This window comes from Neomonachus schauinslandi, chromosome 10, assembly GCF_002201575.2.
Source record: "Neomonachus schauinslandi chromosome 10, ASM220157v2, whole genome shotgun sequence".
Taxonomy (NCBI): Eukaryota; Metazoa; Chordata; class Mammalia; order Carnivora; family Phocidae; genus Neomonachus; species Neomonachus schauinslandi.
In genome coordinates, this window is record NC_058412.1 from 55092984 (window position 1) to 55165072 (window position 72089).

The window sequence follows — 72089 nt, forward strand, 5'->3', positions numbered from 1 at the left end:
TACAACAGTGCCGTCCTTGTCCTCAAGGTGTCTTCTGTTGGGGAGAAAGAGGTAAACTTGAGAGAAATGGGGGGGAACTGAGGTACTTGTGCTGTCCTGGCTCTGGTGCGATAAAGAACCCTTTCTGGGGCCTTTCTGGGGCCTAGAGTAACAAAATCTCCTTGGAAAGACGCATATTCTAGCAAACTTGGGGCCCTCAGGTCAGTTATTTAGGTAAGGTTTCCTTGGATGTATGTACACAGAATGTCAGACAAGGTTGAAAATCATTGCCAGAGAGCTTAATGCGTCCATAACTTTAAAAAGTACAATCCAAGTGTAATTGGCTGGCATCAGAATGAAGGAATTTCATCCTAAAACCGAGAAGGCAAAATGCTAGCCTTGTCCTTTGTCTTTTTCTTTTTTTCCTCTAATTTGCTTTCTTTCCCTCGACACAATTAACCCTGAGTAACAGAGCTATCAGGTGGCTGTAAGAGTAACCAGACTTCCCTCCCTCCTCTTTTCAGTGAGCTTGTATTTTCTTCATAAATATATTGGAAGGTTACACCTCTTTTCTTTGAGATTTGAACCAAGATGAAAGGAGACCAGTGTGGCAGAAGGTGCATCTGGGGAGGAGGTGGAGGGTGCTGGCTGCAAAGGGCTGCCCTCTGGAGGGTGACTCATGATGCTCTTCACTTTCCCTGTCAGCAGTTTCCGCCCCTGGTGACAACGCAGCCAAGAAGCACAAAACCATGTGGAGGATTGAGCCAGGCGCCAGATCTGAGTATCTAGTTTGAATTGGACACAAACGAAGACATTCTCCAGGGAACACTTGATGATGATGATGATGATTTTGTCAATAACTTGCCAGTGTTGTGCAAATGAAATACGAGGATGTTGGCTCCGAAACCTCTGATGGATCTGTGTAGAAAGGGGTATTGTGCTGGGGCCAACTCCCCGGTGGGTGGCTCAGCGTGGCAAAAATGTGTCTTTCCCAATCACAGTTTTCCCCTGCAGTCTTCTGGGCCCCACAGTTAGTGAACCAGGAGGTGCTGCTCATTAGAAGGGCAACACTCACAGCAGAGGGAATTTATTTTGTCTTCCTTGTTACTGTGCAATGTCTATTTTGTCTTAGTGGCTGTCCTATGTCCCTTGCTAAACAGGCAAGTGAAGGCTCCACAAACCTCACTGTCCAAAGGGGGGTCGCCCTGGGAAGAAAGTGTTGCCCATGGCCCCGGCTTCACAACAGAGAAGGTGGGACACGTGGCAACCAGATTTCAGAGATTTGGCGAGAAGCAGAAATGAGCTGATGTTCTCCATTTCCTCTGGAAGCCTGCTAGGCACAGTCCTAAGAGTTGAATGTAAGCACTGGTTCTGAAACAGTGACTTTCCAGGTCTACCTCAACACCCGACTTGAGGACCAGTAAGGAGATGCTCCCTCTGTGGCGGCTGCTCCTCTCTGTCTTGCCTGTGAGACCAACTGTGAGGACCAACTCCTGTCATCCACCACACTCTGTAAGATTCTTCTCCTCCTCTGAGATCATGCTGCATTTGTCTGAATCACTCAGGTAACAAACATTTTGTGTGGCAATATATTGTCTTTCCATCTCCCCAGCGCTTCAAAATTGAAGTTGCTTTCTGAGGCATGGCAAGATCTAGCAATGTGGTTACCACAGTTCCATCACTGTGATTTTTGTTATATCCAACTACTGCCCAAAGTGTCAAATAGTTGATATTTTTATTTTGGCTTTCTTTACTATAGATTTGTTGTTGTTGTTTTGAATGTTCCTATTTTTAAATTGAGGAATAACATAAAGTAAAATGAGCTGATCCTAAGTGTATCGCTTAATGAATTTTCAAATATATATTCGCTCTACAACCCCCAGCCAGACTAAGATATACAGCACTTACATATATAGAGAGAGAGGGAGAGAGAGAGAGAGGGGTTGGGGGGGGCAGAGGGAGAGGGAGAGAGAATCCCAAGCAGGCTCCACGCCCAGCATGGGCTTCGATCTCCCAACCCTGAGATCATGACCTGAGCCAAAATCAAGAGTCAGACACTTAACCGACTGAGCCACCCAGGCGCCCCACATTTTTTTTTAAGAAGAAAACTTGGTATCTCCCCTAACAATATCTTAAAAAGTATGGTTTGATATGCTAGTTAAACTTTCACTAACATACATTAAAGTAAACAACTGTAAATTATAAATGCTTCTGTTTCATCTAAAACCATCTTGTATAGCACTAGGTGTTATTGTATCATTCACTTACCCATCCATTTGGTGTTTATTGAGTATCTGCTATGTGTAAGGCATTGTTCTCAGCACAGGGGAGTCAGGGATACAGCAGTGAAAGAAACAGACCCAAATCCCTGTTCTTGTTAAGTTCCAGTTGGGGAAAGTGATGGAGAACAAAATGAGTAAGTAAAAATATATAGTATGGCAGATGGTGACAAGATTTTGGAGGAAAATAAGGCAGAAGATGGGAGTGCTGGGTTTGGCTAAGGGGAGTGATTTTGAAAATTTAAATAAGGTGAAAATTTAAACAAGGCCTAGGATTTGAGCAAAGACTTGAAGATACAAGGGAAAAGCCATTATGGGAGATGAGGTTTCTAAGTAGAGGAACAGCAAGTGCATAGAGCTGGAGGTAGAAGAATGCTGGGATGTCTGAGAGGCCAGTGCCCCACCCGTGGGAGCACCAGAGTGGCTAAAGCAGGGCCACCGCTGTCTGGCACACACAGGTTCTTCATCTCTCCATAATGCAGCATCTTAAATCCCTTTTGTAGTTCTGTAGTTCTGTAGTGTATGTATGCTAGAGAAAATGTATGTAAAGCAACTAGTTTAGTACCCTCTACATATTAGGGGTTTGGTAAATCATAGCTGTTATTGTACATAGTAAGTACTTTATAAACATACAATGATTGATATGGTAGCTACAGTGCTTTGATCTTCAAAATTATCCTGACTTTTGTTTATTCAAATTATAGTAGTTAAGGAATAATATGTGTAGCATTGTGCTTCACACATTTCAAGTGAACTATGACTTGGTCTTTGGCTTTCAGGAAATGCTAACCTAGTTGGGAATAAGAAGAAAAAGAAAGAGGATAGATATTAATATTGTTCACAAATTATCCAGTTTCCCTTTTAGGTAAATGGAAGGGGCTTCATTTCCCTGGCTCTTTGAAGTTAGGTGTTCATGTGACTTGCTTTGCCCATAAATGTGCATGCTAGTGATATATTTTAGGTCCTGGAAAAAGCGTAAATCACCATTGCATAATTTGCCCCAAAGCTGAGATGGGGTCTCTACCAGCTTGGGTCTTTGGGCGATTATAAGAAGCGAAGCTTCCTTACCAACCTACGTTGGAAATGCAGCATGAGCAAGAAATGAAGTTGTATCAAACCACTGAGATTGGCAGTCATTTGTTATTCCAGTTAAAGGTGCCCTATCCTGACTGAAACCGTATGGAAAAATAATCAGAACACAATCTAGGGTTGATACCATATCAGTATAATAGTAACATCGGGCTAACATCTGAGGATAAGAGAGATGTAAAGAGATACACGTGTCATTACTGTGTTCAGAAAAAGTTGAAAAATGCCAAATATATTGTGGTTTGATGAAAAAATGTTTTTCAAACAACATGTACATTTACTGAACTGACATTTATATTTGATGTTTGATCAACTAAAAGTCTGTGGAAATTTTTCAGAAAATTACAAGTTGATCTGAAAACATTTCTAATATTCTAGAATACATCTTTTCTATTTCATGAACTTCACTAGCATGTTCTTTCATTGATTTTGTAAATTAGTACTTATGTTTCAATTGAAGTCCAAAAAGGATTAGAGTGGTTTAAGACTGAAAACTCTGATAAAGGAAGACTAAAAACTGACTAGAATAGAATATAGTCATGCTGTGTATTACTAACAGAAAGAAGTTTTGAGATAGGTCTGTCTAAAATGGAAAGTACGCTTTCAATGTTTTGTACTAGCCAAATTCAGGATCCAAGTGTCGTACTTTCTCAAAATGAATAAGAATTAAAAAAAAAGATTTATTTATTTTAGAGAGGAGGGGGGCAGAGGGACAGGGAGAGAGAATCCCAAGTGGACTCCAGGTTGAGCACGGAGCCCAACGTGGGGCTTGATCCTAGGACCCTGAGATCACCGCCTAAACTGAAACCAAGAGTCAGAAGCTTACCCGACTACACCACTCGGGCACTCCAAGAAACAGGAATTTAAGAAACAATCCGAGGACCACTGGTTCATGGCTCAATGAGAATTCATTTGCCCCTCAATTACTAAGCCCTTCATTACCAGTACTATGATTCACTCTATCACTCACTTTAAATGCCTTTCTTTTTTTGACTCATTCTGTCATCACAGGCTATGGAGGAGGGATGCGATGTTAACATTAACTAGGGGACTAATGATGTCCCTGTAGAGAATTTTCATCTTGTGGCATTCATTCCAAACAGGGACATGAGGATACTGTTTTCTCATGGTGCCTCTATTCTTTCAGACCTGAACAAAACTGCTCAAATCTGTGCTTCGCTAAATCCAGTCAATAGCTCTAAAAGAGGGGGAGGGTGGGAATCCCACTTTACAAAGACAAAATAATGCTAAGGAATTTATTTTCAACTTTCCAAAAAATGCATAATTCCCTTCAGAAGCCAAACTTGATTTTTTAAAAGATATTTATTTATTTATTTGAGAGAGAGAGAGAGAGTGCACGAGAGCACGAGTGAGCACAAGTGGGGGGGGGGCATGGATGCCGAGGGAGAAGCAGACTCCCTACTTAGCAGGGCTGGATCCCAGAACCCCAAGATCATTACCTGAATTGAAGGCAGCCGATTAACCTACTGAGACACCCAGGCGCCCCTCTAAACTTGATTTTTAAAAATGTAAAGTTTTTAGAGAATGTTACTTTATTTTTTTAAAGATTTTATTTATTTGAGAGAGAGAGAGAGAGAGAGAGAGAGCATGAGCGGGGGAGGGGCAGAGGGAGAAGGAGAAGCAGACTCCCCACTGAGCAGGGAGCCTGACCATAGGACTTAATTCCAGGATCCTGGGATCATGACCTTAGCCGAAGGCAGACGTTCAACCAAATGAGCCATCCAGGTGGCCCTAGAATGTTATTTAAAATTCAGAATGCCCAAAGTAATCTAAACATGGTACCAAATTTATCTTGGAGCACAATTTATTTCCCTATTAACCTTCAATAATATTTCTATGTTTGGTTGGATTTAGCCAACCAAGTGTTAATGTCTTTTCTTTCTCAGATAAGCTTTATTTTTCCATTGAATTGCCAGCAGGTGAGAATTTGCCAGTACAAACATTAATTTTTTTTCACTCCCATTCACTGACAGCCTTTTTACATTTTTTTATCTTTCCTCTTTTTTACACTGTTTCCATCCACCATCCTTTTATCTGCTTTGAAGCTCCATACCAAAACCTTTTTGATTCCATGGATGAAATCTGCCTTTGATTCTAGGACACTAGCGGAGAAGACACCAATGATGAGGTTCCCCAAATTGAAAAAGTCAAGGAAAAGAGGGTGGGGTAAACTGGGCAGAGTAAATGGGCTCTGCAGAACGTGGATTTTCATCTCCACCTTGGCTCTACCTGAGCCCTGCTCAGGGAGCATTCCTGCTGCCCATTTTCCCAAAGGGCCTCTTTACCCACTGTTGAGACCACAGTTGCCCCACCTTTCCCTGCAAAGGGAGCCTGCTACTGCTGCCCGTGTGTTCCCAGACTCCTTCGCTTCTCTCTACCCATTGGCTCCTTTAATCCCTGAGGATTCAGATCTCTCCTCCACACCTCTTGCTTCTCAGGTCCCATACTGACCACAGCCTTGCTTAGCCCTGGGCTCAGCGTCCGGAAGTGAAGCCCTTGCCCTTCTGTGTCAACCTTCCTAAGCCTCTTCCGGTATTGGGAACACGCTAGTAAGGGCCTCAGGGACCGATGAGAGAAGCCAGCTGATTCACACTGAAGTACAAATGGCCTTCGGTGACGCCTTAGGAGGCCTGGGGCTGCTGGTGCTGGAGGCAGTGCAGAGAGAAGGCAGTGAGCAACCTCAAGTGCCGACGAGGCTGCACTGGTGGGCTTCAGATCCGCCTCGCTCTGCTCTGGTGTACCCCGACCATCACCTTCTGCCCTCTTTCCTTCTCTTTGGACTGTTAGGGAGTCTTCTAGTGGAGTTCCTTTGTTCAGAGGAATTATTTCCAAGTGGCTAAAGAGGAACCAAAAAAGGAACAAACCAAACAAACAAGTTTCTGAATCTCCTGAAAATTTCCCCCAAGCTTATGAAATGACTAATGGAAATGTGAAAAAAATCTATTTGTTCAGAAAATCAGGAATGTATCTATCATCTTACATTTTAACATTTAAATTGTTTCATACGCATTTCATGTTTGTTTTGTTTTGTTTTTTAAATTTTGTACCAAAATTGTAGCTAAACCAGGGGCTGGCTCTAAGCTATGAAACAATGGCCGGCCAAGTACAGTGCTCTTTTGGTGGCCCATTTAGCCATGTGTAGGGCCCAGGTTAACTAAAGTCGGGGAAAATGGAAATGTTGACATTTCTTTAAACAATAAAAATTACAAGTGATTGCCAAAGTGCCATGAGCTGACATTTACGGAGATTGTTCGCCGATTATATATATGAAATATCGTAAGTAATTAGCTTGTGGCAATTACCTGCCCCTCATTATTTTGCTTTTAGAATATTTTTAAAGCTTAGGTTACTAAAATTTCAAGTAATCCTGGGCTGTGCTGTCATGGGTTTTTATCCAAATGAATCGAGGTCTCTTGTAAATAGTCCTATGATCTGATTTCCATTGGGACAGGAGTTGTAAAAGGCCAGGGATTTTCGATGGATTTACACATATACTGTTTCAGTTAAGTTACCAAAGTTGACTTTACAGCCCTTTTCCTTGGAGTCTTAAATACACTTGCCACCCAGTCTCTTTCTACCACATTCCAGGGAATGGGTGATGAGATTAAAAGGGCTCGAGGTGGGGGTGGGAAGAGTCTGCCTTCATGAAATTTCCAACTGGAATTCTTTCTGCAGTCGGTGGTCTCAGTTAACTAGCTTGGTGGCATTTATTGCTGGAAAGCTGACTCTTAAAGATACTTCCACATGGAGGCAGGGGTTGGAGCATTTTTCTTTTGGAAAGCCTCATTCTGCTGATACCATTAGGCAAGGAAGAAGTGCTTGGGAAGAAAGCTGGCAATTAGAATTTGGACGTCCATGAAATCACTGAGGCAGGGCAGGCAACATCCTCCAACTTGGCTTGCCCCCACTTCCCGAACACAAGAGGAGATGGACTGGCTTTTTTAAGATTTGCTCAGCTCAGTCTGGAATCATTACAAACAAATATTAATGGCACTCCATTACTGGCTACATTTTCAATGAAGTTTAAATAGTCTGAGTTATGATGATTAGCGAGAAATGTACGGATAATAAAGGTAAATGAGATTCATATTTAATCCCCAACTCTAAACGACTGGTTTGATTGTCTCATTCACTTGCCAAACAATTTCATTTCTAAATGTTATTTAAGCCACAGATATAATTTCTTTAACACAGCAGAAAGGAGGAGATTAAAATATGAGATAGAAGCAGCACTTACCTTAGACTGATTAATAGACTCAGGCTGGTCCCCTGCTGCCATACTTAAAAGCATCAAGATATGCTTTGCTATCCTGGCCTATATATATTGATACTCACTGGGTGCCAGGAAAACCACTCTGATTAGTCATACCAAGCCACCACTTAAGTGGTGGGCGTGCCATGGACCTACACTCTCCTTAATCAAATCATAAATTTGGGAACTCTCAGAAGCAGCACCCCCTTCCCTAAGGAGGTATGGGGGAGTTCGGCTCACTGGAAGTTCTCTCATCCTTAACTTGACATTTTCTCCCTAACCTATTGGCTGTCTGGCTCAAATCATAGAGCAATTGGAATAAAAAGTCTGGAATTTCATGCATACGGTCTAATGGAGGCCAATGACTCAGACTAAATCAACTACCTTTGCATCGATAGCAGAAAGGGAGATGAAGGCTGGGGGCTTCTACATTTATCTTAAGCTTTACTTTGTTGAAGTCACAGACTACTGGGACAATTACTTATTGCTTAGAGTCAGAAAGTTTGACAATGGTTTTCTAGAAAATGGTATGAGCGCTACAAGGTCTAATTCCTATCTTAAGGGAACTTCTAAATAATCTCATTTGTATTTACTGAGGCATACCCTTCAAAGGACTATAGGAAGAAAATGCCTTTTGAAAAATTTCCTTGGAGCTTGCCTTTCCATTTAGCTTCTAATCTTTAAAGTAGAACAAGTAAGTGAGCTAGCTTTTTCAATCTCCCCACCCCCTCTCCTGTTTCTTTCCATGAAATTTTCCCATCAAGTGTCTTTCTCTCCCATTTGGCACCTCTGAGAACAAAACATCAACTCTGAGTAACTGTGACGTGCAGATAGGGCTTTGAACTTGCTCTGAGTATGGGAAACTGGGAGAACTATAAAGTATTCCTCAACTCCATGGTCAAAAATGACAACATTCTTTAAAACTCTGCATGAAATTCAATCTAATTCTTCCTTTCTCCGATTACAGGATCCTTGGTGTGAAATATTACATTTTTTAGCAACAGTGCAAAGTTAATCTATCATAGTGCACCTCCAGGTGAGATTTATTACAGATTGCTTTCTAAAAATGGTGTGCTCTCCCTGCATATGTGGGCCATATTCATCTTATTATTATCCAGTTGAAAAATTCCCAGTGTACGCAATGCCTGAGAAGTAAGAGTGGGCAAGCCTACAGAATATGACACTTATGCTAATCTGCGCCCTGCTGTGGAAAAACATACACAAGGATTCCATTACCACATTCATTAGGCTGCAGCACACTCCATCCTGAATAGGGATTATGAACCACAACAGAATGAAAGCAGTGGATTGAGCCCACTTAGCCAAATTGCTCTGACACTGGCCAAATATGTTGGCACCGGGAAGATCATCAGCTCAGACTCTGCAGAGGATGTTACTTGTTGAAAGTTTGTCCTTCCCTGTGACTGTCACATCACTCAGTTCATGGCATATGTCGTTAGCTCAGATGGTGAAAGCTGGCACCCACAATATATTTATGATTGGAATCTGGAAGGACTGTTTGAAAGGTGCTACGCAGCTCTTTCCATGCACCTGTTGTGCGGTGCCCCGACCCTCCCCAACCACACTTCTTTCCTGATAACATTCAGAGAATGAGTTGTTGGTGATAAAACTGTATAGCTAGAAAAGAAATCAGAATCAGATGAAAATGCCCATTCAGCACTCAGCTTACCCACATCTCCTCTCTGGTTTTCTGGGCTACTGCATGTAGTTGCCACCTATCAGCCTGATCTTTCTGCAGTGGCAGGGATATTTGCAACTGGTGAGTGAAAAATATTTTAAATAATGTCAGAAATAATAAAGAAAGGAAGACAAGTTACTGCTCGGGAGATGTTACGGAATCTAGCTATGCAGGCAGAGGGGAAAGATGTAAGTCACGCCCATGGATATCATTTAGAAGACAATAATAAAACCCTTCTGTGTGAAACAGGTTGTCAGCCTTAGGTTCTAGGAAACCGTGGTCTAGGCTTTTCCTCTTCAGTTTGGGAGTTCAGCAGGAAGTTAAGAGTAGTTGTACCCAACACATTGATTTATATCACTGATGTGTTTCTGAAAAGCTGCAGATAAATCAAATTTTGTTTTTGCAAACTGAATCTCATGCATGCTCCAGGGAGCTTCTTTTGGCCAAGGTAACTCTGCACTGGATCCTTACGTGTGTGTAAAGTGAAGGATAGAGCCTTAGGCTGGAAATGCAAATAATCACTGCAGAGTTTATCATCTATCTGTTAAGTTCACCTTACTGAGCTTTCTAAAAGTGGAGTACCAGAAGAATAAACTAGAAATGAAGCGGACCCTTGAAAAGAGGATTGTTGAACTGACATGCCCACAGCTTTTTATTTTTTCCCTCTCTTGAGGGAATAGAAATGTCAGAGAATGGCAAGCCTCATTTTCCTTTGCATGCTTAGGTTGCATCATGTGTTTTGGGGAAAAGCGTAACTAACCTTGAGTTTTCTAAACACAAACCCCATCACTAGCGGCTTATGATGCCCATAACTCCAGGGTAGGAAGTACGGATGGCACCCAGGTGCCCTGCCTGGTTCCACAGCAGTGCCGGTCGTTGCCGAGAGGCTGTTGTGCTCCTGCTGCTGCCCCCATCTTGCAAGTCTGTCCCGCACCTGGCCCCAAAAACAGCTCACGAACTGAAGCAGACACATGGGGCCCGTGTTAAAGAGCTCTGGGAGAGGCTCTGGATTTTTCTCTTCCATGTGATGCTCCACAGTCCAGCTTTTCTGGACCATCCTCTTAATGGGAGTCCTGCCCTGTACCTTCCAGCTCCCTAAGATACCAGGACGCATCAGACAGGTTGAAGGAGGCCCTGTTTTCTTGCCAGGGGAACATGGCCCTTTGCACCGAGACTGTAATACAATCCTTCCTCTCTGGGGCCGCGAATGCTACAGTGCAAAACCGTGTTTGAAAACCTCTTTTATCATTCATCGTCTCCAGACTGAAATCATTTTTGACAACCTCTGCAGAAAACAAGCAGCTTTCTGGCTACTGGCGAGTCGATTAAAGGGAGGAAACACATGTTCACTGTCAGACGAAGCCCCTGGAGAAAGCACTGACAACCTTTTAACCCCTTTTCCCAGGGAAAGGGCCCAAATGTTTCTCTGGAACAAAATCACCACATTGTCTTAAGCATCTTTTCATTTCATGTATCTTTTTATTTCTTCCTAAGGCAAGACATGTAAAAATAATAATCCTCGGCACCTCTGTTTTTAGTTTGGATATTAACGGATCTGTTTTATACCTTACTCAGGAAGACAGGGCAAGGGTATCATTAATGAATGTCTTTTATGAACTAACCCTTCCATTTTTTTCACCGTCTGACCGCAGTTTAAATACCAACACACCAATGAGTTCACTCACCTCATATAGTGATTCCTCAAACCCAGCCAAGAAGCCACAGGAGTGAAATTTTCTGAACAGTAGGAAGGCCCAACTAGCCGACATTATTAACAAGCTGAACAGTAAGACTAGGCTGCGGAAACTAGTGCATCTCAAGATCCTGAGCCTTACATTACTTATGCATATGTTGTCAAGTAAGTAATGAGAAGCAACCAGGGTGGGAGATGAAAGGTTCTATACAAAACTGAACATGAGTGTCAGGTGTGTGGGTTTGCTTCTTAAAAAAAAAAAAAAAAGTAATAATTGTTTTAAAATGCCAGCCCTGTAATCATCACAATTACAAAAATATCTAGCTCTCAGCTCCTTAACCTATAACCTTAGTACTTTTTACCTCAGTATCGCTGGCCCGGGTGGTTTGGTCTATTATGAGAAAATGATCCACCTTACTGCCCCCCTCCTCAAGACTGCATATTTGCTTTTAAGAGCCAAAAGGCAGGGTGGGGAAGACGAGCTTTAAAGCTGCTGTCTGTCTGGCTGGGAGAGGTGGCCTTGTGTGGACTGCCTAGAGCAGAGGAGTTCTCAAATGAAAAGAGGGGAGAGGAACAGTTCCACCCATGTGAATTGGTACATGGTGGCTTGTGTCCGCCATATTCCACCAGCCCTCTTTGGTTTTGTTTTTTATTGCCTGTAAATTGATTTTTATTTTTATTTTTTTTATTAAGGTGAAATTTGCATAACATAAAATCAACACTTTGGAGTAAAGAATTCACAATGTTGTGTAATCACCCTCTCTATCCGGTTCCAAAACATATTCATCACCCCAAAATAAGACTTTGTATCCATTAAGCAGTTAATCCACATTTCCTCCTTTCCCCAGCCTCTGGCAACCACCAATCCACTTTCTATTTCTATGGATTTACCTATTCTTGATATTTCCTATAAATAAAATCACACAGGGGTGCCTGGGTGGGTCAGGCAGCTGAGCATCTGACTCTTGATTTCAGCTCAGGTCATTATTTCAGGGTCCTGGGATCAAGCCCTGCATCAGGCTCTGCTCTAGGCAGGGAGGGGAAGCCTGCTTGAGATTCTCTTTCTCCCCCTGCCCTTCCCTCCTCACAGCGCTCTCTCTCTCTCTCTCAAATAAATATTTATAAATAAATAAATAAATAAATAAATAAATAAATAAATAAATAAAATCATGCAACATGTAACAGTTTGTGCCTGGCTTTTAAAATTTAGTATAATGTTTTTTGAGGTTCATCCACATTATAGCTTGTATCAGTACTTCATTTACTTTTATAGTTGAGTTAATATTCTATTGTATAGAATATTATTTATCCCATAATTCATTTATCCCTTCATCTCTTAGGAACATTTGAGTTGGCTATTGTGAATAGTACTGTTATGAACATTCATGTACAAGTATTTGTTTGAAAACAAACTGAAAATAGGCGTATTCAATGCTTTGGGGGATACACCTAAGAGTAGAATTGCTACGTTAATATGGTAATTCCAGGTTTCACTTTCTGACGAATGAACTGCCCAACTGTTTTCCATAATGGTTAAACCATTTTATATTCCTATCAGCAATGCACAATTTCTCTATATTCTCATCAACACTTACTTTTCATTCTTTTTCTTTTTTATTATAGCCATCCTAGAGGGTGTGAATCTCATGGTGGTTTTGATTTGCATTTTCTTAATGACTAATGATGTATGAGCATCTTTTCATGTCCTTGTTGGCTATCTGTATATCTTCTTTGCAGAAAGATTCAAGTGCTTTGCCTTTTTTTGAATAGAGTTGTTTGTCTTTTTTGTTGTTGAGTTCTAAGAGTTATATGTACTTACATATTCTGGATACTAGACCCTTATCAGATACATGGTTTGTATATATTTCCTTGCATACTGTGGTTTTCTTTCGACTTTCTTGATAATGTCTTTTGATGCACAAAATTCTTAATTTTAAGGAATTCCAATTTGTTTATTTTTGCCACTGCTTTGGAGGTGTCATATATAAGAATCCATCGACAGATCCAAGGTCATGAAAATTTACCTCTATGGTTTCTTCTAGGGGTTTGATAGTGCTGGCTCTTCTATTTAGATCTTTGATCCCTTTTGAGTTAAATTTTTATATATGATCTGAGGTAGGGGTCCGGCTTCATCTTATTGCACGTGCATATCTAGTTGTGCCAGCACTCTGAGCTGAAAAATCTATTTCTCCATTAAATGGTTTGGCACTCTTGCTGAAAAACCAACTGGCCACAGATGTACAGTCTCAATTCTAGTCCATTGGTCTCTATGTCTATCCTTATGCCAGTTCCACACTTTTTTGACCACCATAGCTTTGTAAAAGGTTTTGAACTGGGGAAATATGAGTCCTCCAATTTTCTACTCACCCCCTTGATGAGCCTATTATAATGAGCCTATAATTCAGGTCCAGACCTTTCACTGCTTTTCTACTTCCCAGCAGAGTCTTTAGACCTAAGACTTGGACACATCTCCAAACATTATCTTTACTATATCATTAAAAAATGTCCTTGACCCTTTAAAATGTTACAACCAACCAATACTGCCTCATTAGAGATATTTTTGTGTTCTAATTCTAAAGTGTTATTTGTCAAGTAGTTTTGAGAGCAGTTGACTTTCTGTTATTTGAAAAATACATGCCCCAATTTTCTTCTATCACCACATTCTGGTTGCTTCCCTGAATAGCTTCAAAGAAACATTACAGGTGTTGGTCCCTAGGAGCCTGCAAAAATTCTGATGGCTGTTTGGCGAATGAACTGTGTTGTAATATTTTTACCGCAATACTACCTTCCACTCTCCCTACTGTCAGATAAGTTGGGTATATCTCAGTTTTTATGCTGAGCTTAATAAAAGGTTCCTGGCCATATGTCACACCAAATCCTGTAAGAAATGTGACATACAAACGCCTCTGTGTTCTGGGTCTCCACTTGACTTTGCATGGACATACCTGAAAGGGGTCTTGGTTTTGTTTCTGTCAGGTCATTTGTGTCTCCAGGCTTCCCATACTCCCACCTAGAAAGGCAATGAGGACCAACATCTCATCTCTCATATGTTGATAATGTATGAAATTACTCATAAAGGGTAAAACATCTTCCATAGTAAAAAAATCAGCCTTACAATATAGGTGTAAAACACTACCTGAATGAAGGAGTATGTTGGCTTTCAGAGAAAAACAGAATAACTCTGACCACCACATTGACTCTTCCAGGAGGAAGTAACCCTACATCATCTAATCTTTGACTTTATCTGTGAAAAGGGACCCAGAGAACAGGTCTATCCTGTGTCCTTCCATAACTGCTGTTATCTGGCTAACAGACAATGTTCTCAATGAGAGACAGATCAAAGAGAAAGATGTAAGTTCAGAGGGGGCACTGAAGAATTCAAATCCCTACCAGTAGTTCAAATCCCTACAGTGGGATGGCTGATTTAAACCTTAGTAGAGGTTTGCCTGGGAAAAGCTGTGTGTGGTGAAGGGGAGACTCCCCACCTGTGAGCACAGGGTCAATGCACTGGAGGATTTGGTCCCAGTTTCCAAACTCAGTGATGTTGAGTGAGGGATGGGTGGCTGATGCTTCTTTTGATTCTTTTCAGAAAAACCACCCAGGAAGTAAAGTTTGATAAAGTGGCAAAGGTTGGAAGGAAAGCTAAAGTGATAGGGAAGACCTTTCTAATGGCAGGCCTGGTCTTTTGGTGAACTTATTTCTTCTCCCTAGCTTCTTGAAAAATAAAATGTCATTTTGATGATAATATAACAATAGCCATTTGTTAAGTATATATTATAAGCTTAAAACTGTGGCTGGCTCTTTATAACTATTATAAAAACTATGATGGTATATTAATGCCCATCCTACAGATGAGAAAACTAAGGTACAAAGGGTTAAGACCACTGCTTAAGAAAGCACAGCTGAAACACAGCAGAGCCATTTTTTTTGTGGACTAATATAATACATGCTCATTGTAGAAAAAATGGAAAATGGAAAAAAAGTATAAAGATGAAAATAAAAATCAACCATAATACCACCATCCATAAATAACCCAAATTTATCTCTTTCAACCAAGGCATACTTGCTCTGGGCTCCCAAATGTCTAAGCAGTAGCAAGCCATTGCATGCGGCAGTCTCACTGTAATGCCTGTGAGTCTGTGTTGTTTTGTTCCTTTTTGACTGTTCTCATCTTTTTCTGTTCCCCCAATTTCTTTTTTCCTTCTGCACTTCCTACCCCTCACTTGCAGTTGTTCTTCTCTGTACGTCACCCCTTTAAAGTGGAAGCTGGAAGGAGGGTTCCCAGTGGGTGGCAGGAGAGGCGTTCCACTTCCTCCTTCCAGAGTGCTCCAGAGATCCCCCGCCAACCCTTGCAACAGTTAGTCCCCAGGCTCCCCGCCCTGGCTTGTCTACCAGGAAAGGACACGGAGGCTGCACGAGATGAACTGACAAGGCTGTGCATGCATGTTTACGAGCAACAGACGGTGGAAGTAAACACAGCCAAACCATCTTTCATCCATAGCACATATTATTGATTTTTCTCTAATTAAAACAGTCACAACAGTCATTGTTGTCATGCCTACGTTTCTCATCTTTTATATTTTAAATAGGAACCAGCTTGCTTGGTAAAAACCCAGCAATCCTCTTTCTTTCATCCCTCTCCCCTCCTCCCAGTCGAAGGCCATCTCCTCTTAAGGGGTCTTTTTGGGTCTTTGGTACTTTCATGATATGAAGCTCTCCACTCTTGTCAATCCCCATCCAATCTTTAGGCAGAAGCCTTCCTCAGCAAGGCAAAGGGTGACTCGTGAGCCCTGGCACTGAACCCCTTTCACAGTCACCGTAACTGGGAGCTCGAGGCATCTGTTTCTGTGATTCCTCCTGGTTTGACTGTCACTCATGTTAACAGCTGGACTTGCAATCTGGGGGATTTCTTCAACAGCGGGACTGCCACGGGCTCTGCCCTGTCATACCCCTGTCCCCTTGGTGGCTCAAAAGGGGCCTGAGGCAATGGGGGAGGGCCAAGAGTGGAGCAGTTGGTCTCCAGCTCCTTTGGGGAATAAATGGCCTTGGGTGGGGACACAAGAAAGGCGTGTGACCTCAGATCTTTATATGAGACTGGGAATGATGGACATCTGGAGCTTTGGGCTGGGCACCAATGACAAAAATGTTAAAAAAAAACGAATTTCCTGTTAGACACATAAACAAATAGAAAGAGTCCCCGAGGAATGGATTTATCTGCTTGTAAAAACTTCTTAGTGGTTTGGCAGAGTGGAAAGCACACCAGGAACAGAGTCCCCCGCATCTACCACTGACTGACTTTGTGGCCTTGGACAAATACTAGACATTGCTGGTTTTCAGTTTTCTTCTCCGTGAGGGAACAAGATGCACCTGTAGGCAGTTTTTGGTATTCCATGGAGTACTTAGAAGACAGAGGAAAGGAAGTGAGGAGACAGAGGGCCCTGGATCCTATAATCTGCCACAGTTTTATGTATAATTTCTAGGCCCTGGGTATGTATTGGTGAATAAGAGAGATAACATCCATAACTTTAAAGAGTTTACAGCCTAGTGAGGGAGATAGAAAATAGACAAATAAATATGTAATGTAATGTCAAGAAGTAGTAAGTGATAGGCATAAAGAGAGAACTGTTTTAAGATTGATTGTCCCTAAGAGCTGGGTATTTGGAGCTACCTCTGGGGCATGGAGAGCCCACAGCAAGTCATATTATGTGTCCTCTATTTTCATACTACCACCCAGCAGATATTTTTATAAATCAAAGACAGACTTGAGAGCAAAACTGTAGTATATGAAGATCACATGCAGGATGAGCACATATAATGGGAGAACTGTCCCACCCGCTTTGCCTTGGGGACCAGAGGAAAAGGAGAGAGAGTGATCTCAGGCTGAAGGTACAAGAGCTTCAGGCGTCAGCATATAGATGGCTTTCCTTTTTGCTAAGGACTGTCTTTCTGAGCCACTGCCTTATATGGGGCCCCCAATGCTTGAAGCCTGAGGCAACTGCCCGTATTCCATGATCGTTTATCATAAAAGAGTTATATTAACCTATTTCAATCGCTAGATCAAATCCATGAATTTGACTAGGAATAATCAGCTGTATTATCAAGAGACAAAATATGTTGAAGATTGAGAGTGGCTTTAATTAAGCTCTTCCAATATCTTCATTTTTCAGCTGAAGACCCTAAAGGTGCAGAAGTTGGAGGAGCAAAACCTCCATGACTGCAGAGTTGCTTAGTCGTGTCAGAGCTGGACCACTCCAGGCCTGGGCTGCTGAGTTTATCCACACCACTCAGCTATGGTCCTGGCTATTGGCTTACATATCAGTTACACAAATACTCAGAATCAAAGTATTTTCCTAGGTGACTGGTCTGCTTAATTATCCAACAGAAATCAGTGGGTGTTCACCCAGGCTTGGATCTCTAATACTCTCCTAATTTAATTCTCTTCTGGTTATTCTCATCTGGACTATTTGTTCCTCTTTACGATAGAATCTAAATTAAACATTCAGACTCATCTCATGAGGAGGACTGGGATCAGAGGCATCAAAGAATGACTTGGCACTCACCTGGTACAATTGGACTATAAAGATTTCCCATTTAAATGATGCAGATTAAAAAAATGTCTCTGGATGAATCAGACACAGCAGACAGCCATGATTTCAACTCTTCAGTCTATGAATACTTTAAATAGGCAAAATAAGCCCTGTTGAGCTAATCTGTGCTTGGAAGCTTCCCAGTTCTCTAACTGAAAAGGAGGGTTATTGAACTGCAGGACGAAGTGAAGACCTACCATAAGACATTATATGGGCTGCTGGGTTTACATTCAGAAAACAATTCCTTATATGTAGATGATGCTTCATGGTTTAGAAATATTTTATGGTCTCTTCCATCTTCAGAAGAGCGTAAGTGGCACACAGAAGTGCAAGAAACATTGATCGTAAATGCAAAAGGTACATATCAGAGACCGAAGCCTACAATGATAAGATTTTTACTTTTGGAAAAGACCTCATATAAACCGTTTAGTTAAACCATTCCAACTCTAGCAGTAACAGTGATTGTTTTATAATATCTCTGAGAGATGTATAAAGATGATTTGGGGGATCCTGTCAACATCTCTATCTCAAGTTGGATAAACTATCCCTTTGTTTGGTATACATTTTTTTTTGGTGGGTAATCAGAAAAATGCACACATGTACCTAGCTATAAAATACACAACTTAGTTCATGTCTGTGTATTCTAGCTTAATAACCCATGACCATTCCTCCAATCATTCTTCAGCAATGCGAGTTGTTGTCATGGTCAATGGTACTCCAGAGCTGTTCTAGATTGTCAATGTCCCTCATTTCATGTGGCTCCCAGAACTGATCACACTGCTTTAGGACTATAGTTCAGCCCACTGGATGGGAAAGAATTCCAAATCGGCCACTGCTGCTGTTGCACATCCTGCTCTCATGAGCTCACCCAAGCTAAATGGCTTAAGCAAGGTCATCTGCAACCCATGGTTCTCTAGAAGACTCAGCCTTTGTTTCCAGCTCTAGGGCTTTTTCCTCTAAGGAGATGAAGTTCACACCTGGCTAATAAGGTTCCTTCTAGAGTCATATCCAGAGTTGTGCAGAAATTTTCTTTGAACACAGTAGAAATTGTCTTGCTTTATACACTTCCCTGATACTGCAGGGGACAGACGCCTATAGTAAACAAGCCCCCATGGAATCTCTGTCCAGCAAGGAGGTCCACTAGGTATGGAAGCATGTCTCCACTTAGTCTCATTACCTTTGTTCCCTGAAGAAAGACCTTATAGGTCTCTATACTTTCTCACACCACATACAGGAGAGACATGCTTAAGAGAGTAGGGGTAGACTTAATAAAACAGTAGCATGACCTCTCCACACAACTTCCTTATTTTTGGTTTCCATAAAATGAACCTAAAATTTTGCAATAAATTCTGAAGGCTGGGATACTATCTCTCTTGTATGGCCAAATTTTCTTGGGTTGGCTAGTGTCTTACCTTTAGATGGATCCCGCTGAGATGGTTTTGCTCACCTTTGTGCTTCTTAACCTGGATAAGGGAGAAGAAAGGAGGATCAGCAAGGAGATGGAAGCCAAGTTTAATACACAGATAAAACAGTACTATTGGGTCTCATTCAATAACTCAGTTGAGGCAAATGTCACTTCCTCTTCCTTGAAACTTCCTTTGTTTGGCTTCCAATACAACATTCTCTCTTGCTTTTCCCTCTACCTCACTAGCTTTCCTTTCTTGCTTTCCATTGTTAGTTTTTCCTGTTACCCCAACCTTTTCCTGTTCGGAGTGCCTCAGCATTTAGTCCTTGGTCCTCTCCTCTCTCTATACTCACTCCCTTTGGAATTTCTTCCAGTCTCATGGTTTTAAATACTATGCACGTGCAGGTGACTTCCAAAGTTACATCTTAAGTCCAGACCTCTCAAACTCCAGATGTATACCAACTACCTACTTCACATTTCCTCTGGCATGTCTAACAGACATCTTGAACTCAACACGTTCAAAACTGAACTCCTAATCTTACCCCTAGCACATGTGCCTTCCCCATTTCAGTTGATCTTCCTATTGCTCAGGCCAAAAAACTCGAGGTCATTTTGACTTCTCTCTCTCTCTCTGACCAACATGAATCTGTAAGCAAATCTTATTTGATCTACCTTCATATATATCCAGAATCTGACCCCTTCCCACCATCTTGTTCTATGCTACCATCATTTCTTGCTTGGAATATCTCAATACACTCCTGACAAGGTTTCCTGCTCCTGCATATGTCTCCCTTGACACAGCAGCCAGTGTGGTCTTTCTGAAATGTTAAATCAGATCGTGTCGCTCTTCTGCTCAAAACCTCACAATAGCTTCCTATTTCACTCAGAGCGAAAGTCCTTACATTGATTTATGTGATCTGGCCCCAAATACCTTTGGCTTCCTAACCCTTTCTCTCACTCATTCTCTTCCAGCACCTTCAAGTATTTGTTCAAATATCACTGTACTCTACCTCCCCTCCAACCAGGGCATACACATCTCAAACTCCTGATCCCCTCATTCCACTCTTTCCTTTTCTGTTTCCACTATACCTAACGTTTGCTTACCTCTTATGTTTATTGCTTATTGCCTGTCTTTCTCCACTAGAATGTAAACTCCACAAGGGGAGGGATTTTTTTTTTATCTGATTGGTTCATTTATGTATCTTGGCAACAAGAGCAGTGCTTAGTCCAGAGGAGAAAATAAATACTTGTTGAATAAAGCAATTAATGAATAAATGAACAAAGATTATGTAAACACAAAGAAAGAGGGTCTAGTTTTCCTATCCATTGGCTGATACCTGTAATGACATATCTGGATAAAAAAACAGATGTATTCATGCTATATAGTGCTGTTTATGTTGTGTAGCATAGCCATTCTGTGCTTCTCAAAATGTGGTACAAGTGTCTTCAGGGGGATATGGCAGTGTGCTTGGGATGCCAAAAGCCTAATATAAGCATGGCATTTCTCCCTTTAGGTTCTAATTTTCTCAAAGATTTGGGCAAAAATATTTCTTTCATATTAATACAAACATGAAAAAAATGGAATATAAACTTCGCGTGAATCCTAAGGTTGGAATCTAAGAGTTCATGGAAAAAGTTCTGCTCTAGATTCCTCCCTCACACATTTGCTTTCCTCTGCCCTAAGTGGTAATTTATGGAAAAATGCTGAATACTGTTTTAATATTAAGCCAAAGTCTCAACCGAGTCATTTTCCCTATGTTCAAGTCATTCACTGAGTTCATCAAATACTTTTCAAAGCATCTTATACTTATTCCTAAGAATCACAGAGCTTCCTATCATCACTATTAGCGTAATTTCTTCTTGCGGACATGCCTACTGTTGAAAACCAAGGCCACATCAAGGGCTAAACACCATTCAGCAAATCAGTGAAGGAGAAAACAAACAACTCTACTGCAATTGGCCAAATGTTCAGTGTTATGGGTCTCATATAGAATCTGTGTCTGATTCTTTAACTTTTTCCCATCTGAAAAAACCAAAGGCCTTTTAAATCTTTATTACATAAGGAATTCACATAAATTGTGAATTAAAGCACAGCATTCCCAAAATGTAAATGGACAATAGATATAAACTATTAGGAATTCCAAAGAAAAAATACACTTAATATGTAAGAAAAAGTCCACCTTCACCAAAATAAAGTATGGCACTATTTTTCTGTGATCAAATCAGCAAATATTTTTGAAGCTGGTGACATTGGCTGCAGGGGTAGGTACAGCAAAATAGTCATTTTCACACTTTGTTAGTGTCACTGCCAACTGATGTTCCTACAGTTATTTTTGTTACAAAAGAATCACTACACAACAACAATCATTTTATTATCTCTCATGGTTTCTGTGGGTCACAAATTTGGGCAGAACACAGTAACAGTTTGCCTTTGCTGTATGAAGGCTGGGGCCTGGAATCATCTAGAGACATTTCTACTCATATGTCTGGCAGTTGATGCTGTCTGGCAGTTGGACCTCAGCTGGGCTGTGGCCTCTCTTTGTGACTTCTCTGCCTGTGCTCATTGCCTAGAGAGGGCATTTCCTTTTTAACTTTTTAGTTTAAGTACAACATGTATAACTTAAGTGCACAAATCTCAAGCGTGCAGTTATATGAGTTTTTACAAAGTGAACATCGCTATGTATCTAGTTCAAGATCAAGATCAAGCTGTAGTACATTACCAGCAAATGCAAAGCCCCCCTCAGGCCTCCATTCTAGTCATTACCCCCAAAAGTAGTCACTCAAATGAAATCTATCATCATAATTTCATTTTGCCTTTTTTGAACTTTATATAAAAAAGATTTTATCTTTTATATAAAGAGTATGTGTACTCTTTAGTGTCTGGCTTCTATAGTGTAACCTTGTATTTCTTGCTGTGACATGTGGCAGGAATTTATTCCTTTTATTAGCTGTGTAGTATTCCATTGTATGAATACCATATCTGTTCATTCTCCTGCTGTTTTTTTCATTTTAGGCCACTTACTTAGGTCTTCTTTAATTGTTTCAGCAATTTTATGACTCTCAAAGTAAATGGCTTACACTCTCTTTGTTAAATTTATTCCTAAATAATTTCATGTTTTTAAAAATTCAATTGATTATGGCATTGTTCTTTAAATTTCATTTTCTAAGTAATTTTTTTGCCATAAATAAAATACAATTGATTTTTACATATTGACCTTGTACCCTGTGACATTGCTAAATTCAATTCTTAGTCCTAGCAGTTGTTTTTTTTTTTAATTTCTTTGGATTCTCTTCATAAATAATCTTGTAATCTGTGGAGAAGATTTTACTTTTTACTTCTCAATTTTAATGTCTTATTTTTTAATATTTTAAAAATTAATTAACTAGTTAGTTTGCAGTGATGAGAATAGACTTTCTTACTTTGTTCTCTATTATGGAAAACATACTCAATGTTTTGTCATTAATCATGACGCTAGCTGTAGCTTTTAAAATATGTGTATACGTTTATGTGTGTATGCACACACACACAAAAACACCCCATAAAGTCTTAATCATACTGAAGAAGGTTCCTTCTAGTCATTGTTTTCTGAGAGGTATTATTATGAATAGATGTTGAATCTTGTCAAATACTTTTTCTACATCTATTGAAATTAACACGTTTTTCTCCTTTATGCTACTAAATGATAAATTACAGTGACTGATTTTTTCATATTAGGCCGAACTTGCATTCCTGGAACAAACCCCATTTGGTTATATTATGATTTTTATATATTATGCAGTTCATTTTGCTAATATTTAAAAAATATTTTGCACCTATGTTCTTGAGAAATATTACCCTGATATTTTTTTTCTTGTAATGTTCTCATCATCCATTGGTATCAGGTTTATTCTGGGTTCAAAAAATAAATTTAGAATTGTTTTGTCCTCCTCTTTTCTGAAAAAGTTTAGGAAGTTTGATATTATTTCTTATTTACATGTTTGATAGAACTTAATTAAGCCATATGCTTGGGTTTTTGTTTTTGTTGGTGGTGGTGGTGGTAGTGGCTTTTAATTTCAAGTGCAATTTTTTTTTAAACAGAAATGGGACAAATCAAGGCTATTCTTGAGCCAACTGTCATAAATTGTGTTTTTAAGGAATTTGGCCATGTCATCTAAGTTGGCTCTATTCATTGACAAACATTTTTCATAACATTTCCTAGTTATTTTTTTAATGTCCGTAAGATCTGTGGCAAGGTTCTTTTTCTCATTCTTGAAATTGAAAAGTTATGCTCTCTTTATTTTTAATTTTATTCTATTTCTTATTTTATTTTGAGTAGAGACATATCAATTTTGTTGATCCTTTAAGGAGTTTATTTTTGGTTTTGTTGAGTTTTGCTATTCTTTGTCTGCTTTCTATGTTATTAATTTCTTCTCTTATCTATTTATGTTCTTTTTTATGCTTACATTTGGTTTAATTTGCTCTTCTTACATGGGAAGTTTGGGTCAGTGATACAAAAATTTCTTTCCTAAAATAAGTATTTAAAACTATGACTTTCCCTCAGTATTCCTTCAGATATTAATATGTTCCATTTTCATTATTATTCAGGTTAAAATATGTTACAATTTTTACTGTGGTTTCCTCTTTTATCTATGGTTTATCTAGAAGTTTGTTGGCTTCCAAATATATAATATTTTGGATATTATATTTTTTCTACATTTAATTGAATTACATTATAGTCAGAGAAGACATTTCTTGTGATGTTAATTCTTTGAAATTCATTGAGACTTATTTTTTAGCCCATGAGACTGTCTGGTGGTTCTACTTACACTTGAAAAAAATGTGGATTCTGCAATTATTGGTTGTAGTGTTCTACCAGTATCAGGTCAGATTGTGGTTCATAGTGTTGTACTGGCCTTCTATATCCTTACAGATTACTTTTCTACCTCCTCTATTAAGTACTGAAAAAGGAGTGTTAAAATCCCCAACTCAATTGTAGGATTTATCTATTTGTCACTTATTTTCTATCAATTTCTGACTTTCATAATTTGAAGCTTTGTTATTAGGAATATACTTATCTATGGCTTCCTGATGAACTAACCCATTTGTCATTAAATATACCTCTTTGTATTTGGTAATACTCTTTTTTGTTTTTCCCCTGAAATCTATTTTGTCTGATAATGACAGTCATCCCTGCCTTTTTGTGATGAGTATTTGCATGATAAACCTTTTCCACCCTTTTATTTTAAAAAATCCCTATCATTGTTTTTAAAGTGCATTTATTTCAGTGTATGGTTGAGGTTTGCCTTTTTATAAGTCTAAAAATTTCTACTTATTAATTGCAGTGGGTACTCTATTTACATTTATTATAATTGTTGATTTCATTGAGTATCATCTTCTATTTTCCTATTAGTTCTATCTGTTCCTTATTCCTCTGTTCCTTGTTTTCTGTCTTCTTTTGGCTATACATCTTTGTTTCAATTTTTAAAATGATTTCCCTAGGAATTAAATATGCATTCTTAAATTATCAGTCTTACCTTGAATTAATGTTATACTACTTCAAGTATTATAACTTTGTATCAGTATACATCCACTTACCACCTTCCCATTTTTCAGGCTACTGTTTCATTGTATTTTGCTTTTATACATATTATAAATCCCCCCAAATTATTATTATTATTATCATTATTTTTTTTTTTGCTTTAAACAATTGTCTTTTATTAGGAAGAAAGAATATGTTTTGACTTACCCCCAATTTTACCATCTCTGATGTTCTTCACCCCTTCCTGTAGATTTGATTCTCTACTTACGATTTCATTTAGCCTGCAGCCTTTCTGTAACACATTTTTTAGTAATATGGATTTTCAGTTCATAAATTCTCTGTTTTTGTTTATCTGACAATTGCTTTATTCCCCTTATCTGTTTTTGAAAAAAGAGTTTCACTGGGTATGTAATTCTAATCTGGTGTGTTTTTGTTTTGTTTTTCAGTATTTTGGAAATGTCTTCTGGTTTGTGTCATTTCTGATATGAAGTCAATCATTTTTCTTATCATTGTCTTCCAGTATGTAATTTATATTCTTTTCCTCTAGCTGATTTTGCAACTTATTGTTTATCTGTGGTTTTCAGCAATTTGATAATGATGTGTGTAGGTATGGTTTTTGTTTGTTTTTATTCACCCTGCTTGGAGTTTATTGAAGTTCTTGGATCTGGGAGCTGTTTTGCTTTTTTTTTTTTTCTTTTTTCTTATTAAACTTGAAAAAATTTGGCAATTATTTCTTCAAGTACATTTTTCTTCTTTATTCTTACTTTCCTCTTCTTCTGGGTCTTCTACTATATGTACACTAAACTGCTTGATATTATCTCAAAGATTACTGGTGCTCTGTCCCTTTATTTTTCTAATCCTTTAACCTGTCCTTCTTTAGTTTGGATGACTTTTACTGACCTGCCTTTAAGCTTACTCTACCTATAATATACAGTGTCCAATCTGTTACAAAATTTTAACCCAGAAATTGTATTTTTCAGTTAAAACATTTACATTTTTTATAATGCCTTCCTGAAATACTTGATCTCTTCACCCATTATATCCACATTTCCTGTTAAATTCCTTAACATATATATGTTTTAAAAGTTCTTGTCTACTATTTCAGTAATTGTGTCATCCATGGTTCTGCTTTTATTGACTGTGTTTTCTTTTAATTATCGTTACATTTTCCTGCTGTTTTGCAAGTTTTACACTCTTAAAATTTTATTCCAAATATGTGAACAAAAAAATACTGGAGACAAAAGCATAATATTGTTTTGTTTTGTTTATTTACCAGATACTGAAATCCCTTTCCTCTGTTTGGCAGTTAGGGTTAAGGGCTATCATTTGGATTCCTCCTAGAACTGAACTGAATAGCAACTTTAATTATCCTGAGTTCACCTGTGAATATCTCAACCCCTAATTTACTTTGCAGGTATCTTTTTGATCTTTTCAGTATTGGAACTGAGAGGGATTTATGCTGCCATTCAAGATAAATTTGATTTGCCTTTGAATTCAAGGGCCTAAGAATCTAATTATTGTGAAAATGAGCAATATTGGACTTCCAAACTCCCTCCTCTGTTGCTTTCTTGGCAAAAATTCAGGGATATGGTAAGGGGAATTATTTGTACAGTTTACCAAATTTGTTTTTGCATTTGGCAGTTTTCTGGGTTCCAATATGTCTTGCCAAGTTAAATAGTATTCTAAAGTTCATCTGATTTTTCCTCATCCATGCAAAGTCTCTCTGATTATGGGAGGCTGGTTCTTTCATCCCTTTGTCCCCAGAATGGTCACAATTTAGGTATGGGAACTGCCATGGATTTCTGCTCAGTTATGAAGAAATAATTTCCCATTAGAACTCAGTTTATCAAGGATTCCTTGTTTGCAGTATTATTGCTAGCTGGTTAAAATAATAAAAACATGATTTTTATTGTATCTGGGTTATTCTTACTGTTACTGTGGGAAGAACAATCTTCTGACTCCTCTGAACAATATTCTGACTCCTACAAATCATAACTTTTCTTGAACCTATAAGAGCACTGAGGTTGCAGGACAAGCACCTAAGGAAAGACAGGTGCGTCCAAAGAAAAAGGGGGATACAAGCACTGTCTTACCTGTAGATAGCCCAGGAGTCAGACAGGATAATCACATAAGTGGGTAGGAAGATAATAAATATAATAATAAATATAAAAAATAAAAACAAAAAATAAAAAAGTATCTTGTATTTATTTTTGAAAAATATTTTATATGGATATAGATTCCAGATTTCTAGGTATTTGCACACTTAAAGATGTCATTCCATTTTCTTCTGTTTTCCAGATTTTTTTGTTTCAAAGTCAGTCAAAAATCTTATTGTTGTCCTTTTAAAGAGAAGTCTTTTTTTCTGCCTCCAGCTCTTTTCCAGGTTTTTCTTTTTGACTTTGGTTTTCATTAGTTTTACTAAGATAAGCCTACACATGGTGCTATTATAATAATCCTATGTGAGAATTTGTGGTGAGCTTATATTACTATTGATTTGCCTTTGTAACTCCATCAAAAATTAATTGGCCACATATGTATGGTTGTATTTCTGGATTCTCTCTTCTGTTCTTTTGATCCATGTGTCTATGCTTTTACTAATACTACCCTGTTTTGATTACATTACTACCATTTTATACTTTTATACATTGTTCCTATTTTTTATTGAGACAGTTAATTTTAGAGCATTTAAAGATTAGAAAAAAAGAAATTTTATTACTTTCATTCTGACCATTTCCCTCTGTAATTCTTTTTGAAGATCAAAGTTTCTTTCCTACCTCATAGGAAATTTGAAAGGTTTTTTCCATAGGGGACAGAGGTCTGGGCAGGGCCTGGAGCCTATCTCACAGTGAATTCTGCTCCTCTCCACCAGACCTGCACCAGGATGGAGGCTCTTTTTGCTCCCTGCCCTGTCCTCATTCTTTTTCATGGGCACCTGGGCAAGTTCCTGGGTGAAACTGATGGAAAGGATCCTGCAACTGGGTGTAAATTAGACTTGTATTCTGTGGCTCATGGTAATTCTATATTTTCATAGTAGCCTACACTCAGCTTTTATCAATTCGTTAAAAATACTAGCTAAAATCTTCCTACCCACTTATGTGATTATCCTGTCTGACTCCTGGGCTATCTACAGGTAAGACAGTGCTTGTATCCCCCTTTTTCTTTGGACGTACCTGTCTTTCCTTAGGTGCTTGTCCTGCAACCTCAGTGCTCTTATAGGTTCAAGAAAAGTTATGATTTGTAGGTTATCTATCTTCCCTGTTAATATAGCAGGAACAACAATCTTTCCAGCTTTCTATATCCCAAACAATAGGTGGAAGGCCCTATTTTATAAACTTTTAGAATATTTGCATACTTTTCTTCTAATGAATAACAATAATGAATTTTAAAGCAAAACAATTTTTTTTAAATACATGGATTGTCGCCTGCTGAAATTACTGACCAAAGGTCATTCAAACTGCAACTCTTGTACAATTTCTTAGATACAGGTTGGCTGTCATTTGTTAAGTGTTTACTTTTTCTCAGGTGTGGGAAGGGATAGTGAACACTCTGATTCAAAGTGTGTTGAACAAAGTCCAGCTCTCTTAGCCTGGCTTTCAAACGTCTTCTTAGCCAGGCACTAACCACTCTTCATAGCTCCATATTATCCCATTCCTCTGCAGGAATGTTCAGGAACATACAGGTCACTTCAGTTAATATTATCTGTTGAAACTCTAGTTCTGAGTCTGCTGTAGCTACAGACCTGGACAACTCTAAAACGCAGGCAGGGTGTCCATCATCAGGGTTCAGTCAGATCTTAATATTAGAGAAATAATATCGGAGTGGCCAATAAAGGAAGAAAACAGTCTGGATATTTACTCATTTTTTTCCACAAATATTTACTGAATGACTACTATGTATCTGGCCTTATGCAAGGTACCTGGCAAACAAATAGACATGGTCTCTGCCCTTATGGATTTAGAGCTTAGAGAATAATTGGGAAATAGGCCCTTGCATAACTGAGAAAAAATGACTGCAGTTATCTTAGGCCCTGAATTCCTCATATTTCAGTAGCAATCTATAGACTTTCAAGTTGTAGTCTTTCAGCCAACCAGACTGACCTAAGACACTAGTGCTTCAAACCACAGTAGTAGAACTAGTCTCCAGTCCTAAGCCTGGAGTCCTGAGTGGGACTGGGGAATATCTCAGTCCTTTTGTGCCATCTTCCCTCTGTGCCTAATTCCCATGATCTGCACCCTAGCCATTCTGTGGAGACTAGTCTTCCCTGAACTCCCACCTCCTTTGGCTCCAAGATGGATATCTTACCTTGTTCCTTATTATAGTACCCAACATATGCCAGAGACAGTTCTAGTTCTTGCAAGCTTCTTCCCCTAAGAGCTGGACCCTGTTTCTGGTAACTCCAGCTGCTGGCTGGGGTCTTATTCCAAAGCAGAGGGACCACCCAGAACCATGACATTGTCGGCTTCCTGACTTTAGGCATCACTGCTGCCTGGATGCTACGGCTGCTGTGCCATGTCCTCCAGTTCCAAATCCCCCCAAATGTTAGCAAGTGCCCAGTGGGAGACTGTTCATACACTTTTTTGTGTTGGTGGCCTCTTCCCCATGGGACCAACTCTCCAGCTTGGGTAAAGCTTCCAACACCAGTCCTGTTTTTTACCACTTCTTCCCAGTCCCCAACAGCCGGTTGCTAAGTCCCAGCATGTCTGTCATCAGAGCCCTCCAGAGATGTGACAAGCTTTTGTTCCTGGTTGTTAATCCCGGTTTTTATTGTCTTGTGATCTCATGTGCCAATGTCTGGCACTTTATCCATTTACCTCTTCTTATTTTCCCACAGCAACACAGAGATTTTTAGGAACTTCCTTAATTCTTGTTTCTTTCTTTTGACAGAATGCTTTTTTCCAAGGTCTAATAGTGAACGCTGGAGTCAGTGTGTATCTGCAGACCTAGGTTTCTTTGCTGTGCCATCATCTGACTACGTGGCCTTGGGCAGTTCAATTCCCTTTGCTGTGATTTCCTAGTTGGTAAAATGAAAAGGGTTGGCTATAAGGTTTCTGGTTTCTTCCAGCTCCCGAATTTGTTGACACTAAGTTGGCAGAGAGTAACTTTCAAGCAACTTCCAACTTGTTTTTCTCTCAAATGTCCACCAGGAAACAATAACCACTCAACTAACACTAGCTTTGGATGAAGTGAATTCTTAAATAAGACTTATACATCCCTTAATTTTGACTTCCATGTCCATTAAACTTTATACATTAAAAATATCTTGAATTTATATATTATACTTTCCAAGTCCTTTCATGATTATTACCCTACTGGATCACCATAATGACCCAATTTATTAGGAAGGACAAGACTTTCCGTTCTCACTCCCCACCCGCCCCCGCAAGTATCAGGCATCTGATGCACTGAGAAGTAAGATATTTATTTGCCTAAGGCATCACAGCTAGTTAGTGGTAGACTCTGAACTAGAATTCAGGTCTCCTGAGAACTAGTTTAATAGATCTTTGATATTTCTATGCTCCTCTCATTGAGCTTTTCTACAGCTACTATATTAATTCCTCCAATATTGCTAATGTTCTGTCTTCTCACATGAGCCAGGAGAGTTTGAGTACTACAAGAATGGATGAAATAAATTCCTCCCTTCTCCAAGTAGAAGGTTTCTATCAGCCAGCGTGAATCCATATTTTCAAGGTACCTTTCTCTCTGGGCTGTAAAGACTGTCAACGTGTGGTTCTCTGGTCAGCTATTCTGATGTTTCATCACATTTAATCAACTCAGCAATTTGATGAAGCCCAAGCTATAGTAAGAGAAGAAGTTGAAGAGGAGCTTTAGGCAACAACAATGACCTAGTTTCACCAGCTGGGCCATAAGCTACCAAGGTTGCATAATTCAGAATTTTCCCAAGAGCTGAAAGAACTGCGTGTGTTCCCTACTTTTGAGTATCAGGAAGGAGGGATTAAGTGAATGTTTTCAGTTTCACAGGAAAAGGTAATAAAAATACAAGTATATTTTGGGTCATGTTCAATTTCTTCTTGGGTCTTCCAAATCTCTCTGAAGAAAACAGATTGCAGCATAACAGAAACTTTAACACCCAAGCAGATAAGATTCTTTACCACAATCCAGGTAGTTATCAGTTCCCTAATACAAACCTAATTACATACAACGAGTATAATAGCAAGCCTAATAAAATGGGGAGAAAGTTAAACATAGTGGGTCAGGTCTGTCAGTCATAGTAAGACCATCATTAGTTACTATTTTAATGGTTCATTTGATTAAATGCTAAGCTATTGTCTTGTAATTATGTGTATTCAAGGGAAAAATACTCAAGTTCAATTAGGAATGTATCTTTTACTGCACTATGTTTAATGAAGTCGCAACATCACCATAATAAGCGAGGAATAATGAAAATCTTCTTTTGAAATTGCAATAGAAGTGTTTGCACCGAAGTAGCTGGCATGTGTAATATGATGAGTTCCCTTAAATGGCTCAACTGTTGATCAAAAAAGCAAATTATATAAGTGGATACTGCGAGGCAGAAACATGTGGACACAGCTGGAGTGTCATGTGTCACGGTTCCAGGCATTGCCAGCTGGCGGTCACACAAAGGCAGGCCAAGCCAAACAATTACTGTTATTCATAAGAGCAAATGTGCATTCCAAACACACAGTGCAGGCTTTATGAAATAACTGAGCATTCAGATGCATCCAGACAGCCGAGCTGTTTTTTCATCACATGTCCCTGAGTGCCAGGCCAATATGGCAAACTGACTCTGCTATTCAGAAACCCTTATCTTTACCCAATTAACCAAATCACTGTGACATTTGAGAGTTCTTCATGCACTTTGCTGAGCGCGTCAAACCAGCAGGCTTACCAGGCAGCAGATGCACAGCTTCTGGAAGCAATCTGCTTTCTTTTCTTTTCTTTCTTTCGTTCGTTCGTTCGTTCGTTCGTTCGTTCGTTCTTCCTTCCTTCCTTCCTTCCTTCCTTCCTTCCTTCCTTCCTTCCTTCCTTTCTTTCTTTCTTTCTTTCTTTTTTTCTTCTTGAGCTGTAAATACCCTGTTAGACCTCTGCCTGTTACAAACCAGAGCATGGAGTCAGTCTCTAACATCTGAACATCCAGAGGTCTCCTTTGTTCTCAATTCTGTGTGCCCGTGTGATGGATGTCTTCCAAGATGTTGCCCTAGGAAGGTCAAGTGTGGCCAAGAGGCAGGGCAGGAGGTAGGGATTCATACTCTTATTTAAGGGGAAAAAATAAATTAAATGAGAGAACATTCTAGAAGAGTATCTGGTCATGGACTGAGATAAAAATCCCTAGACTGTTTAAATATAGACACCAAAGGAAAGAGAAATAATATGGAGCTATTGTTTCCATAATTTTCATCTATTTTCTTCAAATAAAATGTAGCCATAGCTCCTTGCCTAGTATTTCTTTCAACAGGCAAGATCATAGGCCCCTGTGAAAACATGTGCCATCATGTTCTTGCTTATAGCTGTTTCAGAACATAAAGAAAGCTTGAGAGGAAGGTGTACAATTGCTACGGAAGTTCCACTGCAACACAAAGTGAATGGTTGTATCTTAATTCCTCCAAAGAAGAGACAGGGTACTCTGTGTAGATGAGCACTGTTCATTAGAAATATACACTGAGCCATATTTGTGACTTTAAATTTTCTAGTAGCCACATTCAATAAAGGAAAAAGAAACAAGTAAAATTAATTTTAGTAATATATTTTATTTAACCTAATGTATCTAAGATATTATCACTTCAACATATAATGAACATAAAAGTATTGAGTTATTTTGCACTTTTTTTTTTGTACTAAGTCTTGAACTCTGGTGTGTATTTTACACTTCTCACATCTCAATTTGGACTAGCCACATTTCAAGTGCTTAGTAGCCACATGTGGCTCAGGGCTACTGTTTTGGACAGTGCAACGCTAGACTTTGGCAGTGGTAATTTCAAGTGTGCTCAAGCACACTTTGTCCAGCAGAGTCAAATATTCTGTTTCTGGTCTTAGCACAACTGTCGATTTTCCTCCTCCTCAGCTAATTCGTCCATGAAATGAAGATGATAACATCTGCCTTACCACTGCAGTTTAGTTTTCTATAAGAGTTCAAATTCAATTATAGATGTTGATTTTGAGAAACAGCATTAGATTAAGTGAACACCCCAAAACTTGTTGACAATAGCTGAAAGTCCTAAGAATTGAGGAAGACCATACTTTTCCTTAATTCTCTGTGCCCTGTTATTCCTTTCATAAGACAGGTTTTAAAATCAGAAATGAATACCTATAAAGGTCTGTGGAGGATTTTTTTAAATATCCATAATTTTTAAAGCCACCAACATATGGTCACCATTCTTTTGTATAACGGGCTTTATTTCAGTGGCTGATGGCATATAGGCATGGATTCCAGTTCTCCTTTGGAACCCAAGACAATGCTGAAACCACATTGTCCAGGAGACCCTAGGCCTGTGAGGTGCACCCTTCCCATTGTGCTTTGTAAATGTGACGCCAAGTATCAGGCAGATTAGAGTCCTGCCATTATTTCCCTCAGCCTTGGCTACCTCAGAGCTCACTGCCCCTTGCAGCTCCCCTGCTGTGCTGGTTTGCAAAGACAAGGGAACTATTTGCCTTTGGATTCTTCATGTTGAAGTACACTGGCAGCAGCTCCAGCCCATAAGGTGCCACATCAAAGTCCATCAACCCAGATCTGCCATACTTAGAATATTTAGCATTAAATGTTTGCCAAGGCTAAGACTTCTGGTAACAATGACAAACATCATTGTATGTACAGGTGCTAATTTCTTATTTAAACTCAAAATCATAATCATGATGGTAAGACTTCCACAAAATGCCTTGAATTTTAAAAGGATTTTCAGATTAGTTAAGTTTATTCCTATTTTATTCTTTTTGATGCTACTGTAAATTTCTCATTCTGATAGTTCATTGTTTGTGTATAGAAACACAACTGGCTTTTGTGCGTTGATTTTGTGTCCTGCAATTTTACTGAATTTATGAGTTCTAACAGATTTTGAGTGGAGTCTTTGGGACTTTATATAATATCATGTAATCTGCAAATAAAGACAATTTTAGTTCTTTCTTTCTAATTTGGATGCCTTTTATTTCTTTTTCTTGCCTAATTGTTCTGGCTAGGACTTCCAACACTATGGTGAACAGAAGTGGTAAGAGTAGGCATTCTTGACTTGTTCTTGATCTTAGCGGGAAAGCTTTCAACTTTTCACTGTTGAGTATGATGTTCGTTGTAGACTTGTTATATATGGCCTTTATTATGTTGAGGTATGTTCCCTCTATATCCAGTTGAGAGTTTTTTATCATGAAAGTATATTGATTTTTTTCCAGTAGATGCTTTTTGTGCATCTATTGAGATGATTATATGATTTTTATGCTTCATTTTGTTAATGTGTTATATCACATTAATGTATAGATATTGAACCATATTTGCAAACCTGGAATAAATCCCACTTGATTATGGTATATGAGTCTTTTAATGTATTGTTGTATTCAATTTGTTAATATTTTGTTGAGAATTTTGCATCTATGTTCATCAGGGATGTTGGCTTTTAATTTTCTTTTCTTGTAGTGTCCTTGTCTGACTTGTCAGGGTAATATTGGTCTCATAAAATGAGTTTGGAAATATTCCCTCCTCTTCTATTTTTTGGAAGAGTTTAAGAAGGATTGATGTTAATTCTTTAATGTTTGATAGAATTCATCAGTGAAGCTGTCTGGTCCTGGACTTTTCTTTGTTGAGAGGTTTTTGATTAATCATTCAATTTCCTAACCAATAACCAGTCTATTCAGATTTTCTATTTCTTCATGATTCAGTCTTGGTATGTGTCTGTTTTAGAAATTTATGCATTTCTTTCAGGTTGTCCAATTTGTGGACATAAAATTGTTCTATGTAACCTCTTACAACCCTTTGTATTTGTGTGATATCATTTGTAACATCTCTTGCATTTCTAATTTTATTTGAGTCTTCTTTTTTTTTCTTGGAGAGTCTAGCTAAAGATGTGTCTAGTTTATCTTTAAAAAAAAAACAAACCAGGGCGCCTGGGTGGCTCAGTTGGTTAAGCGACTGCCTTCGGCTCAGGTCATGATCCTGGAGTCCCGTGATCGAGTCCCGCATCGGGCTCCCTGCTTGGCGGGGAGTCTGCTTCTCCCTCTGACCCTCCTCCCTCTCATGCTCTCTGTCTCTCATTCTCTCTGTCTCAAATAAATAAATAAAATCTTTAAAAAAAAAAAAAAACCAGCTTCTTGTTTCATTGATATTTTCTATTGTCTTTTCAGTCTCTATTTCATTTATTTCCACTCTGATCTTTGTTAATTCTTCCTTCAACTAACTTTGGGCTTAGTTTATACTTCCTTTTCTAGTTTTCTGAGGTGTAAAGCTATGTTATTTATTTGAGATATTTCTCTTTCTTAATGAAGGCATTTATTACAATAAACTTCTGTCTTAGAACTGCTTTTGCTGCATCCCATAATTTTTTTAGTATGTTGTGTTTCCATTTTCATTTGTCTCAAGATTTTTTTTTATTTTTTTAAATTTCTTTTTTGATTTTTTCTTTGACCTTTTGTTGTTCAGCAGCATGTTGTTTAATCTCCACGTATTTGTGTATTTTCCAGTTTCTTCTTATAACTGATTTCTAGTTTCATATCATTATGGTCAGAAAAGATGTTTGATATGATTTCAGTCTTCTTAAATTTATTATGATTTGTTTTGTGGCCTAACATATGATCTACCCTGGAGACTGTTCCATGTGTGTCTGAGAATAATGTGTACTCTGCTGCTGTTAGATGGAATATTTTGCAAATGTCTGTTAGGCCCATCTGATCTAACAAATAGTTTAAGTCCAATGTTTCCTTATTGATTTTCTGTCTGGATGATCTATCCATTGTCGAAAGTGGGGGTATTGAAGTCCCCCAATACTATTATATTGCTGTCTATTTCTCCCTTCAGGTCTGTTAATATTTGCTCTCTCTATATGCATATTCCTATGTTGGGTGTACCAGTATTTACTAATGTTACATTCTTTTGATGAATTGACCTGTTTCTTATCACAGTCTTTGGATTAAAATCTACCTTGTCTGATATAAGTGTAGCTACCTCTGTTTATTGTTTTCATTTGCGTGAAATATCTTTTTCCATCCTTTCATTTTCAGTCTCTGTGCGCCCTTAAAACTGAAGCAAATGAGTCTCTTGTAGGCAGCATATAGATGGGTCTTGTTTTTTTTTAATCCATTCAGCCACTCTATGTCTTGATTGGAGAATTTAGTTCATTTACATTTAAAATAATTATTGATAGGTATGGACTTAATATTACTGTTTTGTTAACTGTTTTCTGGTTGTTCATATTTCTTGAATGAGTGAATGGGTGAATAAATGAATTAAATAGTTATTGAACTGAAATATTTTTCCCATTTATTTCCAAATCATTACTACAAAGTTTTAATTGAATAGAATGCTTCCCTCCGCCCCCAAGTAATTACAATACAAAGACACTCACCTTTAAAAAATCATGCCTCAGTTTGTAACGAGGCTTTAAACCTAAAGGCAGACCAACATAAATTGCCATTGGTAGCAAAGCTGGATGAGTGTACCACCTTAAGCTATGTGTGGTATGTGGCTGAAAACATGGGACACTCATGACCGTTGTGGTCATTCACTCAGTCAATCATTCAATAAATACTACTACTTGTCATATGCTCTATATGTTGAGGCCTCCACTAGGCACTGGGAGGGACACTGATCAAAATCCCCAAAATATTCTCTGTCCCATTGGGCTACTACTTAACTGTTTCAGAATTTTGGGCACAAAATGTGATGAAATTTCTGGGTTTCTGTCAGTCAGAAAGTGAAGATGAAGCTTCCATTGTCTTTTGCATTAAGAAAATAAAATCCCACTTTTACCTCTCCCTTCCTGCCCCCTCCCTCATCCCCTGATTATAGCAGTTTTAGTAATAACACTCATCCACGGAACTACCCCAATAGCCACTCCTAATGCATGTCCAAGTTCATTAGAAATAAGTTTCCCCTCCCCTGCATTCTTCAGTAAGAAACAGCCAAGGACACTGAGGGGGAGGTTCACACTTAAACTGTCGTGGAAGGACCCCAAAGCCACATCAGACATCCTGACTCCCAGGCCTGTGCACATGCTGTGCACCATCTCTGGTTAAAATCTGAGCTGCTTTAGCCCCTCTCAGGATGCCCAGGGCTCAGTCAGAAACTTGAGCTAAGTGAGGACAGCCCACCTCCAAGTGCTCCCTGTCTTCTTTTCACATTTTTTCCATGGCTTCTGACACATCTTGGCCACCCATCATTTTCCATTTAGTTATGGGCAGCCTTCTTATCTTCAAAGTGTTTTCCTTTGCCTTGCAGAGGGAAGCCTACCCCCAAATAAAGTTCTTGGTTTTCTGTGTGTGCCAAGAACATCTGCCAGGAGCCCAGCTGCTTTCGGACCATTGCCACCCAGCCTCGGCCTCCATTTCCGATTTTCCACTACAGGAATAGATTCTTGGAAGGAGACTTGCTGCTTTTGGGCCATGAGGCCCCGTTTCTGAGAGAGGAGACAGAGTGAGAAAGCCCAGGGGATAGCTGTCCCAGAGGTTCCATGAAAAAGCTTCTTCAGGGCTGGCTTGAACAGTGGTTTTGTATGACAGAAGAATCCCTCAGTCTTTCTGGTTTTGGCCAAGGCTCCCCGCTTCTTTGTGGGATGTTGATGAATTTGTGCCTGGTTCCCCTCTTACGATTACCTCCGTGTTTACACTGTGCTGCTTCAGAGTCACTGCTGTATCTTGAATGCTCATTCAAGGAGAGTAACTCAAGGGCTGACAGCTGGTGAGGTCATTCCCCAGTCTAGCCAAGGCCCGTGTGCCATTACAATGAAGTAATAATGTATTTATAACACACCTAACCGCTGATGGCTTCTATTGCTGTGGCTTTTCCCTCTGCATTTGCACAGATGTTTTTTGAGAACTCAAGAATTGGCCTCCAGAAACAACCTCCTAGCAAACAAACTCTGTCTGTTGACTCTGGCGGGTGCTTATAATGAGAGTTGTTAGCACACTGGATTTATGTTTCAAATATCATTTTAATTTCTCAGGCAGCATTTTTACCACAAGATGTTAATTCACCGGTGCACTTGAATCTCATAGCCCTTCTCTCTCTCACTCGTGCATGTTCTCTCTCTCTCTCTCTTCTTTTTTAATGAAAATATGGACTTGGTTTCTCAGGAAATATTCTCAGTGCTTGATTCATCAAAACACAGTGCGTGCGTTTTCCATGGAATTTACTCTGAAATGTCATAGTCTTTTTACTTGATAAATGATGTACCTTTGTGATTCATTAAGCAACTTTCCATATATCCTGTAGCACCCTTTGTCATGCACAAGTCCTCTGCAATTAGTCCCAAAACCAGCAGTTGGGTCTTCCCAAGAGACACAAGCTGCTTTTAAACAAGTTTATCAGAAAATGATGGAAAAGCATTTAAAGATAATAGTGCACACACTAGGTTGACATCTAGCATGGATTCCTATGAGAAATGTTAAGTTGACCCCATAAATCTTACTATTTCCTGATAGCGGTAGGTTCAAGATAACACCTCTAATTGATACCACAATTAGCATTCCAGATATTAAGAAAATAAAAACAATGGGAGACTTTTGTTCTGACAATTTTGTATTGTCCCTTCTCTTTCCTCGCCTATAATCACAATGCATTTTATTTCTGCTTCTCTGGAAGGCATTACCTTACAAAAAGTCATCCCCTTGGCCACAAGTCCCAAACCCCCAGTGCAAGCATAACAAGCATAAATATGTCTGAATTCATACACACCCTTCCTGTTTTTTTCACTAGCTCTGAAACAGGTGATATCAACTCTGGGACTTGAGACAAGAGAGTAAAAGTCTTCCTTCTCTCCTTCACCTCCAGTGCTCTCTGTAACCCAGTGTAATTGGCTTTTGATACCCAAGCAGTCCATTGATACTTCCTAACAGACAACTCCAAAGCCTGCTTAATCCTGATCCTTGACCTCTTTGAAATTCTAGACTCTGTAGAGCACACCGTCCTAGGGCTTCCCCCACATTCATTTCTGCCACACTCCCCTCGCTGGGCCCTATCCAACTTCTCTCCCTCTCTCTTTCCTCTTTTGTTACCTGGTCAATCTTGGCTGCCTTCTGGCTCTGGCTCTGGCTCCACACATTCTCCTGGGCAATCTGTTCCAACAACACAGTCCATGGTTTCAATCATATTTTTGTTTCCAGCTCTGACCTCACTTCTCTCTGACTATTGCACGTGCACAACTCTGGATGTCTGGGCAGAGGGGAATTTCCCATCCATGGTGGGACTTGTCCTTTTCCCTCCTGCATTGGGTTCTCACTCATCAAACACCCTAGCCCTTCCCTTAGGAGGCCCGGTTATGAATTTTAGCATCATTTCTGTCCCCTCCTCCCCCTGCCCCCGGCCCTTCTTGCACACAGGTCTACTCCTTCACTATGTTGTGTTGATTCTTCCTCTTCACCGTCATGAGAAATGTCAGAATCACCTTGGGGCTTCTGAAACAAACTTGCCAGGTTCCATCCTGGAGACTGTGATTCACTACGTCTAGGGCGGCGCCGAGCATCTGTGTTTTGACGAAGCTCTGAGGGATTTGGACACACAGCCAGGTGGGAAAGCAAGGCTGCAGAGCCTGGCTCTTCTTTCTGTTTCCACAGCACCTGCCCAAGGTCAGTTGGGCTCTTTGTCATCCTCCACCTGGGCTTGCCCTTGCCTCCCTTCTTCCAATCAGACACCCTGCTATAGCCAGAGGAGTTTTCTAGACACACATCCAGTCATATCATTCCCTTGTTTAGAAATGTTGGCTGCTGCTTTCCACCTGAATATTCCACACCCCTTATCATGATTTGTCATTTAGTTCTCCCCCCTCTGCCTCGGCACCTGCCTGGTACCTTTCCCACTATCAGGAAGGCTTTCCACTCCTTTCTGAGCTCTGCAGGTCATTCTTGTAGCACATATATTAGAGCTGGAGTAGTTTTTCCAAGTCTAGTTCCAAAGCCAGCTCTCTCACCTGCTGGGGGCAGCCCTTCTTGGCCAGAGACACTCCCTGCTCTGTGTCTCCATGGCACTGTGAACCGCTTTTGCCCTAGGCCCGGTGCTTACTGGGTTTACTGCATGTGTGCTTGCTGCTCCTGTCCCCACTACACCCAGGTGAGGAATCCCTTCAAGGCATGGGCTGCGGCCCATTGCCTCCCATGCTCCCCTCAGTACCTGGCAATTAAAGGGTGCATGCAGGGACCCACGGACAACAGTTTTCTTGGAGACTTCCACAGTATGTTTCAAGGTAGGGGATAGGGCAGGATTTTCAGTACAAAAAACTTAGATATCATGAACATTATTTTCCTTTTTTAGAAACTTTTCCCTCTTAATGGCATACTCAGTGTGTGGTAACTATTGGTTATATGTGGAAAGTATACACTGATTCCCTATTGAAGTCACACTGGTGTGGGAGAAGGACAAGGGCTTAGAGAGAAGAGGGTTCAAACCCCAGCCCTACCTTTCTCCTCCATGTAACCCTGGACCAGGCACTTAACATCTTTGTGTTTTAGCTCCTTCATCTGTAAATGAGGCTAATTATCCCTACTTTGCAGAGTTGAAATGAGAATGAAATGGGATAGCCTAAAAGAAAGCACCTGGCTGATACAGGATACCTAACAAATGTCACTTTCCCTTTCCTCTCCAGGAACCAAAGGTGCACTTTTGTCAGTCCCATGGGACACCAAAGGACAGCCCTCAACACCCAGAGCCAACCTGTCTTTCTCTCCGCTTTTCCTGCCTCATCCCTCCCTCCTGCCTGCAGAGTCCTGTGTGTGGTGATAAAGCCATGAATGGAAGGCATGATTCAGACTCAGGCTTTTTAGTTACTGACTGACCTCAGAGAAATTCCTTAATCTCTGTAGACCTCAGTTTTTCCTTCTGTGAAATGGGATGATTTCATAGGTTTATCATGGGGATTTCATGATATAATACACATTGAGCATTTAGAGGTCAGTATACAGTAGCTTTTATTATATGGAAGCTGTAAGGAGCTATAAAGTCCTTAGTCCAAAGTCAGTATTTTGGGGTACCCAAAATAATCAAGAAAACAAAAGATACTCCCCTCTCAAAGATAGATCTTTCAGGTTGCCTCCCAATGCATTGGGGTTTCCCTTTAACCACCTGACAGGAGAGTGACTTAAATGCCTCTATACTCCTTTGGGTAAATTTTTATTGTGCTATGTAGTTTAAAGCAATTAATCATAGGATTTAATATAATTACACTTATGTAATTAGTTTAATAACCCAACTCAATTTATATTGTCCCTCCTTTTTTTGTTTCTTTTCTTTCCTCTCGCTCTTCCCCCCCCCCCCCCCCCCCCCCCGCACAGAGCGTGTACCTTTTCATCCAGGCCATTGCTTGAGGCTTCTAGGAGAGAACTTGGCTTTCTGCCTCTCTTCAATTCTGGAAAACAGGAGGGGAGAGCCCTCAAGGTGTTATTGGGTCAACTCCCTTCTTGGATAATTCAAAATTGAGGCTGCAAAGTGGCCTGTATTTCTGACTGTTTTTACCTATGGGGGAAAAAAACACATAGAGTCAAGTTCTAGTAGTCATCCATGTGAAGCCTGAATGACTGGGTTTGGTGGGAATTCCTATGTAAGCCATAGCAGTCCTCTCCTCCCCATTTGGACAAAGGCCATGTCACTTGGGCATTTTCCTATGGGATTTGAAATCTTAGAAAAATTTTTTTTCAACTGAAGACAGCCTAATAATAAAGGATTACTCAACAATTGTTAAAAATGAATGACATGGAAGAAAGGTGGGCCAAGACTCATAGAACCATATCATACCACATCACATGCTGAACAACCTCTTTGCACTCCCAAATCCCATCTGGTATCCTTTAAAACCAACGGTTAGCTTGTACCTTAGATTGGAATAAATTTCAAGTTGAAATGTTTTTTCCTGGTTTCTGTTTCTCTGAAGGAGTAATCAGGCCTTGATCTATGGCCGGCAAAGCCCAAAGCTTGTATAATACTGCTCCCTATGGAAAGAGAATCTTCTCTTCCAGAAGTTGCACAGACTGAGGAAGGCCCAGAAATACTGAGGATTGTTCATGGGCTCTATCATGGTGAAGGTTATTTTAAATCAATCAATATTTACCATGTTTATGTAATTAAATAGTCTTCAGTAAAAATCAAAGTAACCATATCAGTCATAGACACCCAACAATTAACATTTATTCTCACTCATGCACCTGTGGATGAGCTCACATTGATGTGATTTATTTTGGCTGTAGCTAGGCTTGGCTTTAAGCTCCTGACTGGATCTAGGTATGCTCCACATGCTTCTAATCTACATTGGTCCTGTGGTTGCCCAAAACACACAGTCCAACTGTGAGGCATATTTCATACCTGTGCTTGGAGTCATATCCATTAACATACCACTGGCCAAGGAAACACATTACCAAGCCCAAAGTTAAGTGGATTTAACTCCATTCATTATAAGGCCAAAGCAAGTCACAGGGTGGGGAATAGGAATAGAGAGGTTGGGAGGGAGTGATTATTTACTGGGCAATAATATATGCTACCTCAGTATCCTATTTACTCTACCTGTAGGGCAAGGGATTCAAACTTATCTGTTTTTGTTGTTTTAGTTACATTGTATATGAGCATAGAGTTAAGTATTTAATAAATTTATTTAATATTTAATAAATTTTATATATTATTATATATAATAGATAACTTATTTTATATATTTAATAAATAGTATTTAATAAATTAATTTTTATTAATTAGTTTATGCTCATATATAATGTATTAAATAATGTATTAAATAATTTACACTGTAAAACTTTAGTGAGAGTACCGTAGAAGTTGAAGACAGAAGACCAAATTCAGCCTCTGTGATTTCCTGAGACAGTGATTTGTGGATAAATAAGTTAACCACCTTGAGTCTTCGGACTCCTATTATAAAATGCAGACGATCCTTCAGCCTGGCTCCCTGTATTTCCATGCGGATAAGATGAAGTAATGATGGTGGGAGTACTTTAAAGCACCACTGAAATTATTACTTTTTAACCTAATTAGCAGAATGTGAACCCCCTAACCAAAATAGCACATAGGGACATCTTGTTTTTTCACATAGGAAGAGGGAAGCTGATCTTGAGATAGAACACTTGGGTTGGAACCTTGACTCCCTCCATTACTTGGTCTTTATGAATCTGTTTCCCTCCTCTGTAAAATGTGGATCATAACATCAGTTCTGCCTGCCCCAAGCATTTTGGAGACATCAAATGAAAGAATGAATGAAAGACACTCCCTAAACTGTTAAGTGCCATGTCATGTACAATGGAAGCTCAGAGCTTCATCTTCTGTGACATTAATGTCTATTTGTCATTTAATGAAGGGAAGTCACAGAGAATTACAGGTTCAAAGTGATTATTCTTTATATGCAAATGTGGGTTTAGAAGAAGTGGTTTTTGAGATAACAGTTTAAGGAAAACTGTGTCATAAATCTAAAGACAAAGAAAGATATCCTCTGGTGGAGTGAGGAGTTTTTGGAGGACGTTGAAGGCTAAGATTTTCCTCTGGGAAAAGGTAAGCAGAGGGGTTACACAAATGTCAAGGGGCCTGTTGTATGAGGACTCAGGTTCTATTTCCACTGGCCCTTTACATCTTCATAACCTCTGAGTTTAAACCAGGGGACTGAACTCAAGGGAGGGAGGTGAGACTCATCATTGAGAGCAGGGAAGATGGTTCTGGATTTATATCCCTGCTGTGCTACTTACAGTGGAGCAGCATGACCTTGGGAAGATTACTCAGTGTATCTGCACCTGGGTTTTCTCATCTATGATATGGGGATAAGCATGAATGTCTAACTACTGGGGAGTGTTAACACTGACTGACAGATAATATGACCACATAGCCCTGTAGCCTCAGGGCCATACATGGCAGGCCTGAGGGAAGAGCAGAGATAGATTTCTTTCTTGGAAATCTTTCGTAGGGTACTTTCTTGGACTAAAAGGATTGATTGGCTGGGACCCCAGGGTGGACGATCATATAGGATGATCCTCCATCTTCAGGAACTTAGTCCTCTAGGTTCTCAATTTAGCTCCCCTGGGCAGGCTTTAAATATCAAGATGTCCACACTGTATTCCAGACCAATTAAGTAATAATTGCTTGGGATTTGGTCCAGGCATCATCATTATCTAACTCCCACTGCTATTTCTAGATGATTCCCATGTGCAGACAGGCTGAGAGCCACTGTTCTGGTGCAACGGGCAGCTCCCTCCCATATGGTCACAAGCACAGGGCTTGGGAATTAGATACATCTGGGTTTGAATAGTGGCTCTGCTGCCTAGTAGCCGTGAAACTTGGACCTCAATTTTTTAATCTGTAAATGGAGACCACAGTCCTTATTTCATGAAGATGCTGCAAATATGAAATAACAAACGTGACATGATTGGCATCCAATGAATGTTCAAAAAATGTGAGCTACTGTTAGTAAAAGAGGCCTCCTCTAAGCAATCACTCCACCTAGTTTGTCTCTCCCCTGACCCTGTTCTACTTTCTATCATATTACCTGGTTTTATTTCCCATGTAGCATATAAGACAATCTGAAATCATTTTTATTTCTTTCTTTATTGGAATATAGGTACTATCATGCCAGAGATGTTGCCTTGCTTGCAACATCCTTGTTGCAAGTACCTACAACAGTGCCTGGCACATAGTAGGCCTACAATAAATACTTGATTGAATGAATACATGAATGTTACCCTCCTTCAGAAAGTCCGATCCAAATGTATCCCTTCCTGTCCATTTGAGAATTTTTAACTATTGAATTCCCCTTAGAAGAAATAATTGATTGCAACTGCAAGAAAAAAAAATCTAGAAACTCATGGCTATTGGCATAGCATAGCTCTGGAGGGAGTTCTGGGAGAGGGCTGCTCCTAACAGCCTGTCTCCTTTTGTTGCCCTGGAGGCTGGAGAGAGCACACCTGCTCTTGTTTTTCTCTCTGATTGACGGCAGACAGGGAGATTTGGGAAAGGCTCTGCTTCCCCCAAAATGAACTCCATCCCAGGTCACTTGGCTGGGGGAGGGGGCTGAAAAGCAAGCATTGTTTTCTCTCCCACCCTCCATATCTTCCACCTGTCCCCTCAGGAGCCTGCCTATATCTATCAAACATTCACTCACCTTTTGTTAACCCTTGAGCTCTTCAGAGCAAACAAACCTCTTAAAGAGGAAGAAATGCTTGCAGGCAGTTTACGTGAATACTTAAAGGCAAAACTTACAAGTTTGTGCTCGTTGGTAAACTCAGGTGGATTACCTTTATAGCTGATTTAACCCAAAGAGAAGGGTCAGGGGAAGTCAAGGTTGTTGAATAATCACACTTTGAAGGCGGCTTCCATCAAGCCCTTAGACTAGCACTCCAGATGGTAGACTCTACACTTGGCCATGACTGAAACTCTAAACAGCAATTTCTTTCTTGAATCTAAGATTACAAACCAGGGAAGGACTTCAAAATTTACCTTGTGAAGAACAACCTCTTCAGTTTTACAAATGTGGAAACTGAGGTTCACAGAGTTTAAAGCACATGTGCAAACTTTCCTAACTGGTTACTGCAGACTTAAAACTGGAGTCTCAAGTCTCTCTACTCCCGGTTCGCTTAGGTGTCTATGACCCCACAGCTGTCCTTATTTACTAAAATAGAGAAGACAGACACAAAAGACTTCAACATCTTCACTGAAACACAGAATAAAGGGCCCGGACCTTCTGAAAGCTGAAGTTGAAAAGTAGGGAGAAAGGACAAGAGTTTGAGCAAAGCAAACGGCTCAGAGGAGTGTCTGAACCTTGACATGATTCTCTGACCAGCCCAGCAGCGGAGTTTTCCCCTCCCTAAGGAACATTCTATAAACAGAGTTTATTGTTGTTATTTGTTTCCTTGTTTGCCTAGAGCCAAACTTGGGTATGGAGAATTTGTACTTGTTGGAAATTCAATAGAACCTTTAATATTTCAATTGAGTGAATCTCCAGGAAGGTTGGGACGTGAGCAAGGGTGTGCTGAAGATAATGTGAGCTACACCAGGCAAATGTTTGCTCTGTTTTGCTTTCTTTACCTCACACTACACACCTATATTTGCTGGCTTGCCATGAGAGTAATTTTTTTCTGGGTAAGAAAATGTACTGTATTCTTTGCTACCCATGCATTATCTAGGATGAGGTAGTTGTTTAGGTCAGTGCATTTACAAAGTGCTCTAGAATCATTTTTGTTAAAATGATTTTTAACATTTTAGAAAATATTTAGAAAATATTTTGTTAAATATTCTTTATTGAGCCACCATGAAGAGCACTGAAACACAGACTCAGAGACGGAGGAACTTTGCACAGTCACACGACAATCTGTCATCCTATTCAACATAAAATTCAAACTGATTAAATCATTTTATGAGTTCCATTGATTCATGTTGTTTTGGAGTCTATCAGAAAGGGGGATTTTGTTGGTAAATTGTTATTACTCTTGGAGTGAGATTATCCTATAATTCCTCTGATTCTTAAAAAAATACAAATAACCAAAATGGACTCAAGAAGAAGAGTAACCAAAATAGAGCAATAAATAAGGAATAAGTTCAAAATGCTATCAAAGAATTAATTTTGAAAGATATCTTAGCCCAAATTATCCCAAGTGATTTTTTTCAAAATTTTAATGAAAATTCCCATTGCATATAATCTGTTCTAAAGCAAAGGAAGAAAACCATTGCAACTGATTTTTCAAAACTAACATATTCCTGATACCAAAACCTAAAAAAATGCATTAAAAAAAGCCACAAATCACTCATGAATAGTGAGAATATTTCTAAATAAAACACTAGTAAACTGAATCTAGTGGTGTATTAAAGAATGATTCATCATGAACAAATAGAGCTTATTAAGCAAATTAAAAATGTATTACTACAGGAAATCTAATATACTAGGTCAAAGAAGAAAAAAATGCAATATGATAATTCCTACAGATTGTGAAAAGCTAAAATTGAATATTCATTAATGATTCTTTGGAATCCTAGATTCCTAAGAATAAAGGGAATTTTCCTTAATTTTATATGGAAAATCTAACTCAAACTTCAACCAAGAGACAATGCCAACTGTGGAGGTATAATGAGAATGGCATTCTTATTAAAGTCAGGAACAAGGAAGGAGGCTTACTATCACCATTGATATTTAATATTGTTCTGAAAATTCTGACAAATGAAACTGGTGATAAAGAATGAGTGCACTTATTGGAAAGAAGCATAAGAGGTGTCATTATTTGCACATTACAGAAATGTCTACCAAGAATAAATAAGCAAGTTCAAAATATATATTAAGTAAAACTGCCCTTATAATAGAAAATTACTTAGAAAATATACAGCAAAATAGATTATACTCACAATAATAACAACTAAACTATCTAGGAATAAATTTACAGGATAATTTGGATCTGCTTAGGAGAAAAAAAACCTACAAAATTTCACTGAGTGTGATAAAGGAATATGACTAAATGGAGTGGTATTAGTATATCCATGTATTTGCTGATTCAATATTACACAATTTTAATTTCCCTAAATTAACATATGTTTAATGCAATTAGAAAAAGAGTCCAGACTATAATTCTCATTTCATTTTGGAGGCAAGAGTTGACAAAATGAACCTAAAATCTACCTGGAATAGCAAATGGATAAAAATCCTCAAGAAATTTTGAAAAACAGAATGTAATGCTATAAAACAACTTTATTACTATAAAAATAAAATGTTTTACTATTGTGCAACATAATACCAGTGCACAAATGAGAAAAGAATCTCTGGAAGGAAATAAAAAGCCCAAAAGTTTTATTTAAGAAAGGCAACATTTCAAATTAGAAGAGAAAGAAAATATTTTTTTTGCAAAAGATTTCTCTGAGAGTTGATTAACTATTTGAAAAAGTATTACAAAATAAATGCTAATTTGATTAAAAACTGAATGTAAATATGACATTACATGACAGCTAGAGGAAGATAAATTCTGAATTGGGGCTAAAAAGAATTTTTGTCTATTAAATAATAATGGAAAAGACTGATAGTATCGACTATAAAAATTTAACAGCTTCTGTATGTAAAAAATATTGTCAAAATTAACTTTTTCAGAACTTCGCCTGAGATCCACAGTAGCCTTAAAAATCTGCTCAAAACTAGCTCAATGTGCACAGCCTTTGCCTTGGGACATTGATCAAAAATTATCAGCAGCAATTGTTTAACACTGCAACTTCCTGGGGCAGGAATAACTATTGAATAAAGCAATTTTAAAAACTGAAAGGTAAGGCTAAAAAACTTAAAAGTAAAAACTGGAGGATGAGATGTCCATGGGGGCTGTGAAAAACTCTAGCATATTCCCAGAAATCTGGATGGTCACATGCATGAGAAAGGTATGTGCATGCCCAAGAAAGAGCTCAAGAGATCCTAATCTTTCACTTCTGGCAACCTTGAGGCCCCGCACAAGCAGGAAGTAAAGGCTAGGGCCGAAGTGTCAACTGCCCCTGTTGAAGATGTGCCTCAGCATGCACACAAAGCCCCTTGACAATGTCTGGAAGACTTACTATTTCAAGGCATTTGAGAAATGTTTGCCTGATCATTAATTGACCACTAAACTAACCAAGCTGAGCCTTCACTGGCTACACATAACAAAGGATACAGACATGACAGAATTTGTTCATATAAGCAGCAGCGACAACAAATCGAGGATGATGAAATCTAGTTTCCAGATTTGTCACATGATATAATCTAAATGTTCACGGTCAAGAAAAATTTATGGGACCTAAATATAAGAGGTAAAATTATAAAATTCTTATAAGAAAATATAGGCTTAAGCCTTCATGACCTTGGATTAAGTGATGGTTTCTTAGATAGGACACCAAAAGAAGAAGCAATGAGAAAAACACGATAAACTGGACTTCTCAAAATTAAAAAATTCTGAGCTTCAAAGGACATCATCCCACAAAATAGGAGAGTGACTGCTAATGTACACAGGGTTTCTTTTTGGGGGTGATGAAACGTTCTGAAATTAGACCGTAATGATGATTGCACAATGGGTGATTATACTAAAGACCACTGAACTGAATACAAGATTGTAGGAGGAATTGTTGGAATAAATTTTATTTCATTATAGTTGTGTCTCCCATTTCACCTAATTACCCACTCAGTTTGTCTTTTTAATATGTTCACATCATTACTGTCTGTAACATAGATAGGGGCGCCTGGGTGGCTCAATCGATTGAGCGTCTGACTCTTGATTTAGGCTCAGGTCATGATCTTAGGGCTGTGGGATCGAGCCCCGTGTCAGGTTCTGTGCTCAGCAGGGAGTCTGCTTCTCCCTCCCCCTCTGCTCCTCCCTCCACTTGTGCTCTCTCTCTCTGTCTCTCAAATAAACAAGCAAACAAACAAACAATAAAAATTTAAAATAGAGAAAAAATACTTTTCAAAATAATAAAATCTCAAAAAATAAATTTATTTTTCAAAAATAAAATTTCTAGCAGTTAATACAATATATAGATAAACCTAAGTCAACTCCTGGTTAGTATATATGTACTGAGGTATCATAATCCAAGTGGCAAGTTATCCGTAGAAGATTTATATTCAATTTCAATGCAGAAACACAAGAGAAGGAGATGGCTAGGACATTCAAAATGATGAAGTCAGTGTCTCTTTTTCTTAGAGAAGAAATAGGGAGCAGTTGCTCTTAAATGGATGTAGAGCTCTGTGCAAGTATTGCATCAGTTCTAATACTTAGAAGTAACTCACTTCTTGTAAACCCACTTAGGTTGAAATGTCCACTTGGACTGAAAAGGATTTGGGGAAAGCAGAAGAGAGAAAGAAGAGGAATAGCCCAGGACCACTGATCCCTAGGCTTCATTAAAAGCCTGGTTAGGAGATAAGTGGAATTAATAATAGAACTAACCTGGTGTCAACCACACTTACAATTGTATTTTTGTAGCTGCAGTGTATTAGCTAATGATTTGCTAGTTTTATTGAGTTCATTTCGCAGTGTACACTCGGTTCTTCTCAATTATTCATCTTTATGAAATTCCCACTCAGCTGGCTTTTTGTCCACCACACTAAACTGACCAGTATTTTTCTTTTTTTTAAATTTTTTTAATTTTTAAATTTTTTATTATGTTCAGTTAGCCAACATATAGTAGTACATCATACGTTTTTGTTGTAGTGTTCAGAGAGGGAGACAAACCATGAGAGACCGTGACCAGCATTTTTCAATTTCCTTTTTCTCTCTTCCTGATCACTAAATGTTGTTCTTTTTTCTTATCTATGGTTTCTTTTTGAGTAACTTTATCCAATTTCATTGCTTTGAATACAAGTCTATATCTTGATTCTCAAATGTATATGTCTAGCCTGGTCCTCCAACAATTGCCTCTTAAACAGTCACATTTGATATTCAATAGATATTTAACCCTTAACCTAAAACAGAATTATTAATTTCTATCCCACCAAATATACTTTCCCTCCTCTTCTCTATTTCAGTGAATGGCACTACTAGCCACCCAGTTACTCATACGAAAGATCTAAGAGTAATCTTTTATTTCTCTCTTTTCTCACACCCACATCAGTAAATCCTATTGACTGTGCCTTTGCTGTGACCCTTTTCTCCCCATCTGCACTGCTACAACTCTAACTTAACTGCCACCGCCACTTCCTCTGATAGCTATAAAATATCAACTGGTACAATCTCTTTTGAAAATTGTTTATCAGCATCTACTAAAGCTGTATGTATCACACCCTATGACCTAGTATTTCAACTCCTATATATAAATATAGCAGGAATGCATACATACATTCACCAAACGACAGAAACTAGAATGTCATTATTCTTAATAGTCCCAAATTGGAAACTATCCAAATGTCCATCTATAGTGGAGTGGACAAATTAATTTATGGTATAATCACAGAATTGTATACTACACTGCAATGAAAATAAATAATTCATGACTACATACAGCAATATGGATAAATCCCATGAACATAAGGTCAAGCTAAAGAAAATTGACAGTTATGAGAATATACAGTATGACTACATTCATATAGAGTGTAAAAATATGAAAAATTCAGCTATGCTTTTAGAAGTCAGGATACCCTTGAAAACAGCATGTGTGTGGGGAGGTGACTGTAAGTGAGAAGAAACAATTCTGGGTGCTGGTGACGTTTCTTGATTTAGGTGCTAGTTACAGGAGAATGTTCAGTTTGGGAAAATTTACCAATGAATATTTGTGTGCATTTTCTGTATGTATATTTCAATTAAATTTTTTTAAAATGCAAATCAAAACCACAATACCACCTTATGCCTGTCAGAATGGCTAAAATCAAAAAGACAAGAAAAAATAAGTGTTGGTGAGGATGCGGAGAAAAAGGAACCCTCATACTCTGTTGGTGGGAATGTAAATTGGGGCAACCCTGTGGAAAACAGTATGGAAGTTTCTCAAAAAAATAATTCCATTATTGAGTATTTACCCAAAGAAAATGAAAAAAAACTGGGGGCGCCTGGGTGGCTCAGTCGTTAAGCGTCTGCCTTTGGCTCAGGTCATGATCCCAGCGTCCTGGGATCGAGCCCCACATCAGGCTCCCTACTCAGCGGGAAGCCTGCTTCTCCCTCTCCCATTCCCCCTGCTTGTGTTCCTGCTCTCGCTATCTCTCGCTCTGTCAAATAAATAAATAAAATCTTTAAAAAAATAATAAAATCTTTAAAAAAAAAAGAAAATGAAAAAAACTAATTTGAAAAGATACACACACACACACACACACACACACACAAAGGATGAGATCTTGCCATTTGTGAGAATATGGATGGACCTAGAGGGAATTACGCTAAGTGAAATAAGTCAGACCAAGAAAGACAAATACCATATGATTTCACCCATATGGAATTTAAAAAATGAAACAAATGAATAAACAAACTAAAAGCATACTCAGACCTACAGATACAGAGAACAAACTGATGGTTGCCAGAGGGAAGGGGGTTGTAGAGATGGGCAAAATGAGTGAAGGGGATTGGGAGATACAGGCTTCTGTTGTGGAATGAATAAGTCACAGCAATAAAAGGCACATTATAGAGAATATAGTCAATGATATTGTAACAGTATTGTATGATGATATGATGACAGATAGTAGATACACTTGTGGTGAGCACAGCATAATATATAGAGAAGTTGAATCACTATGTTGTACAACTGAAACTAATGTAACATTGTGTGTCCACTGTAGTCAAATTTTTAAAAATTTTCTAAAAAAATAATTAACAGACATGTAAGAGATAAAACTATAAGACTCTTAGAAGAAAACATAAGCATATATCTTCATGACGTTGTACTACTCAGTAGTTTTTAAAATATGACACCCAAAGTATAGGCATGTAAAAGAAAAACACAAATCAGTTGGACTTCATAAAAACTTTAAAATTTTGTGCTTTAAAGGACACAATCATAAAGTGAGAAGACAATCCACAGAATGGGAGAAAATATTTGCAAATCATATATCTGATCAGAGACTTATATTAAGAATATTTATGCAACTCAATGATAAAAACAACAATCCAATTAAAAAATGGCAAAGGGTTTGAATAGATATTTCTCAAGGAATATATACAAATGGCCAATAAACACATAAAAGATGCTCACCATGACTTGTTAGGGAAATGTCAAGCAAAACCACAGTGAGATATCACTTCATACCCAGTAGGATGGTTATAAAGTAAAAAAATATAATCGTGTATAAAGACAAACAATAACAAGTATCGGTGAGGATGTGGATAAATTTGAATACTGCTGGTGAGAATGTAAAATGGCGTACTTTAAAAAACAGTTCGGCAGTTCCTCAAAAATTAGACATAGAGTTACCATATAACCCAGCAGTTCCACTCCTGAGTATGTATGCAGGATAACTGAAAACATATGCCCACACAAAAGCTTGGGCAAAAATGTTCATGATAGCATTATTCACAATAACTCAAAATGTCCATCCAGTGAGGACTAGATAAACAAGATATGATCTACCCATACAATGAAGTATATTCAGCCATAAAAAGAAATGAAGTACTGATACATGTAACAGCATGGGTGAGTCTTGAAGACATGATGCTAAGTAAAAGAAGCCAGACACAAAAGAACAAATATTGTATAATTCCATTTATATGAACTATCCCCAAAAGGAAAATCTGTAGAGTTCAAAAGTAGTTTAGTAGAGAGAAAACGGCTTGGGGAGCGACCCTTAATGGGTCAGGATTTATTTTCAGGGGAGGAGGGGTAATGAAAATGTTCTGAAATTAGACAGTGGTAATGGCTGCATAACTGTGAATATACTAAAAATGACTTAATTGTAGTTTAAAAGGGTGACTTTTTTGGCATATGAATTTTATCTCAACAAATGTGTTCCTTTAAAAATATCCTATAAAATACATTACTTTGAATGAATCAAATTAGCAATTACAAAAAAGAGAGATAATAGCCATTGTTGACAAAGATACAGTGAAACAGTGATTCTTACAAGCTGTTTCTTGGAGTTTTAGACACTATTTTTCCACATGTATCAGTAACCATAAAAATATTTATACCTTCTCCCCCAGTATTTGTATATGATATTCTATGTAAATGATCAGATGGTTAAACCCCCTTATCTCACATTTTATATAAGTGTATTCATTGAAAAAGTGTAAATAATCTTTTTTTAATGAGAGTATCCTTTATTTTTTTTTGAGTATATCCTTTAAAGCAAAGTAAGTTTGTGTATAGCTCTATGCTACAACTCCATGTGATCATTAAAATTATATGATCAAAGAATATTTAATGACTTAGTAAAATGCTTGTGATGTAATGTTCAGTAAAAAAAAACCATATGGAAGTTTCTGATTCTTATTTGTAAGAGAGATTAGCGATAGAGATTGGGCGCGGGGGGAGAGAGAGAGAAAGTGAACTAATACAAAGTATTTAGACTCCTAGTCATCCCAGAATTGATCAGTGTATCTCTTAAAAAAATGGGCAAATAAAGCACTCTAGGCAGTCTATATAACACAATAAAAGGCACTGTTAGATGCTGTTCTTTATACTTGGTATTCCACTTGCTGTGCCTATTACTGGATTTCTTTTTCCAACTTCATTCAATTCAGTTCGACTAAACAAATATTTACTGAGTACCTACTAAATGGAAGACCTTGTTCTAGGTGCCATAGCAAAAGAAAAGATGGATATGTAACGAAGATAGAAGCCTTGACCACTGGGTGCATGCTGAGTTAAAGGACAGGTAAGAGAGGATGAGGCAAAGGTAAAGATGAGATTGAAGTACAGATGCAGTTGTTGTGAGAGAGGAAGAAAGAAAAGATGTTGGTGCCTTGGTCCTTTGCAACATCTCTGAGGGTGACCGAGACAGTCATCATGGCCTACCCATTTCCAAAATATAGAAGCAACATCTGATGGAACAGAGGATGCAAGGCATTGTTTGGTCATCTCATTCCAATGCCTTTTTTTCTAAGAAGCTGGGCTTTGGAACAATAACTATTATAAAAGTATAGTTTACCTCTTGGGCCTCTTCACCCATTTCACCCACCACCCTCCCTTCTGGCAACCACCAATTTGTTCTCTGTATCTATGAGTTTTGTTTGTTCATCTGCTTTGTTTTTTAGATTCCACAGAGAAGTGCATCACATAGCAATTCTTTCTCTGACTTATTTCACTTAGCTTAATGCTCTCAGGATCCATTCATGTTGTCACAAATGGCAAGATTTCATTCTTTTTTTAAGGCTGAGCAGTATTCCATTGTGTATATATTACCACATCTTCTTTATCCATTCATCATTAATGGACATTTTGGTTATTTCCATATGGTGACCATAGTCAATATTGTATTGGATATTTGAAAGCTGCTAAGAGAGTATATCTTAAAAGTTCTCACCGCAAGAAAAATAATTTTGTAACTTTTGTAACTTTGTATGGTGATGAATGGTAACTAGATTTATAATGGTGATCATTTCACAGTGTATATAAATTATACATGTATACCTGAAGCTAGTATAATGTTAAATGTCAATTATACCTCAATTTAAAAAAAAGTCTAGCTTATACCTGCAAAGCATTTACTCAGTGTCAGGCACTCTTCTAATGTGTTACAGATGTTAGTTCATTTAATCTCCTCAACAATTCCATTGAGGTAGATACTATGGACAGCCTCATTTTACAGATGTGATAACACAGATAGATTAAGCAACTTGCCCAAGATTCCACAGCCAGCAAATGAAGGAGTTGAGAATCTAACCAGGTAGTCTGGTACTAGAGCCTAGGCTCTTATTTCTCTGCTATTGTGCCTCTCCAAGTGGCATGCAAAAGTACTGTTATTTTATGACAATATCTCATATGTTGGCAATTCAGTGGGTTGGCTCCCATAACAATGTAGAATGGTACGTAGTAAACAAGTCATCTGGGACATGGTCTTTGGATGATCAAAACCACTGGAAAACTGTATACTCTATATATAACCCTGTTAAGGATACACAGTGAAAGTGGCATATCATAGCCCTGAGAAATTCTGCAAAACTCCCTTTAACTTCACTTTTCCTGACATTTCCTAACTTTATTTATCCATAGTCCTCTTTTTTGTATGTAGTATGTATAAATGTCCCTAAAAATTGCTGTTTCATGAAAAATATTTGGGGGATTTGCACATGTGGAACCTACCTAAGAACCAGAGGGCAAGCAGGCTCTAAGAATATCACCAAGTACCAACAGTGAAATTCCTGAGATCATTACATGGTTTATTTATTTGTCATAGACAAAATTTGAATTGATTCACCTAATAAGTATTTCTTTCCAATATTAGCTTAGAATCAGAAAATCAGAGGGTAACAGATGAATGGTGGAAGCAAGCACCAAGTCAACAGCAAGAGATGACAGTTAAAGGCAAAATAGAAGACATGAAAATAAAGAAATGAAAATACAAAAAGTAAATTACATGAAATGCAAAGTGAGACCCTGATGATGGGGTGGAAGACAAAGCACATAGCTCAGTGCTCTGTAAGAAATGAATAGCATTTGCAAGTGGGTTATACAGAAAAAGAGGGCCCAGAAAAGAGCTTGGGACAGTGTGGACCAGGACAGGGAGACATAAAGAATTCTTAAGAATGGAGATGTCTAACATCCAGTTCCACTTAGTATGCTTTCTGTAATGTAAAGCCCGTCTGTGGACTCAAACCTTCAGTAAAGTGTAATATACACATTACAGCCTATGCAATTACACTTTGAGGGGAATTAAAAGGGCTGAGGCTAGTCTGGATGACGTGGAGAACATTCAAGGGAAAACAGACCCAAATGAGGTTAAGAAGTCAGTGTAGGCAGAAGACTGGCACCAAGAATGGGTGAACATGAGGATTTGCAGATCCTATAATTTCACAGAAATCTTAGGGCATTTGTCCTCCATAGAACATGGGATATGGGGCTTAAGTAAATTTTACAGAGATCTGAAACGATAGGGAAACCTTGGCTCCATCTGACTTGTCCTCCTTGGTCTTTATTAGATTAGTTTTTTTTTTACTGTGGTAATCATCAGTGCTGGTGAGCTGAAGTGCAGTGAGTAATAGGAGTATTATACAAGATTAGGTAGGAGAAATCATCACAGGACACATCCTGTAAAATCTTGGCACTGACAAAGGGTTTGGGATTTTTTTTCCCCATGAGTAGAAGGGGAAGCTATTAGAGAGTTTTTTTGCAAAGGAGAATCATGACTTATGTTGTTTTAACAGGATCACTGGAGGTGTCCAGGAGTGGAATCAGGGAAGACTAGTTAGGAGGCTACTATAATCAACCAGGTGAGAGAAGATGGGGGTGTGGAATAAGGAACCAGCAGAGAAGGTGGTCTGATTCAGGGTATATTTTGGATTTAGAGTCAATAGGATCCACTGATGGACTAGAAATTGTGGTTAAGAGAGAGATGATGCCTAGATTTTTTACTTTAGCAAGTGGATAGATAGAGGCTGCATTTACTATGAATGGGAAGCTAGAAGAGAAGGCTTGGTTAGGAGAAATAAGTTTCATTCATGTTGGGATAGCAGGCTACTTTTCAAACCTGGGTATGAGCTACAGGTTTGGTAATGGAGTGGAGACCAAAAGAAGAGTTGAAGAATGGATCAGAGAGACCTCCTCAAAGGAAAGAATGGAAGGGCCTAGAGAGTGAGGAAGGTGAAGGCCATGCAAAGAAGGGAGTCAAACTCAACTAATCACGGTGATTGTGCGGGTCAAACTATTTTGTCTGATGAAGGATCTTGGTTTAGAGAGGTTAAAGGATTTATCTAAGGCTAGCCAGTCAGGGGCAGACTTGACATTGGGACTCAAGTGTCCTGGCTCCTAATGTTAGGCAGTCAATATTGATATCTACTGAAGAAGGCTCACCGGTGTTGAGCACTGGGCTTCATAGGCTTTATGTAATTCAATACTTGTTAACAACTCTAGGCTCTGAGAGTATTATCATCTTATTTTTGGATAAGGAAATTGAGTCTTAGAGAGTTAAGTAACTTGTTCCTTATAAAAACACATGCAGTATATGAAATTTCTAGGTGAACAGTCAAATAATTTCAGGCCCTAGAGATGACCAACTCCCTCATATTACAGATTAGGAATCCAGCACCCAGATAGATAAAGTAACTTGCCTACGATTCCTCAGTGGTAGAGTTAAGCTTTGAATCTAGGTCTCATAACTCTTTGCTCAATGTTTAAAATAATGGGATTTATAAATATAATTTTTTCCAGATAATTGTTTAAAATGTCATGTTGGAGAGAATCAAACATATTAGTAAAACCAATATGGACTGCATTTCTTAATTTCCTTTGGTTTACTGTATTTTATACCATCATAGGAGATTTTAATAGTCTTTATAATATTATAGTGCTTATTACCTAATACCCTGTTCTAGTCTATGTATTGAAAAATTGATTTTGTGATGATTCTTTCCTGTGTCTAATCAGTTCAATAAATTAAACTTATAGGTCTGTTATTCCAGGTCATTTTTCCCCTCCTACAAAGAGCTTTAGCCATTGCCCCTCTCCATATATTATTCTCAAGCTTTCATTTGCCTATTCTGAATCTAACATCTGAAGCTCTTTGTTGCACACTGATGACTTCCTTTCCACACCCCTGGTTGCTATTATTGCCTTTGTTGTTTCCAAAGACAATGTGTAACTATTTGTTTTTATTCTGTGGAAAGAGATGCTGCTTCTGATCTCTGAATGACAAAATATATGATGTTTGGGAATACCAAAATATCCTATCAGATTCCTAATCCTGGGCCACATTCCCAATTTGGGGAACTATATTATATACGCCAGAAAATCACATTCTTCCAATGATTTCCAAATTTACTCCAGAGTTTTCTACGATGAAGATAAGGTTTCCAGACCATGCACATTCAAAATAAATCATTATTATTTAGAACATGTATTTGGTTCTTTAAAAGAAATAAATTGGGGACGCCTGGGTGGCTCAGTCGGTTAAGCGTCTGCCTTCGGCTCAGGTCATGATCCCAGGGTCCTGGGATCGAGTCCTGCATCGGGCTCCCTGCTCCGCGGGGAGCCTGCTTCTCCCTCTGCCTCTGCCTCTCTCTATCTCTCATGAATAAATAAATAAAAAAATCTTTAAAAAAAATAAAAAATAAAAAAATAAAATAAAATAAAAGAAATAAATTGGGGTGATTTGAGTACAAATCCTGCTACCCTAATTTCCTATTTAAACTAAGCAGATTAGCTCTCCTTCTTAAACATTGCCAGATTTAGCCCTGCCCTGAGCATAGGAAATGGGGAAAGAAGTATCTACCTTTTAAAAAATGTGCCAATCATATCCTTGGCCACTCATGTTGTTTCCAAATACTGTTACTTCAACTTTGAGCTGTTATCAGCACCAGTGATTAATTAATGGATTATTTACTAAAGTTAGTTTCTTTTCTTCTCTCCTCCTGAAAAAGATGCAGGAGACAAGTGAAGAAAAGCCAGACATGAGTATTCCATTTGAAATCCATGATTATAAAGCTTAAAAATTCAAACCAACTTAAAAAACTGTTTTATTTTAATACTCTGGAAGGTTTCAGTGAACTCCATTATTTTCACTCACTATTTGCTTGAATAATTTAGGCAAGAAAGCTAAATTATACATAAAGTGTACAGTTAGAAGAAAAAGTTCATGCACAGCCCTAGGCTATAGCCTCCCCTAATGATGTCTGAAGTCAGTGAAAAGAACTCGTTAGACTGAGAGTAATTTCTCAGGGTTTAATTTTTTTTCTTAAAGCAATAATGTTCTTATAAAAATCTGACAAATAATATAATAAAAGAAAAGCCACAAAAGAGAGTCTCCAGTTAAGGCCTTAGCCCCTGTAAACTTTCATTTAATTTCACGTAGAAGTTCGCTTTCCCCAAACCACAATAGATGGTGTTGGCAGCCTTGAGTGATATGATTCAACAAGGAAAATACACATCTTGATTGAATAGCGTTGCTATTTGGCCTCATTAGAATTCTGAAGTTACAGAGTTAAAAGGAGATGCTTCGGGCTTAGAGACAAACTGGAGATCTACCATGGAAAGAGGATCAGCAGCCACTCAGTGTCCCATCATCTGAGCAAGTCACTGGCACTCGCTAGGGTATCGTGCTTCAGGAGCAGCCCATACCATTACCCATTTGTGGATTTGCTAAAGTGCTCACATTCCCTTTCAGTTTAACAACAGAGAATCCGACTGCTGTAAGATGATGGGAATATCAAAATGGTACTATAGTCACCTTTGATTTCTGAGCTGCCTTTGTTCTTAGAGTCACACGATTGTAGAATTTGAAGGATGCAGTTCAGCCCCTTCATTTTACAGATGAGGAAACTGAGACCCAGAGAGAAGTGAGGAGCTCAAGGCTATGCAGCTAATGTCCTTGTTAACTCATTCCCAAATGTGTGTATAGAGACAGAAAGGAATTCCAAGTAGGGAGATCAGCCATATGTAAAAGTACAAAGGTGGGGGGGGGGGGGGGGAACGAGCCTGATGCTTTGGAGAACAAGAGGTGCCAGTTATTATCTGGTCAACTCTCATCATACCCCCTGCTCAGGGAATCTTATGGCATCTATACCATAGCAGTATAAGCTGGCAGGTAAGTGCACAGAGAGTCTGGAACCAGACTGCCTGAGATTGAATCCTGACTGTGCCTTGTAATAGCTGTGATCTTAGGTCACTTCCCTCTCTCGGATGTATTTTTCCCAACAGAAAAATGATGTTGGGTAATAACAGAACCTACTTCTTAGGGTTATTTTGAATGGATAATAATGCATATAAAATGCTGACCAACAATGTGTAGCACTTGAATTACATAAATATTAGTTGTTAATGTTCATATTAAGAGAACATAAAGAGAATTTCATATTAATTAGGTCTTCTGGCCATAGCTGATCAGATAAGAGGTGGTGGACAGTTGACCCAGGTGAAGCATTTACCAAGCAGTCAATGTCCTATCACTTATGCGGCCTGCATTTGAGGGGATAAATTGATCCATCAAAGTAGGGCCATTAAGGAATTATGAAATGGACAACCAAAGATTAGGGCTAGTTAACCAAGAGACTGAGAGAAAAACTGATTGAGAAGAACCAGGGGTAACACAGGCATTATGGTCTCAAGAGAAATGAAGTTATGAAGTTTTGGGGAAGCCAAACGGTTAGAGAGGAGCATTGGACACACACACACACACACACACACACACACACACACAGAACCTCGGTTTGAACACTTTATATGTTTAGTCCAATTCTATGGGTAAACAACTCACTAACCCCTCTTTTCTTAGAGGTAACTGGAGTGAGCTTCAGGTCCTTGCAATCAGAAGAATCTATCAAACACAGACAGTTCTGCAAGATATATGCATGACACTGGCATAGAGACAGAGGTGAATTGCGAAAAGCTGGGTGTGCCAAAGTGAGTTTAAATTATCTCTTGAAAGCCACTGTAAGTTACTGAAGGATTGAAACAGATGAGTCATGTCTGATCAAATCTGTCATCAGCCATGCAACAACACAGAAGGTAAATTTGAGGTACAAAAACAGCTAGAGGAGGAAGGCTAGTTAAGAGGCTTTTGGTATAATCTAGGCTAGAACTCATCAGGACCTGAATTAAGGTAAAAGAGGCAGAAATAGAAAGAAAAATACAGATAAGGAAGGTAGTAAGAACCTGGTGACTTGTGGGGCACAAGGAAGCTGTTGGGAGTCCAGCAAAATTTCTGATTTGAGTGTTTGAATAGACAAACTTGGAAACATAGTTTTGGGACTAGAAATTGAGAGGCTCCCCTATGCATAAGCTGAGAGTCTGAGGTATCTCTGGGAAATTCAAGTGAAGATGTTCCTTTGCATTTGGATATGGAGTTACAGAGCTCAGCAAAGAATCTGGGGTGATAGGTTAGGAGACTACAGGATAATAATGGTAGCTGAGACTGAGGGTCTGGCTGGTGTCTTTCGAGGTGAGTGTAGATGATGAGAAGAGATGACCAAGGTTATGGTCTGGGAAACACCAATATGTATGGGGTGAATGAGCAGAGAGTCCCCTGAAAGAGTCCAAGAAAGAATGGATGGAGAAATGGAAGAGATCCAGGAAAAAGTAGGAGAGTGAGCTTTAGGAACCAAGATGGGAGAACTTTTCAAGGTGAAAAGAGTGATCAGCAATGTCAAGTACAGAAGAAAGTTCACAGACAGCTAAGGGCACAAAACCATTTGCTGAATGTGGAGCATGGAGATTACTTCAGATCTAAGCTAGAGGGTGAGAACAAAATGAAGATGACAGTGGGTTGAAGCATGAAGAAGGAAAATACAGGAAGAAAGCAAGTATACTCCAGTTATAAAAGAAAGAGGGATGAAGAGAATGTGGGATCAAATAAGGATTGTTTGTTTAGTACAAAACAGACTTGACATATTGATGAACTGAGTCAGAAGAGAGAAGCTAGTGAAACAGGACAGAGGAGGCCTGATGGAGCAAGGTGCCTGCTGGGGAGGTAGAAAAATGCAAAATCCAGGGCACAGGTGGAGGAATAAACTTTAGACAGGAGTAGGGACAATGCTTCCATGGAAACAGAAGGGGAGAAGAAAAGGACAAAGGCCAGTAAAGCTAAGTTTGTAGTTGAAGATTCAACAAGTTGAGGGAGCTTCATGTTTGAAGGAGTTGTTTTTGTCAGGGAAGTAGGAAGCAATGCATTTTCTGAAAACAAGGGGACAAGCTATGGTGCAAGGAGTTTGAAGAGAAAAGGGAATGCTAGAAAACCTGGTGCAAGGACCATGAGAGGGGCTGAACAGGAAGTCACAGAATTATGGGGCCACTTAAGAGCCCAGCCGAGTTTGAATATCAGTGGTGTACGGAGGCACCAATTCATGTGGTGATGTGATTTCTCCAGCAGTAGTTCACGTCCCAGATGTAGGAGGGGAGTATTCAAAGACTGCAGAGTGCAGGACAGGTTCAAAGGAAAAGCATGAAGACAGGGAAGTCCAGAGTGATGATAAAAGAAAGATGGGTTCAGAACTCAAAGGGATAGAAATGACTCAAGAACAGGATGTGAGAGAGAGGGTTGGTTTAGAAGCTTTGCTATGGGTTGTCAAAAAGTGGGAATCATGAGAAAAAGAGTGGTGACAAACAAGGCAGGCATTTGTCGTCCATGTGTGGGACACCAGAGGTGAAGATTTCAGAAATAAAGCAGTTGGTCGTGCAAACCAAGAGCGAAGGCAGGTCTCCTCAGTTAGTCACAGATTTCCTTTTCTTGGCTTGTGTCTGGCTCCTCTGAACAGCCCCAGAGCCAAAGCCCGAAGGCCACATTTGTTATAGACTGGCACGAACATTTGCCAGGGTACTTTATCCTCTTTTGTCACTCAAGTTCCAACTGAGGCTGGGAAAGATTGAGGAAGTTTAATTACACTGTTCTTTGGAGTCCATTGCAAGGCATTAATAACTTGCTGTGATATTAGCAGTTTTACATCTTACGCCAGCATCATTTTGTCACATTAGTTTAATATTGCTATCATGTAGCTTAGTATTAATGTGATACAGGAGTAAAATTACATGTGCACTTTTCATATTGTTATATTGAAATTTAGTGTGTCTATGACACTAATACTATTCAAATTCCATAAAATATACAGTTCCTAATACAAAGACATTTTCATGTTATGTTAGAAGAAGAACGCACATCATTACACTTACAGAACCATGCAGCGGAGGAAAAATAACTGAAAGGCTTACCATTTGTGAGCCCTGGGGAAAACAATCTGAGGATGGTTGCTATGCGCAACAACTCAAACTTTGCCTTCCCTGGTAATCAGAACAGTGCTCATGGCCTTAGAAGAACAAGAGTCAGAGAATTTTCTCTAAAGGATCAGTTAGTAAATACTTTTGTTATCGTGGACAATACAGTGGCAACTACTGAAGTCTGCCTTGGGAGCACAAAAGCAACCGAGGGCAAACTGTAAATGAATGAGTGTGGCTATGTTTTAATAAAGTTTTATTTCTAGACACTGAAATTCAAATTTCATACGCTTTTTACACATCATGAAATAATACTCTTCATTTGGTTTTCTTTCCAACCATTTAAAAATGCAAAAATTACTCTTGGCTTGGGGGCTGTACAAAAACAAGTAGAGGATGAGGTTTGGCCCTTGGGCCATAGCTGGCTGCCTTCTGTGTAAGAAAATTCTGTATCTGTAGGGGCACCAATCCAGATCCAGGATTATGAATTTATCGGGGCACCATGAGTGGATTCAAGCTCTCTTGCAGAATTTACGTATGCTGGTACATATATTTCTAAACTGACTTTGGAGGGGGAGTAGACATATTTTTTCCTTTCTGTATTTTCCACTCCTCTCCTCCCACCCAGAAGGAGCTGGCTGTTGGTTGAGGCGCCACTCTCGCAGTGACACATGCTCTGAATGTTTGGCCAGAGCACTGAAGGAGGCCGTGACCTTGTTTGTCAAAAATAAAAGGACCTAATTCTTTAGTTTAGATCAAGCCTTTGGATGCCCTTCCTTTCTATTTAGTAGCAAAATATTTCCCAAGCAGAGGCCAAAATTATGCTCATAAATGTAATACATTATTTTTGAGCTACTCTATATAATTTAAAACTTTTAATTTACTTTTTGTTAGATGTCATGTCAGATAGCAGGCTTCAGGTCAAATTTAAGACCATCTGAATCCATTTTGAAGTAACATTATAAAATTGATCACATCTAAGCTCTATCAGAGAGCTTCTTCCCTCACCTTCTTGTTTTCTAACTTAGATCCAATAATGAAGGACAAAGACAATCCTAATCCAAAAAGGATCTAAGTAAGGCTCAGGCACGCTTTGGGAGGAAACCTGGACGTAGACAATCTAGAGTGTTTCCTTAGTGGAGAAAAAGAGGAGACTGGGGCTCATGGGTGGTGACAGATGAAGAACCACATAGGGAAAGATGAGGGGACAAGGTGGGAGGAAAAGTCATGAGCTTTACCTTATCACCCTGTATCTCCTTTTCTTGTGTTGCTCCCTCTAGTCCAGTCGTCACAGACCTGGCCTTGCACTCGTACCATGAGGAGAGTGAGGAGGCAGAGAAGCTGTAAGCAGTACCTCTGTGGGATGGGGACTACAGCAATGGGAAAGCTAATCATAGGAGTGCCATGATTTTAGAATGATGTTCTACTTCCACAAGTAGGTCTAGAATCATGTTCTTCTTTCACTTAGGCCTTGACCCAGAGACAAGAACTTACTGCCATCTCATATCCCCTGGACATGCCGTAGGAAAAAAAGTAAGACTGCTATCAAGAGAGGGAAGTTAAAATTTAGAGTTTCTCATGGTTTCACAGGAGGGCGGATGGAATTCTTTTGGGGGGGTGGGTGGGGGAGCAATACAATCATTTATTTAAATCACCTGGAGATCAAATTTACAAACAAATTCTTATTCAGTGGGTCTGGGTAGCATCTGAGAGCATTTCTTTCTTTCTTTTTTTTTAAATTATGTTATGTTAATCACCATACATTACATCATTAGTTTTTGATGTAGTATTCCATGATTCATTGTTTGCATATAACACCCAGTGCTCCATTCAGTATGTGCCCTCCTTAATACCCATCACCAGGCTAACCCATCCCCCCACCCCCACTCCCCTCTAGAGCCCTCAGTTTGTTTCTCAGAGTCCATAGTCTCTCATGGTTCGTCTCCCCCTCCAACTTCCCTCCCTTCATTTTTCCCTGCCTGCTATCTTCTTCTTTCTTCTCCTTCTCCTTCTCCTTCTCCTTCTCCTTCTTCTCCTTCTCCTTTTTTTTACCATATAATGTATTAATTTGTTTCAGAGGCACAGGTCTGTGATTCAACAGTCTTACACAATTCACAGTGCTCACCATAGCACATACCCTCCCCAGTGTCTATCACCCAGCCACCTCATCCCTCCCAACCCCCACCACTCCAGCAACCCTCAGTTTGTTTCCTGAGATTAAGAATTCCTCATATCAGTGAGATCATATGATACATGTCTTTCTCTTTTTGACTTATTTCACTCAGCATAATACCCTCCAGTTCCATCCCCATCGTTGCAAATGGCAAGATTTCATTCCTTTTGATGGCTGCATAATATTCCATTGTGTATATATACACCACATCTTCTTTATCCATTCATCTGTCGATGGACATCTTGGCTCTTTCCACAGTTTGGCTATTGTGGACATTGCTGCTATAAACATCGGGCTGCACGTACCCCTTCAGATCCCTACATTTGTATCTTTGGGGTAAATACCCAGTAGTGCAATTGCTGGATCATATAGTGGCTCTATTTTCAACTTTTTGAGGAACCTCCATACTGTTTTCCAGAGTGGCTGCACCAGCTTGCATTCCCACCAACAGTGTAGGAGGGTTCCCCTTTCTCCACATCCCCACCAACATCATCATTTCCTGACTTGTTAATTTTAGCCATTCTGACTGGTGTGAGGTAGTATCTCATTGAAGTTTTGATTTGGATTTCCCTGATGCTGAGCGATGTTGAGCACTTTTTCATGTGTCTGTTGGCCGTTTGGATGTCTTCTTTGGAAAAATGTCTGTTCATGTCTTCTGCCCATTTCTTGATTTGATCATTTGTTCTTTGGGTGTTGAGTTTGGTAAGTTCTTTATAGATTTTGGATACCAGCCCTTTATCTGAAACGTCATTTGCAAATATCTTCTCCCATTCTGTCGGTTGCCTTTTGGTTTTATTGACTGTTTCCTTTGCTTTGCAAAAGCTTTTTATCTTGATGAAGTCCCAATAGTTCATTTTTGCCCTTGCTTCCCTTGCCTTTGGCGATGTTTCTAGGAAGAAGTTGCTGCGGCTGAGGTCGAAGAGGTTGCTGCCTGTGTTCTCCTTTAGGATGTTGATGGACTCCTGTCTCACATTGAGGTCTTTCAACCATTTGGAGTCTATTTTTGTGTGTGGTGTAAGGAAATGGTCCAGTTTCATTCTTCTGCATGTGGCTGTCCAATTTTCCCAACACCATTTGTTGAAGAGACTGTCTTTTTTCCATTGGACATTCTTTCCTGCTTTGTCAAAGATGAGTTGACCATAGAGTTGAGGGTCTATTTCTGGGCTCTCTATTCTGTTCCATTGATCTATGTGTCTGTTTTTGTGCCAGTACCATACTGTCTTGATGATGACAGCTTTGTAATAGAGCTGGAAGTCCGGAATTGTGATGCCACCAGCTTTGCTTTTCTTTTTCAACATTCCTCTGGCTATTCGGGGTCTTTTCTGGTTCCATACAAATTTTAGGATTATTTGTTCCATTTCTTTGAAAAAAGTTGATGGTATTTTGATAGGGATTGCATTGAATGTGTAGATTGCTCTAGGTAGCATTGACATCTTCACAATATTTGTTCTTCCAATCCATGAGCATGGAACGTTTTTCCATTTCTTTGTGTCTTCCTCAATTTCTTTCATGAATATTTTATAGTTTTCTGAGTACAGATTCTTTGCCTCTTTGGTTAGATTTATTCCTAGGTATCTTATGGTTGTGGGTGCAATTGTAAATGGGATCGACTCCTTAATTTCTCTTTCTTCTGTCTTGTTATTGGTGTATAGGAATGCCACTGATTTCTGTGCGTTGATTTTATATCCTGCCACTTTACTGAATTCCTGTATGAGTTCTAGCAGTTTTGGGGTGGAGTCTTTTGGGTTTTCCAAATAAAGTATCAGTATCATATCATCTGCAAAGAGTGAGAGTTTGACTTCTTCTTTGCCAATTTGGATGCCTTTTATTTCTTTTTGTTGTCTGATTGCTGTGGCTAGGACTTCCAATTCTATGTTGAATAGCAGTGGTGATAGTGGACATCCCTGCCGTGTTCCTGACCTTAGGGGGAAAGCTCTCAGTTTTTCCCCATTGAGAATGATATTCGCTGTGGGTTTTTCATAGATGGCTTTTATGATATTGAGGTATGTACCCTCTATCCCTATACTCTGAAGAGTTTTGATCAAGAAAGGATGCTGTACTTTGTCAAATGTTTTTGTGCACCGATTGAGAGGATCATATGGTTCTTGTTCTTTCTTTTTTAATGTATTGTATCACATTGATTGATTTGCAGATGTTGAACCAACCTTGCAGCCCAGGGATAAATCCCACTTGGTCGTGGTGAATAATCCTTTTAATGTACTGTTGGATCCTATTGGCTAGTATTTTGGTGAGAATTTTTGCATCCATGTTCATCAAGGATATTGGTCTGTAATTCTCCTTTTTGATGGGGTCTTTGGTTTTGGGATCAAGGTAATGGTGGCCTCATAAGATGAGTTTGGAAGTTTTCCTTCCATTTCTATTTTTTTGGAACAGTTTCAGAAGAATAGGTATTAATTCCTCTTGAAATGTTTGGTAGAATTCCCCTGGGAAGCCATCTGGCTGGGCTTTTGTTTGTTGGGAGATTTTTGATGACTGCTTCAATTTCCTTAGTGGTTATAGGTCTGTTCAGGTTTTCTATTTCTTCCTGGTTCAGTTTCGATAGTTTATACATCTCTAGGAATGCATCCATTGAATTCTTCTAACATCCTGCAGGGCCCCAGGACATTGAATCCCTCTTGCCTATTCTGGGGGAAAATATATTTCCAGTAGTGGGTTTCTGTAGGTGCAAGAGTACACTTGGTGCCATATCTTGTTGCCCAGGCTATCCCGGAGAGTTGGGCATTGGGGCCATTCTCTATTAAGCCATTTGGTTGTGGTCCTGATTCTTGTTGAGGGTGGCCAAGCCTTAAGAGGGCAAGCTTCCTAGTTACAAAGAATCTATTCATCCTTTGAAAACATATATCTAAAAGAATAGGCTGACCATAGGAGACTGTTTGCTTGGGACAATACCAGGCACTTATATTCTAATTATTATTATTATTTTTTAAAGATTTTACTTATTTATTTTGACAGAGAGAGAGAGAGACAGCGAGAGAGGGAACACAAGCTGGGGGAGTGGGAGAGGGAGAAGCAGGCTTCCTGCTGAGCAGGGAGCCTGATGCAGGGCTCGATCCCAGGACCCTGGGATCATGACCCCAGCCAAAGGCAGATGCTTAATGACTGAGTCACCCAGGTGCCCCTATTCTAATTATTAATAGTGCCCCTTTCTTTTAATTATCAAATGGGATAATAAATTAACAGTTACCAAACTCCAAGTTTAGCTTTCTGTGCCATAATCAAATCACAGTCGCCCACTTATAAATTGCCCACTCTACACTGAAAGCCTCTGATCTTCAGCTACTTTAGGAAACAGTCTGTTTGAAAGTGGCATTTGCCTGGGACAGCTAGCCAGTGCAAGGAGAGCCATATTATCTAAAGAACAAAGTCAAGTAGAACATAAGGAAAGGCATATTCAACTCTGTTGCAGTTGGGGGATAGAAACAACTTCACAAATTAAATATTTTGAGCAAAAGGGAAAGGGTGTTGTAGGCAGAGAGGACAGTGGAAAAAAGGCTCAGATGTGAAACTTTTGGGGAATTGAAAGGTGACGAGAATAACTGAAGTACAAGGGAGCAAGATGGATGGATGAGCCATAAGAAAAGAGACTAGAGGGGGAGGCGGTTTCTGGATCACACAGGGGCCTTGGTATCTTGTTGGGGAGTTTCAGCTTTATCTTGCAGGTCAGTGGAACTCATACCTGGCTAGTCTTCTGAAAACTCGGAAAGAATTTTAGATGCAGATTTATTCCAAGCCAAACACAATTTTTTTTTAATGTAACTAAGTAAATGTAAATATGGACTGAGTACTAATTATATTAAAAAGAAACTATCATTGTATTTGTAATTTTGCAAAAAAAAAAGTCTTAAATTTTTCTTTTCTGAGATGTATACTTAAGTACATAGGGATCAAATGATATAATGACGGAATTTGCCTCAAAGTACCCCAATAGAAAAAAAAAGGAAAGAGCAGGGATGAAAAAAGAATGGGGATGGGTATAGGAAAATGCTGATGGTTGTTGAAGTGGAGGGATGATATCTTGTATTTGGCACCTTTGAGTATTCAGAAATTTTCTTTTTTTTTAAGATTTTATTTATTCATTTGAGAGAAAGACAGACAGACAGAGAGCACAAGCAGGGGGAGAGGTAAAGGGAGAGGGAGAAGGAAACTCCCCGCTGAGCTGGGAGCCTGATGTGGCGCTCCATCCCAGGACCTGGAGATCATAACCTGAGCCGAAGGCAGATGCTTAACCATCTGAGCCACCCAGGCGCCCCAGAAATTTTCTTAATAATAAGTTAAAAAAATAAAATGCATATGCCCTAGGTTTTATCTCAGATCTACTGGATTAGGATTACTGGGTAAAAAGATCAGATGTAGAAACTGATTTGTGGGGTGGTAGAAGATGGGCAAGAGGCAGGGGAACCATCTAGAAAGCCAAAGCAATTGTCCAAGAGAGAGACAATGAAGGGTTGACTCTCAGCAGTAGAGGTGGCCAGAGGAGGTAGGCATGAGATGCATGTAATTGTAGTTTATTAGACAGGCCTATGTCTGATTAGATGATGAAGGTGAAGTTGAAGGTGACTCTTGAGAGACTAAATGAGTGAATGAATGGTGCCATTACTAAGATGGGAAACACAGAAGGAGCACACATGAACAATGAGAACCAGAGAATTTGCAGTTTCAGCTATTCTAAGTAGTAAAAGTATTTGAGTCTCCTCTGTTAATATTATTTCAGTATTTTTGCCACATTTCTTTTTTTTTTTAAATTTTATTTATTTATTTGACAGAGAGAGACAGAGCGAGAGAGGGAATACAAGCAGGGGGAGTGGGAGAGGGAGAAGCAGGCTTCCCGCTGAGCAGGGAGCCCGATGTGGGACTCGATCTCATGAACTGAGCCAAAGGCAGACGCTTAACGACTGAGCCACCCAGGCGCCCTTGCCACATTTCTTTTTACTTAAAATCACTATAAGACTTGAACACTATGCAAATGATATAATGCAAATCTCGGTTCCATCTTCCAGGAACGTATCTATATTCTGAGGTTCTAGCACATCTGCCTATGAATTAATTTGACCTGATTCACTATTTACAAAGGCACATATCCTCAACCTCATAACATCCCTGATTTTTTGTGCTTTCCCTCTCTGCCTTTCCCCACTAACATACCACTCTTGCCATTAGAAAATAAGCAACAGGCCAAGGCTTTTCAGTACACAAAGTACAGTGTCCTTGCTTGTCTTTAATCCACCTGAAAGTGTGGAGGTGTATGCAAACATACCCAGATGCTCTGAGACCCCAAGATCAGCTGCATGTGTGCTCTCAGCATTTTGGTTTGTTTTGTTTTACAGTCATTTCCTTTTTTGAGTTATGAGAACCTGAGCCTGAGACATGACATCTTTTGGGAAATCCAACTAAAGCCCAAGCTTTCCAACAACTAGGTTTAGATTTGCCCAAGGGACATAAAGAAGTGGCCTGTGCATTCCCTCTGTGTTGAGAAACTCTCTAGAGACCCAGGTCTTTCCTGTAGTCTCCACGGGCTCTTTGCAGAAAGCTATATTTCTTCCAAGTCTTTCTTTTCATCCCTGTCTGAACCTGCCTTCATTTTTCTAATGGCTAATTAAAAAATTACAACCAAGAGTATTAAATAGTAAACCCCTTCCCTGCTGTTCTCTGTTTAATTTCTGAGGCCCCAAGCAAAATGTCTTAAAAAGAATTAGAAAGAGCCACCTTTCTGCTTGCAAACTGCATGATGAACAGCACTCTGGAGGGGGCAGATGCCTTTGTCCTAATGGGGAGAGGCCTTTATTCAATGCAAGGTATGCTTGGGCATTATTTACATCTTATTCCAGAAAGATAAAGTTTTTGTTTTGGGGGGGGTGTCACATTCTCTCCAACATTATGACTTCACTTGTGTGTGTTAAAGAATTTTGGGGTATGTGTATGTGTGTGTGTGTGTGTGTTTCCTCTTCCCTTGGTGCCTACTGGTTCCATTCTACGCTGAAGCAACTGTGAGTTTTAAAACTCACATTTCTTTTTCATTTAAGTTAGAGGTCTGAGCTTGATGAAAACTCATCCCAATTCATGATGTGCACACTTAAGGAGCTGCTTGATTTCATTTGCAAAGAGAGATCTTGGAAGGCAGTGTCTAAATAATAATCAACATAGTGCTCTACTTGCATTTGTTTATACATTATCTTAACACTTTATTACATATTTTAATAGGATAAGAGTTTAAAAGCCAGAATCAGACATAGCCAGCTCACTCTATTTTAGATTGTTCTTCATCAATTGTTTTTTCTTGTGATTATACGGTTTTACTTTATCATCCCTTTGATAACAATTTCTGCATGAAAATTGACTTTATATTTCATTTTTCCCGTCTGTTATCTTAGCGGCATTCATACACAAACACCCTTTGTGCTGTGCTGGTAATATAACTGATCAGGCGAAGCTGTGCCATAAGAAATCAAAACCATAATAATGTCTTTGGGTTTTGCATTTTAAATACTGCGTTCATTGTTGCACTGAGGTTTCTGATCCCTTTCCAGACATTACAGAGATTACCTTTGGTAATGCCTATTTCACTGTACTTTGATATAAAATAATGTGTGTCATAAATCATCTGAGTGACTGTCATTAAACAGAAAAGCACCTACTTAGGATATGTAACAATTTGCTTTTCTAATTTGAAGAAGATTGAAGCATTTTAATTATAGAAGATCTTTATAAATGAGACTGGAATTCAATATAAAATTGTATTCTTTACAGAATTGTGGGTTAGAAATAATAAAATCCATATTTATTAATTTTACCTTATTTTTTGCAAGTGCTAAATAAAACCATTCTTAGGAGGGTTTCCTAAATAAAGCCCTATACCTTTGTCACTGTTAATCTCAGAAAAAGTTAGGTTTAGTTATTTGAAAAAAAGGCAAAAAAGAATCACTTGTTATGTGGGCAAATTCACAATTGTAAATTTAAAAACTTTTTAAATATAAAGCTGGGAACATCATCTAAAAAGTTGAGAAAAGACAAAGAAGGGGCATAAAATGACAAGGGGTGGG

At 38.9% G+C, this 72089-nt stretch overlaps 1 long non-coding RNA gene across 1 annotated transcript; it reads right to left on the bottom strand.

Moving 5' to 3' along the window:
- Positions 1-14011: 14011 nt before the first annotated feature.
- On the bottom strand, positions 14012-41004 carry LOC110588876. Its single transcript, XR_002480849.1, has 3 exons — positions 40967-41004; positions 19012-19062; positions 14012-14022 (listed from the first exon to the last, which is right to left on the bottom strand). It is a non-coding gene; the product is annotated as an uncharacterized LOC110588876 (long non-coding RNA).
- Positions 41005-72089: the final 31085 nt, after the last annotated feature.